Source organism: Pollicipes pollicipes, unplaced genomic scaffold (genome assembly GCF_011947565.3).
Source record: "Pollicipes pollicipes isolate AB1234 unplaced genomic scaffold, Ppol_2.1 Scaffold_3087;HRSCAF=3621_pilon_pilon_pilon, whole genome shotgun sequence".
Taxonomy (NCBI): Eukaryota; Metazoa; Arthropoda; class Thecostraca; order Pollicipedomorpha; family Pollicipedidae; genus Pollicipes; species Pollicipes pollicipes.
The window spans coordinates 9,046,200-9,116,721 of NW_023596225.1; the positions used below are offsets into that span (position 1 = coordinate 9,046,200).

The 70,522-nt window shown below is 53.5% G+C and overlaps 3 protein-coding genes across 4 annotated transcripts; 1 reads left to right on the top strand and 2 right to left on the bottom strand.

The window, feature by feature from the left end:
- Positions 1 to 29,993: 29,993 nt before the first annotated feature.
- On the bottom strand, positions 29,994 to 46,312 carry Tnpo (transportin 1). Of its 2 annotated transcripts, none has more exons than XM_037212347.1 (18): positions 46,125 to 46,312; positions 44,515 to 44,590; positions 42,867 to 43,016; positions 42,350 to 42,456; positions 41,453 to 41,589; positions 40,691 to 40,895; positions 40,060 to 40,239; positions 38,011 to 38,200; positions 37,431 to 37,583; positions 36,546 to 36,718; positions 35,731 to 36,150; positions 35,119 to 35,365; positions 34,122 to 34,220; positions 33,421 to 33,516; positions 32,890 to 32,965; positions 32,275 to 32,449; positions 31,692 to 31,814; positions 29,994 to 31,227 (listed from the first exon to the last, which is right to left on the bottom strand). In XM_037212347.1, exons 1-17 carry the CDS (start codon positions 46,251 to 46,253, stop codon positions 31,707 to 31,709), a joined length of 2,721 nt encoding a protein of 906 aa, XP_037068242.1. In that variant the 5' UTR covers positions 46,254 to 46,312; the 3' UTR covers positions 29,994 to 31,227; positions 31,692 to 31,706. The 2 variants fall into 2 exon arrangements, with proteins under 2 accessions (XP_037068242.1, XP_037068244.1); XM_037212349.1 differs by lacking the exon at positions 29,994 to 31,227 and adding an exon at positions 31,335 to 31,361.
- Positions 46,313 to 46,589: 277 nt separating this feature from the next.
- LOC119089588 (glutaryl-CoA dehydrogenase, mitochondrial) lies at positions 46,590 to 52,637 on the top strand. The gene is made up of 10 exons (XM_037212350.1): positions 46,590 to 46,743; positions 47,405 to 47,528; positions 47,814 to 47,987; positions 48,322 to 48,463; positions 48,726 to 48,817; positions 49,082 to 49,211; positions 49,594 to 49,810; positions 50,215 to 50,444; positions 51,628 to 51,788; positions 52,242 to 52,637. Exons 2-10 carry the CDS (start codon positions 47,405 to 47,407, stop codon positions 52,307 to 52,309), a joined length of 1,338 nt encoding a protein of 445 aa, XP_037068245.1. The 5' UTR covers positions 46,590 to 46,743; the 3' UTR covers positions 52,310 to 52,637.
- On the bottom strand, positions 52,574 to 58,120 carry LOC119089589 (NSFL1 cofactor p47-like). Its single transcript, XM_037212351.1, has 7 exons — positions 57,851 to 58,120; positions 57,239 to 57,387; positions 55,160 to 55,327; positions 54,149 to 54,403; positions 53,675 to 53,812; positions 53,135 to 53,362; positions 52,574 to 52,796 (listed from the first exon to the last, which is right to left on the bottom strand). Exons 1-7 carry the CDS (start codon positions 57,950 to 57,952, stop codon positions 52,664 to 52,666), a joined length of 1,173 nt encoding a protein of 390 aa, XP_037068246.1. The 5' UTR covers positions 57,953 to 58,120; the 3' UTR covers positions 52,574 to 52,663.
- Positions 58,121 to 70,522: the final 12,402 nt, after the last annotated feature.

Genomic DNA, 70,522 nt, shown 5'->3' on the forward strand with positions numbered 1-70,522 from the left:
GACATCTGGCTTAATCCGGCTTAATCCGGCTATGACATCTGGCTTAATCCGGAAGCGGTCCTGCCGTCCAAAGGTGAAAATGTGTAAGCGCTTTTTTGGAAATGGAGCTATGTCATACCATAACACGCAGCTCATAAAACTGACTTTCATAATGTTAACTGAAAAAAAACATTTAAAAATTGCGCTCAAGTGTATCCGGGTTCATTTTCTTCAGGATATTAGCATGTTGATTTGCCGGGACCTAAGGAAGCTTTTTTAATGCTTCCTCTCCACAATTTGCCTGGTGACGCTTGGACCTTTTCGCCTTAAGACGGGGCGCTCAGCCCATAGACTCGTCAGTAAACGACCGACAGGCGGCCCGAGCCACTTCCGGAAACCGATCTCGAATGAAAGACCCCTGGACTTAAACCGGGAAAGATTAGGTCGTGAGCACTGCACAGACATGCGGCCCGTTTATTGAGACCAATGCCATGTTGTTTGCATCGCTTCGGTCATGACTACAAAAACCGTAAATGATTGCAAGTTCATCGCTGTACTCGATTAAGATTGGAAAGCTCGACCGCCTTTACTGGAGTCATTTTTAAAGGGATTGTTGCTCGCCGCGAGAGAGGTGTATCAGTGAGCTAGCGCCTGTGATGGTGGGAGAGATTCATGACTGCCAGACTGTCCGACGCATCGTTGACGGCCGCTAGCATCGGTGATGGTGGGAGAGATTCATGACTGCCAGACTGTCCGACGCATCGGTGACGACCGCTGGCATCGGTGATGGTGGGAGAGATTCATGACTGCCAGGCTGCCCGACGCATCGGTGACGGCTGCTGGCATCGGTGATGGTGGGAGAGATTCATGACTGCCAGACTGTCCGACGCATCGCTGACGGCTGCTGGCATCGGTTGCCTGCCTGTAACGGTAATCCCCACATTGGGTGCCACATGAGATCAACGAGGAACAACAAAGACTAACTCGACTTTGGCTTCCGGACGGCAATATTAGCGTTGGCGTTTTGCACGTTTTTAAAAACGGAGGCAGTATATTACTACAAGCGGTATGCATGGATTTGTTGAGTCACGTGGCTTCTGCTATCTACATTTATTCTAAAAATAGATACCACTGCGGCGCGCAAGCTGTTTCCAAACAAAGTTTTCCCTCGCCAGGAACTTGGTGGATTTGGCACTTCTAGGGCCATAGGTGGACATATACCAACACTGGAACCTCCTCGGGAGGTGCCCTGGCGCTTACAGTTGATTTGTAGGGTCACGTACGCTTTCGCATCTCTCAGCGTTGCCGTACGTGACAGGATTGTTTGGCATTCAGGAACAAAGAACTCACCATTCATCTCTCGATGGGGTATTTTCAGCACCGTTATTGTCAGGTGGCCTAGCGACTCTTTGCCAGTGTTTGTCGGATGTTTGAGAGCTAGGCCAACGAGCTTTGACAGCAAGTCAATTTTTCGACCACCGCAGCAGGCGCGCAGTCAAAGACTTCTTCGGAGAAAGCAAGATGTTCTGACATCCTCCTCAGGAAATTGGGCCCGTTACGTCTCACATGTTTACTATCCGCTGCTAACCAAGCTCGAAGAAGCCCTGAAGGGCCTTCACGTAAACTGTTCTTTCTCTAAACTTAAAAGTACAGGGATGGCCTTGGGTCTCAGAGCGTTCTCATTGAAGCCCCAGAGTCTGCGAGGGGTGCAATTTTTAGGGCTCAACATTTCGCAAACAGAGCCCTTGGAGAGAACGGGTGCGGTCATGTCGACCCGGGCGACGCAGAATACATGCTTTCGACGTCACTCATGACGTCATACCCTACAGATTGCGCGCCGTTTGGTTTTCGCAGCGTCGGACGACAAATATTCTCTGTAAGGTCATGTAAAATCTTTGCCGAACTCGCAGAATCTTTTCCTGCGATACGATCATGGTGAGACAGAAATGGCGCAAGACATTCATTTACCAATACGTCAATTGTCGTGCCTGGCACAGACCGCGAGTGATGAAAATGCGTTTCATACGTTGCAAAGAGCAAACTTTGCAGTTTCCATTCTTACGAGCACCCAAAGTCCCTGCAAACGAAAATGGGTGTGTTTACGTGCACGGTTTTGTCACGACAGTTACGAATGTGTAAACAAAGAACAAGTCGCGCTGCAAACATGCCCGGCAAAGATTCTGCACGACGTCACGTGAAATAGAGCGTCCTTGGTGCGCTGCGTTTACACCCAATAACTTAAGAGGCAGCCATGTTTTTATGTTTGTGATGTGCCCTTCCTTCAGGAGTGACCTTTTTGGAGGTCAAGACGGTCTGAGAAAGACACTTGAAAAAGACTCCTGAAGGAAGTCTCCGGGCTTGCCTGGCCTTTTTCGAGATCTATTGTTCCATCTGAGGTGCTGTAATGAAGTTGCGCAGGAAGAAGACCTTTTCCCCCGATACCCCAGACGATGTGACGGATAATGGTGATCGCTTGTCACTGCTGACATCTTAAAGCACTGCGCAAGCTCCTTCAAATCTTCGTCTGGCCTCGCCCACAGCATCAAGGCGGAAAGACAGCTTTTACGAGTTTGTCGCGAGAGTGCCCACAAAGTCTTAGCAGCGTTCGCAGTGTTCCCATCTACGACGCCAAGCCCAGACTCTGAATGCAGTTATAGCAGAAAGTCAATTTTATAGTACCATGGCCCACCAAAAGGTGCCATAAGACGCATGAAGGCTGCTTTGGCACTCATACCGGTCTGAGCACGAACCGGGGAATGAAAATTAAAATTTCTGACACCTTTTGACGGTCAAAAGACTAAGCTGTCCTGTACTAACAAACTAACACCCCTGTAGTATTTGTTTTCATCACCCTGAAGATCCATGCGTGTACGTGCGCCGTTTGAGGTGTATTTATTTCCTTAACCATATTTTTGTTACAGTTTTACACAAGGATTGGGACCAGGTATCGGCGTTACGTGTGGAACAATGATTCGGACTACCGTCCTCGTCCCATGTGTTGGTATGCACCAACGTTCCGGTCAGTCAACTCTCCGGCCGTCGTCAGGTGGTATGGAGTCTTTGGAAGGACTGGGTGGTGCTTGAATTTCAGCTATGTACACATTGCAATCTGCATCTTCTCCTTGGCATTGCTGAGATCAGGTATGAGAGTCTTCTGATTGCGAGTCCATTGCTCTGCCAACTGAGCCAACCGCGAAGCACGGGGTTAGTCCAGGCACAGTCCATGTGCCAATGCCATTCCCAAATTTTCTCGCCGCTGGTTTTGGAGACTCTGTGGCAGCCTATGTCTTTGCCATCAAATGCTGTGAACTTTATGTAGCCTGCTCACTTGATTATATACGCATAAATACACATTAGAGACATGCCAGCGGACGCATGATTTCCTTAGAAGCTGGCATAATTTTGAAACGAAGCACGAGATTCTGAATAAAATAGCAGAGCGAAGACGAAACGAAAACGACAATTACAATTTCAGAATGACAGATGAACAACGCACGAAAAAGTCGTTTTTGTCGGGCTTTTTACAAGTTAACGGGGCCGTAGGATGCGGCCCTCGTGCCATTCTGGGTACACCGCTGATGAAGTGCCAAATCTGGGGTTTTTAGTGAGCGTTGTCGTCCAGCTCAGATCACGGCATCAGGATCGTGGCGACAGGATGGCCATGGCGCCGGGATAACCGTGGTGCCAGGCTCGTACGAGGCCGGCCCGGAGCAAGCCACTGTGCGACACGAGACGCTGAGACGTCCGACTATGGCGCCGGACTGGTACGAGGCCGGCCTGGAGCGAGCCACTGTGCGACACGAGACGCTGATACGCCCGACCGTGGCGCCAGGCTCGTACGAGGCCGGCCCGGAGCGAGCCGCTGTGCGACACGAGACGCTGATACGCCCGACCGTGGTGCCGGACTGGTACGAGGCCGGCTCGGAGCGAGCCACTGTGCGACACGAGACGCTGATACGCCCGACTATGGCGCCGGACTGGTACGAGGCCGGCCCGGAGTGGGCCACTGTGCGACACGAGACGCTGAGACGTCCGACTGCGGTCCCACAAGGCCGGATGCCAGTCGCGTCTGGGCCGTCGACGGCCCAGTCAGCGTCACTAAAATAGAGACACCGTTTCCGTGGTGAGGTTTCCGTGTACAGAGCCAGCGATGCATGCTGCAACAATTAGGAGGTCACATGGCGGTCAGTGCAACGCAGCATTTCGGCAGACATTCCCCTTCTGTATTTACGCTGGGTGCCCAGTGCTGGTGTGGTGTCAAAATGGCGACAATCTTGGCGGCAATGTTGTCATTGTTATTTTTGGCAACAGTGTGCGACCGCTCAGGGTCTCAGGATTGCTGACTAGTTGTAAGGCAACACTCTATGAGGAGGAATTTTCCGCTTCTTTTCCCCATATTTTATGCGATTTTTTTCACTCCCACCTGATATTGTTTAACCGCGCATATCAAAGCCATATTTTCCTTTCCGAGATTTTAAGATATCATCCAAAACCGAGCTCACTTGAAACCATCAAGCATAAACAAGACTCCACGGAACCTGGACACCTGTGGCCAAATCCTGCCTTACCAACATCTCAATCATGTCTATGCATGCACAGAGCCAGGACACCAGGTACCTTCAAGCCCGGGAGCCCCAGGGACCCCAGCCGCTTGCATGCATCAAGTTTGCTTTGTCTACAAAAGGCATCACCATTTACAGCTGTGTCAAATGCAAGGGTTTTCACGCATTCCCAATTTTATGGTCTCACCGCGCAAACACGACACCACCAAACCAAGCCTAGTACAAACATCAGCAAAACCTGGCATAAAATTTTCCTCCACGTGTTTCTTTTACCCGAAGAAACTGGGCCACTAAATCGCACCACTCCCGAAATGCGGTAGTGAAAAATTCAATACATGCCTTTTAGATAAAATCTAAAAGCTGTATATTACCGTTTAAGCATTCATTTTCACAGATTTTTATTCAAATGAGCTGATTACAAAATTTTATCAAAAAACTATCAGTGTTTATATTTATTTAATTACGTTTGCTTTTCTTGTTATCATACGAGTGTGATACATCTTCATTTTTCCCTTCTTTCCGATTGCCTTAAAAAAATGTCATCTATGGCTTACAATGTTGACCAATCTCTCTGCAAACTTTTCGAACTGCCAGCCTGCACATATTTTATGCATAAATTGCATTAATCGCCGGCCCCCAAGCATGTTTGATACACGCCCGAGACTGAGCAATTCATGGGGAATGAAGGAGACAATTTGAAACACGGAACTTGTTTTTAACGTCATATTTGCCCTGTTAAACCCTTAGTTATCCGTTTGTTGGCTCACGTCGGGGCCCATTTATGATAAATCTAGGCCATTCTAGGTCCACTACCTCATCGAGGTGCATCATCCTAGCGTACAGGGCTTTAGGACATGCCTGGCGTAGCTGATACAGAAGTGTTTGGTAGCAAAATTATGCTTTATCATGCAGACTTCCTCTTAGTTATTTCGCATTTTAATCTTGTAGGCTGGTGGCCGTGGTTGATATTTACATTTTGTGGATGGGTTGGATGACCCTGTCTATCAGCAGCCCCCGCGAAAGATGCTGACGCTTTGTGTGGTGGAGGGGAAAGAAGCGTGCCATTAAGAAACCATCACAGCCAGATTTAGTCATTTTCTGTTTGAACACATCAAGTTTTGTTCATTAGGCAAGTTATGATGCCACAAGACATGTAATTGAACTATTTTGTTCCATACTTTTGATTATTTGCCTCAAATGTGTTGAACTGGCCGCTCATGTCTGCTTTAAACCAGATGTTGTTCATAGTTACCATGGTTTACTGACTGGCAAATGACTACACCGTGGATATGTACTACATTTTTAACACAGGAATACCCTAAGCTGCATAGAAATTACAACATGAGGTGCATACTAGTTTTTACCAAATAGACCATCCCATTTAAAATGTGAAGCGGGCATCTTAAGCTTTAAGTCATGAATTACGAATAACAAAATCGAAATGGATGCCTTTGTTGCAGCCGAAAGGTCATGCAGCAAAACTGGTTTTGTGGCCATCTATGAGTTATGTTGCATTTGGAGAAGAGAACTTATTTTATGGAGCATACCCACTGTTGCCCTTGATGGAGGCTAACCATGACAACCAGAACAAGTTGTTTCAAGTGATTTGAGGGGCTTTCGTGTGTTGTCAACTTTGTCTGGTGTCAACAAGCTGACACAAGTGAGTTGAACCAAAACGCAGGTTGAAACCAGCCAAAATCTCCGTCATGTTTTTATTACAATTGCTGCTCTCAAGAAATAGATGAGGTGGGTTAAGGTCATGTTCAACATATGGGCTAATCTAAATTAAGTTAAGCTGGTTAATTGCACGGCAAGTGGCATTAGGAATTTTGCAAAGAGTTAGTGATTCACAAATGCTGCTACGATACAAATAGGTTAGAGAGGATGATGTGAGGTAAAGCTTGTTTCGGTTAGGCTTAGTTAGGATACTTTCATGGAAATAAGCATTGGTATTTTGCAAGAAACAGAGACATAACATGTATATTGCCTGACCTAATCTTAACACAAGCCAGAGGTATGCCTGCTGTGCTTGATTCGGTGATGTGTTGATGTGCAGAAGTCCAAGGCCTTATGGTTTGAACGTTTCATGCTTGTTGAACTATTTGTTGTTGTTTTTTATTCAATTTCCTTGCTTTATTTTGTCTTAAAAAATCCTGTGGAAAGGAAGCGTAGCGTACAGCATAAAAACATTGATGTTGTATAGTTTTTGATGCTCATCACACTGTTACGAAATCACTCTTCTATAATGTATCCTGTTTCACTATAATTGCCTAAGATGTTAGCAAGCAGAAACAGGTTTGTCATGTTTATGATATTACGTTCATGCCAACTTGAATGCATGTCTTCGTTTGCTGGAACATATCTTCCTGACTCATAATTTTCTACTTTTGCGATGGTTGCTTGTTGATTCTCATACCGCGCATCACAGACCGCCATGTGCTTTCATTGATGACATTTCACTACGGTTGAATAATCTCGTATCGTTCTCAATGCCCTAGTGTTAGCGCATTGGACCCGCTCGTGGCATTGCACTACACGAACAAATCCATGTGTAGCTTGTTTGTTATTGGGGTGACACGCTAGGCAGCTGAGGCCAAATTGTGTCGCCCACATCCCGTCCTGCCAGGAAGGGCTTGTAGCGCGAGAAATCGAGACCTAGCCCTGGTTGGATCGGGGCCGTGGGCTCGGTAACCTGTGAATCACCATTGTCCAACCTGGTCTCGAGTGCAGGTGACGAGTTCGCAGGCTTTCTTAGCGCATGTCGATATGTTCGGCGTAAGATCTAAGTATGGTGAAATGCCGCGAGTAGAATTCCCGGTTTTCACCGTATCCAAGCGTTCTATTTTTTTTATTAAAAATTGAGCAATATTTCGCTAGATAGCTTTGCGAATAGAGACATTGTTAAGTATGACTTGGTGCGAAGACCCAGTGCCACTGTCCCAGTCGACAGGTTGTAGTTCAATGGACGGCCTTAGCTAAACAGATTGGCTCGTGTCATGCAATACCGTTACACGGCCGTCCCAGCCACCTCCCTTCTTCTCTTGGCCAGTTGCAGATTCGCTAGCCAGAAGTGGCTTTTGGAACGCGAAATAACACACCTCAAACACTGTTGCCAGAGTGGCCTACGTTCTAGCATCTGGGCTACGAAGACGGTTAAAAACAAATCGCAATCGATCAACAATTCAATCGCAACAAGCATATTCCAGCGAAAATGAAACGTTTCAGCCAGCACTAGCTTAAGCACGCGCCCGGGTGGCGGTTGGATACCCTCCGCTCGGATGTGGGTCAATTTGACCCCCAACGAGATCTCAGGAACTAAGAGAGCTGGAGACACCAAAGATACAGGGTGTCTTGATCTATACGTGAACTCATTTAGGTCAAAGTTTTAGCCTCTTATGTTATGACCTCCGGGTCAAATAAGGTCAAACAAGGTCAAATTCCGAGTTGGTCTCGAAAAGGGCCCCTAGAACCTAGATAATTGCTCTAAGGAAAATGTTGCATGCTCATCTAGGGTCTGTCACCTCGTTTGACCTTTTGAAGGTCATGGTGACCAAAATTATGCAAGACTGCTTTGAGTTTTGTATTGGATTAAGCGACAAAGCTAGCGCTAGGCACTATGTTCCTAAAAAAAATGCTGGCCTGATCATTTTAGGTCAGTGACCTATTCTCATCTTTAGGAAGTCCATGGAAGGTGTATAATGCGGTTCCTCCTATCAATAAGTTTGAAATGAGCACCAGAAACTACCCCATATTATAAGCTCTAGAGTAATAAAACAAGTTGGTATTGACCTCGGTTTGACCTTCATACCTGACCCTAGTTCAACACAATTTGTTCATTCAAATGTTGTGTTGTTTAAGAAAGTATCCCAGAGATGTATGCCTTCGTCTAACGCTCCATTGCTGGGTCAGACTGAAGAATTCCCTAGAAATTGCCTTCGCTGAGACCATAGCATGACTTTGACTTGCCATAGGTCAGCAACCTTATAAGATGCATCTAAATTTTTGATGCCAGACAATCCACTATTCAATTGTCCACAGCTATGCAAAATTGGGCGCGGCTACACCATGCCTTTCGGAAACCGTCCTGGAAAAACGTTCGGGGAAGCAGTTTGACCCCCACCCAGAACCCGTGGTAATGAAAACTCTCCATTTCAGCCAATCGGCAGCTTTACATAATTTGTGGCTGAGTACCGGCCACTCAAGACCAAACGCTTACAATTGGCGCTTGCAGTAAGGCGAAATAAAAGAGTAGTCGGACCGGGAGGATTCATCTCATCCCGTGACATATGGCACTCAGCTTTTTGGCATCCGACCACGAAAGAACAATAAGTGGCCACTCGTGACCACGAGTAGCACCTTGAAACGCCGAGCATCCTCATAATGTATCCCGATGAACGACTCATTTCTTCGGTTAACCAATATCTTTTGGTCCAACGAAATTTGGCGATCTTCAACATAAGAGCTCATAATGCCCAAAACACGAGTTTCAGGCCTTCCCTACTCATATCTGTGATAACAGTGACGGAGGACGCCAGGAATGCTTAAGAGCTGGCCGGCCAGCCGTTTTACCGGCCCAGGGGTCATAACGCATTGCATGGAGTATGAGGAAGAAAGGCTGCCTGCTCCTGGTTTTCTCGCGATAATGAGTTCAAATTTCTTATGTTGAGTCAACAACTTTCAGCATACTTTCTTTCAGGGGGTGCTGATTAAACGACGTCATAATGCTCAATAAAAATCATATTGACGGAGCTCAATATTTCGGGATGTGTTTATCCTCAAGAACCCATAAGCACATTTTACTTGGGGGGAGCATAGCTCGACATGATGAGCACAGCTCGTCTCGACTCGACACATTTCTTGAGGATGAGCACAGCTCGAGACATTAAGCACATTTAATTTAATAGTCATTTGATATCACAGTGGTCACAGCGTCGTTAAATCAGCACTTCCTGGCATATTGAAGTTCATTAGCTCAACATAGAACATGAAACTCATAATTACACATTATGTTAGCTCACGGTGCGTCATGCGTGCTACACGCGGCCTGTGAGAGGTACATTAAGTCAAAGACTCAAGGAACAGACCCACGGCAGGGCATCGTAGACGGTGACCGGTGCCGCGGCCGGTGCTCGTTTCCACCTGACCGCCCCTGCGGTCCGTCCACACGGGCCGGCGGCAGGAGAGCTCCACCACCAGCTCCGCCACCGGCTCCGCCAGCGCCCGCAGTGATGGTGGGCAGCCCCCAGCCCAAGCCCCGGCCCCAGCCCCAGGCTCGGTGCCCCCCCCCCCCCGCGGGTCACAAGACTCGTCCCGCGCACACCACTTGCCGTTATGAATGACGGGGCGCTCCGGGCCCTGTTGCGGCGCGCGCGGCGCGCTTCATTTGTCGTCGTTAGCCGGAGCGCGCGAGGTGCGCAAGATCGGCGGCGGCAGGGCGCCGACCGACGGCCATCGCTCATGCGACGGCCCCCCGCCGCCGCCGCCGCCAGCCACCAAGAATAGATCACGACGCCGGCTCTTAGTGGTTTGGTAAGGCGATTACGATTGCGATTAACCGGAGATGGATGAGCGGCGCTTGAGAGCGAGCGGATCCGCTATTAGGACGGGACATCGGTAATCGCATTGGCGTAACGGCGCGCTCGGCGGACGGCCGCCCGACGGCCGCATCGGCTTCGCCGTCCGTTTGTCGCCTCTCGTAAAACGCTCGGTAAGTGATTAGAGCAATGGAATAAAGTTCAACGATTACGGCTCTTGGAGACCAAGGTAGCTCCCGGATCGGTGCTTCCACGTCGTGCGGCGCCATAAAATAAGAAGCAGGGCCGGATTGAGAGCGAACGAAACATTATATCCGAAGCAATTCTGCGATAGGAAATTGAGATAATCATTGTTCACTTAATGACAGTTATGGCCGGAGCGATTTACTCGATGGGCGGCGGGACCAAGTTTGAACGAGCCGGGCCGGGCGGCGGCAGTAAACTGTCGCCGCCATCGGCACCGCGTCTCCGCGGCCGGCCTCAATCCAATCGGCCCCTGGAACCGACTGGGGGCCGGCGGGGCCGACCGCCGCCCGACACGTGCCGGGGTGTGAGCTGTGACACCTGGAGAGGCGGGCGAGGGGGCGAGGGAGGGCGACCGAGCCGGAGGGATCAGGCGCGGGTGACCTAGCCGGGCGTGTCGGGGCGCAGCTGATCCCCCAGGGCTCGGCACGGGCTGAGAACCAGGTAATTATACCAATTTGCCCCGGTTTAAGGCATTTCACCAGCCCGATGACACCGGCAATAGGCCGCTTTTCTTGCTGTCTCTTGTGTCTAAGCCCTAATTTTCACTGACCAGTCATGACCGTCACGAGAGCCCTGGCCATTCACGGAACCGCCAACTACCCTGAAAGTGCCTTGATTGCGCTGAGAGGAATTGGTAAATTCGGGCTCTTTGCCGGTCTGCCGGGCCGTCTTTGCCGTGGAACTCCCAGTTCCACGATCTCGACATGGGCCACTCCACCAGCTTGGCCGCAGCTTGCGTGGGTCAGACACTCACGCTCAATGCGTGTGTTCCGGTCTGTGGCGAGGCTCCCAGACTTCCCCTATTCGGTTTGGTTCTCTCTGGCGATGCTCTGGATGTGAAAATATCTCGGCTTAGCTGGTACACTGAACGCTCAAGCCCTTAGCTGGTACACTGAGCGCTCAAGCCCAAGCACTCCCTTTAGCCGTATATCATTGCCTGATGCACTCATGTCTCAGCTCAAGACTCCATCTCTGTTAACCGCGGCCAAGAGTAAGTTCTGAATATAGTTATAAAAGTTATATTTCTTTATAGCTATATTCATAGCTACATTTCTGAGTAGTACTGAAACATCGATAGAACTATCAAACTTTGGCTGATTGCTATCTCGATCAAAATTCAAACCGTTCACAGGCGATAAATTCGCTCCATGTAAATGCATTTCATTTTTGAATTTAAGAAAGGTATTAAAAGAATTCACGTTGTGCCCGGGTTTGAAGAATGGCGGACGTATGGGGGGGAGGGCGGCTATATGGGCAAATGCATATCCTTCCGTCCCGCTATAGAACTAAGGAGAGCCCAGTCCGCCCAGGGGGCTACGATCGGTCCCTCATTGAACAGAGACCATCAGACACGTCCTGTTTTTTATCCCGCCGCTGTCGCTGCACGGTAGGTGGAACACCGAAAATTACACCCCTCGCGCCGGATACAATCCGTTTAGCTGGTATTCGTTCAATCAGTTTTATGTGGGAGCCGTCGACGGTGTGGAGAAAGCATGTTGATCAATGGGAGAGATTCGGGATTCAGTTAGCGAACGAGCGTAACAGGGGCGGCAAACAGGCTTAACTGAATGTCACCGGAGCTGATTTCTGCCGCGGGTCGGGGCCGAGCGCGTGCAGGGCATGTCTGGGAGCACCCGAGCAGCGGGTGTCTGACCACGGTGTCAGACACCCGGGGAGCGGGTGTCAGACCACGGTGTCGGGCACCCGGGGAGCGGGTGTCAGATCACGGTGTCAGGCAGCCCGCGGAACTGACAACGGCACACGACAACAGTCAGCAGCGCTGATTAAGACGGTACGGCAGCACGGAGCAGACAACGGCACCCAACCGCAGTTGGAAGCACTAGTGCGGACGCCCAAACCGGCAGCGGTTGATGGTACACATAACAACGCGGGAAGCAGCTAATACAGACAGCGGTATCCGACAGGTGGGTTACAGCGGAAGCGGACACCGACGGCCAGTGCGAGGCAAAACTGTTCAGGTGCAAACCAGACACAGCTGTCTCGTGACGGTGAGGCGGCCAGTGCGAGGCAAGACTGTTCAGGTGCAAACCAGACGCAGCTGTCTCGTGACGGTGAGGCGGCCAGTGCGAGGCAAGACTATTCAGGTGTAAACCAGTCACAGCTGTCTCGTGATGATGAGGCGGCCAGTGCGAGGCAAGTCTATTCAGGTGCAAACCAGACACAGCTGTCTCGTGATGGTGAGGCGGCCAGTGCGGGGCAAAACTGTTCAGGTGCAAACCAGACGCAGCTGTCTCGTGATGATGAGACGGCCAGTGCGAGGCAAAACTGTTCAGGTGCAAACCAGACGCGGCTGTCTCGTGATGATGAGACGGCCAGTGCGAGGCAAGACCGTTCAGGTGCAAACCAGACACAGCTGTCTCGTGATGGTGAGGCGGCCAGTGCGAGGCAAGACTGTTCAGGTGCAAACCAGACACAGCTGTCTCGTGACGGTGAGGCGGCCAGTGCGAGGCAAGACTATTCAGGTGTAAACCAGTCACAGCTGTCTCGTGATGATGAGGCGGCCAGTGCGAGGCAAGTCTATTCAGGTGCAAACCAGACACAGCTGTCTCGTGATGGTGAGGCGGCCAGTGCCAGGCAAGACTGTTCAGGTGCAAACCAGACACAGCTGCCCCGTAATGATGGCGGTCAGTCATAACCTTATTTCAGACTTTGGCTTGCTTTGGTTTTGGCTGCGTTTAGGCTTAGAGGGGACGTCCCACTTATGAAGATATTAAAGCAAGCATCAGATATTATGAAATAGACTCACTTCTAACCAGTCGTATATTTCTTAAGTGGAACAGACTACTCTGCGCAAAGCAATATCTCTGCTAAGCAAACATGCTCCACAGTACACCATTGTTTGATTGCATAATCGTGACCTGCACAATATTAAGCGACAATCGACGATGTCCGTGAAGTTCGCGATTTCTTCAGCGACATATTCAACGGCAAATTCCCATTTCTCTGAAAAAGGGCTCAAGGTCAATTGAGGTATGATAACACCAAAAATGACCGTCTTTCACAATATCATGTGACCTTCAAGGTCAAAAGCTGGGTCAAAGGACGGGGCACTTGATGTCACCCAAAAATTACCGGCCGATTTTCAGCATGCAAATGCCAGAATATTCACCACAGAAAAAATAGCGTCCGTCAGAATGTCCTAACCTCTCAAGGTCATCTTTCAACGTCAAACGTGGACTCAAAGGCCGTGAACACGATATCATCCAAAAATTACCGGTTGATTTGAAAACTATAAGCATCAAAATATTTACAAGCGCAAAAGCTAGCGTCCGTCAAAAGTCCCAGCATCTCAGGTTCACCCCCAACGTCAAACGCGGGCTCAAAGGACGAGGAACTCGATATCACCCGAGGATTACCGGCCGATTTTCAACTTGCAGATGTCAGAATATTTACCACATAAAAACTAGCGGCTTTCAAAAAGCAATGATCTCTGAAGGTCACCCTTCAAGGTCAATATTCTAATATTTCTTCAAGGTTAATATTTAAGCTGAATATTCTGATGCTTGCAAGTTTTAATCGACCGTTAATTTTTGGGTGATATGGAGCTCCTCGCCCTTGAGCTCGCGTTTGACCTTGAAGAATGGCCTTGAGAAAATGACGTTGAGGGTCAGGACTTTTCACGGACGCTGGTTCTTTCTGTGATGAATATTCTGACAGTGGCAGGTTGAAAATTGGCTGGTAATTTCCGGGTGATATTGAGTTCCTCGTCCTTTGAGCCCGTGTCTGACCTTGAAGAATGATCTTGAGAGCTCTGGACTTTTTGACGGACGCTAGTTCTATCTGTGTCGAATATTCTGACAATTGCAAGTTGAAAATCGGCCGGAAAATTTTCCTTGATATGGAGCTCCCCGTTGTTTGAGTCCACGTTTGACCTTACAACATGACCTTGAGAGGTCAGAACTTTTTGTCAGACGCTAGCTTCTTTTGTGGTGAGCATTCTGACGTTTGTAAGTTGAAAATTGGCCGGTATCGGCCGGTAATTTTCGGGTGGTATGGAGTCCATCGTCCTTTGAGCCCGCGTTTGACCTTAAAGAATGACCTTGAGAGTTCATGACTTTCTGAAGGACGCTAGTTCTTTGTCTGTTGAATATTCTGACCGTTTAGCCTTAAAGAGTGACCTTGAGAGGCCATGACTTTCTGAGGGACGTTAGTTCTTTGTTTGTTGAATATTCTGACATTTGTAAGTTGAAAATCGGACGGTGATGACATCGAGTTGCCCGTCCTTTGGGCCCGTGTTTGACATTGAAGGGTGATCTTGAGAGGTCAAGACTTTGCCTTGAGAGGTCAGGTGCTGCGCGGACGGTGCTGGCGTCTTCAGAAGCGTCACGGCTGACACCGGACAGTCCCATGCTTTGCTTCACAGTGACTTTTGGGAGAGGACGGCAGCCAACGCTCGAAGCCGGCCGGTTCCACTCACCCTTCGCTTCGCTGGGGACGACACCGGCGGGGCTGAACTCTGGCTCGCCCAAACGCATCGCGACTGGACTGAGTTCTTTAAAACTATCACTCAACACTACGCGCCTCCGCTTCGCTATTGGTTGGCTGCGGCGGTCACAGCCAACATCAGATCGCCTGCTTCGTCGGCTGACACCTCCACTGGAGACGCCGCAGCCAGTAGCTGACGGTCTCTGGGTCGATTACACTCCCGTCTGGACGAAAACGCTGCCGATGGCGGCAGTGGACTCGTGGTTTCGCTTTTTTGCGACCTCACCAAGAAGTTGAGGGCTGTCGTTCGGAACGAGTGGCCTCGCCGCAACCTCGCTAGACGCCTGACTGCGGGCATTTCTCGCTGACCCGACCCTATTCGCCGTCGCATTTCCACGGGCGTCGAAGTTGCCACTAGAGTTGGCACGTGCTTTCCTTCGCCACGACTTCACGGGGGTCACACCAACTGGGACCCGGAGTCGGTGCGCTTTGGTTCGTGGCACTTTCAGGAAGGACTTCGAGCCCAACACTCGGGATGAACCCGCTTCTTCGCATTAGGCGAATACTTGCATGGCCACAACTGGCTGCAGAGGCCCGTCTGGCCTGCTTGAGATGGTTTCTTGGGGAGAATCACCAGTGTCCGTGAATGCTCTTCTGTCCCTCTTTGCGACGGTTTCAACTGGACGATGGTAGCTGGCAGAGACTCCCCCGTTTCACTTCGCGGCGGCTTCCCCGGGAGGTTCAGGGCCGGCAATAGAGGCCCTTCTGCTTCTCTTCGCAACAGCTTCATGTGGACAATCGCACATCACACTGGATGCTTTTTTGCTTCTCTTCGCGGCGACTTCCACATCAGAACCATAGCTGGCAGCGGAGGCTCCTCTGCTCCTCTTCGTGACAGCTTCCTTGGGAGTATTGTAGCCGCAACTCAACGTTCTCCTCGTTCTCTTTGCCACGACATCTGGAGAATCACATAGGACAATGGAAACCGTTACGCTTCTCTTTGAGACAGCTTCAAAACCAGGGTCAGAGCTGAGAGTGGGGGATCGTCTGCTCTTTTTTGTTGCCACTTTCTTGGCGTGATCGAAGCCGGCGCGCGACGACCTCCTGGTTCCCTCTGCGACAGCTACAACGGGGGCATCACGTGTGACGTTGGAGATCGCTCCACTTTCCTCCGCGACAGCTTCAATGGCAGTGGGCGCTCTTCTGCCTGTCTGCGTGACGGCTTCCCCGGTAGGATCATTCCTGGCACTCAACACTCTTCTGGATCTCTGTGCGACAGCTTCAACGGGGAAACGCATACGCTGGAGGCCATTCCGCATCTCCCTGCGACGACTTTAACAGAAGGACCATAATTGATGGTGGAGGCACTTCTTCTTTTCGTGACGGCTTCCCTGGGAGAATCGTAGCTGGCACTAGACGCTGCCCCCGTTCTCTTGGCCGCAACTTCAACCGGAGAATCATACATGACAACGGAGACCTTTCTGCTTCTCTTTGCGACAGCTTCTATGGAAGGGCCGGAGCTGGCAGCGGAGGCTCTTATGCCTCTCTGCACGGCGGTTTCCTTAGGAAGGTCGTACCTGACACTCGACGCTCTCCTAGTTCTCCTTGCGACAACTTCCGCTAGAGAATCGCTCATGACAACGGAGACCCTTCCATTTGTCTTTGGGACGGCTTCAACAGCGGGGCTAGAGTTGGCACTGGAGGCTCTCCTGCCCCCTGTCGTGACGACTTCCCCGGGAGGATCGTAACGGACGCTCGACGCTCTTCCGGCTCTCTGTGCGACAGCTTCAACAGAGGGGCTAGAGTTGGCACCGGAGGCTCTCCTGCCCCCTGTCGTGACGACTTCCCCAGGAGGATCGCAACGGACGCTCGACGCTCCTCCGGCTCTCTGTGCGACAGCTTCAACGTGGCAAACGCATTCACTGGAGGTCATTCTGCTTCCCCCGCGACGACTTCAACAGAAGGACCACAGCTGACACTGGTGACTCTTCTACTCCTCGTGGCGGCTTCCCTGGGAGAATCGTAATTGACACTCAACGAGCTCCCCGTTCTCTTGGCCACAGCTTCGACCGGATAATCACACAAGACAACGGAGATCCTTCTGCTTCTCTTTGTGACGGTGGCCCCGAAACGGTCAGAACTGGCAGTGGACTGTGAACTCTGCTCCTTTCCATGGCCGTTTCCTTCGGGTGATCGTAAGTGGCGCTCGACGATCTCCTGGTACTCTTTGCCACGGCTTCAGTGGGAGAACCACATGTGACATTGGACATCACTGCAGTTCTCTTTGCAACAGCCATAATGGCAGTGAAGGCTCTCCTTCTCTTCGCGACAGTTTCTCTGCGAGGATCGTAGCTGGCGCTCGGCGCTCTCCTGGCTCTCCTTGCGACAACTCCGACTGGAGAATCGCTCATGCCAGTGGAGGTCACTTCGCCTCCGTTGGTGAAGGCGACTTTCGGGTGATGGTAACTGGCACTAGACGCTCTCCTGGCTCTCTTTGCACCAGCTTCAACGGGGGAAACACATTCACTGGAGGCTCTTCCGCTTCTCTTTGAGACGACTTCAACAGAAGGAGCATAACCGACAATGTTCTTTTACTTATCTTCGTGACCGCCTCCCTAGGAGACCCGTAGCTAACACTTAAAGCTCTACTGCTTCTTTCCGCGACAAATTCGACGGGAGAACCATACAGGTGAGCTGAGGCCCTTCCACTGCTCTTCGCGACGGGTTCAACGGGAAGGCCACGACTGGCACTGAAGCCTCTTCTCTTCTGCTTCGTGATGGCCTTCGCTGGTGGATCGCAGATGAAACCGGAAAGCTCCCCGACTGACACCTGCGAGAACACTGCTCACATCCACCGCGACTTCAACAGCGACGTCATAGCTGACACTGCACCTGCCTCGCCTCCAAATCACCGCGCTGGGGTCGCCAACACTGACGCTGGAGGCCCGCCTGCCCCTCCTCGCTGTGACCTCGCCGAGACCGCCGGCGCCGGCGCCGGGCCGGCCGCTTCCCCGCGGCCCTGTCCCGACACCGGGCCCGCAGCTGGCGCTGGACAGCCTCCGGCTCCTCCGAACGGTCACGTTACATCCGGCAAACCCGTCCATTCCCGACCGGATGCCATCGATGACGTCCCAGTTCGCGTCCGAGGCCAGCACGCTGTCTGCCTCGACGGCGGTATCGTCACAGATGGCCGGTACGCTGTCCGATTCGGCGCCGGCGACGACGCGGATGACGTCAACGTCGCTCACGGCCGTCCGCGTGCTGTCGCCGCCGTCGCCGCAGGGGCCCCCTGAGGGCTGGGAGCTCGGCACCACGGGCCAGTCGCACGCGGTGAAGCCCGCTAGCTTTCTTCGTTGCCCGGGCGGGCTGCTTAGCACCAGGACAGGACTACCGGAAGCGACACTCTGCGGAGCACCACAGGCCGCCGCCCTATCTGGGGGGGGGGGGGGAGGGGTATCTATCTGGCCGATTCCAGTAACAAGCTTCTCTGTGACCCTCCTGTCAGCCGCCAAGGAGTCGCCGCCTCCTTCGTGGGTCTTTTTTCTCCGCTTGGTAACGAAATCGCGGGGAGAGAGTTCTTCCTCGATCTCTGCCACAACATCGTGTGACCTTCGAGGTCAAACCTGGGTCAAAGGACGGGGAATTCGATATCACCCAAAGATTTCCCCACCGATTTGAAAATTTTAGGCATCAAAATATTCACAAGCACAAGAGCTAAGCGTCGAAAAGTCCTGACGTCTCAGGGTCACCCTTGAAGATCAAACACGGGCTCAAAGGACGGAAACTCTATATAATCCAAAAATTACAAGACGATTTTTATCTTACGCACATCCCAATATTCAGCACAGAAAGAACTAGCATCCGTCGAAAATTTCTGACTTCTCCAGGTCACTCTTCAAGATCAAACGCGGAATCAAAGGACGGGAACTCCATATCACACAAAAATTCGCGCCCGAATTTCAGCTTACAAACCTTAAGATGTTCACCACAGAAAAAGAACTAGTGTCCGTCAAAAGTCATCAACCCTCAAGGTTATCCTTCAAGGCCAAACGCGAACTCATAAGACGGGGAACTCGATATCACCCAAAAGTAACCGTCCGATTTTCAACTTGCAAATGTCAAGATATTCACCACAGAAAGAACCAGCGTCCGCCAGAAAGTTCTGACCTCTTAAGGTCATCTTTCAATGTCAAACATAGACTCAAAGGACAGGAAACTCCACATCATCCAAAAATTACCGGCCGATTTTCAACTTACAAACATCAGAGTGGTCACCACAGAACAACTAGCGTGCGTCAAAAAGTCCTGAACGCTGAAAATCATCCTTTAAGGTCAAACGCGGACTTAAAGGACTGGGAACTCCATATCACCCAAAAATTACCGGCCGAATTCCAACTTGCAAATGTTAGAATATTCGCCACAGATAGAATTAGCGTCCGTCAAAAAGTCCTTACCTCTCAAGGTCATCCTTCAAGATCAGACGCGGGCTCAAAGGACGGGAAGCTCCATATCACCCATAAACTACCAGCCAATTTTAAATCTGCCATTGTCAAAATACTCACCACGGAAAGAACTAGCGTCCGTGAAAAAGTTCTCACATCTCAGGAGCATTTTCTCAAGGCCATTCTTCAAGGTCAAGGGTGGGCTCAAGGGACGGGGAACTCCATATCACCCAAAAATTACCGGCCGATTTAAACTTGCAAACATCAGAATATTCACCTTAAACATTGACCTTGTAAGAATATTCGAATACTGACCTTAAAGAGTGACCTTGAGAGATGAGGACTTTTTGACAGACGTTGTTTTTTTTCTGTGGAGAATATTCTGATGTTTGTAAGTTGAAAATCGACCGGTAACTTTTGGGTGGTATCGAGTTCACCGTCTTTGAGCCCGCATTTGACCTGAAAGGGGACCTTGAAAGGTGAAGACTTTCTGACAGACGCTAGTTCTTCCTGTGGTGCAAGTCTTGTGACATTTGCAGGTTGAAAATTGGCCCGTAATTTTTGGGCAATATTGAGTTCCCCGTCCTTTGAGTCCATGTTTGACGTCGAAGGATGACCTTGAGATATCAGGACTTTTTCAAGCACGATACTTTCTCTGTGGCGAATATTCTGATGTTTGTAAGTTTAAAATCGGCCTGTAACTTTCGGGTGATATGGAGTTCCCCGTCCTTTGAGTCCGTGTTTCACCTTGAAGGATGGCCTTGAGAGATCACGACTTTCTGACGGACGCTAATTCTCTCTGCAGTGAATATTCTGACATTTGGAAGTTGAAAATCGGCCGGTAATTTTTGGATGATATCGAGTTCCCCGTCCTTCGAGCCCGCGTTCGACCTTGAAGAGTGACTTTGAGAGGTCTGGACTTGCTGCCGGACGCTAATTCTGTCTGTGGTGAATATTCTGACATCTGCAAACTGAAAACCGGCCGGTAATTTTTGGCTGATATCGAGTTTCCCGTTCTTTGACCCAGCCTCAGACCTTAAAGGTCACATGATATTACAAAATGCGGGTCATTTTTGTTGCTCTCATGCCGCAATTGATCTGAAGACCTTTTTCGGAGAAATCGGAGTTTGTCGCTGAATACATCGCTGAATAAATCGCTAACTTCACGGACATGAATCGACGGCCCGGGGACGTCAATCTGTATTTTTTTTAGGGGGGGGGTGGGGGCTGAGCCTCCAATGCTGACTTGAGCCCTCTCTCCTCCGCATACCTCTCTGAGTCCCCTCAACGCACATGAGCAAAGAGGGGACACTGGGCCAAATCAATCTAGAAAAACGATCCTTACTATTGGTATGCTAGGTAGCAGGTGTCTAAACACATCGCCATAGGTATCTTGTTATTTCGTACCGAATAGTAAGTCTCGTAGGTACCTGATGTTTTTGTCCCTTCATATACTAAGCCAGTCTACAAATGTTTGGCATTGTTTGAAATGATAATGCCTGGATTGGAACAAAGAACAAGTTACTGCAATATACGGCAGCTTTTAAGAGTAAAAGGTAACCCAGCCAAGAGTTAAAGCATGTTTTCCAAAACAGTGGCAACTGCGTTTGTTGCATAATCGTTGCTATGGTGATTATACAAGACGACCAGCAACAGTGGTAGTTATCAACGATCCCGTACTAAATTTGGCTAAGGTTTTTGTTCTGTGAATGATATCCCATTCTAAGCTTTTCACTAAAAGGCAGCTCACATTAGCCAAAATAGAAGTCATCCCTCCGCAGGTAAGCAACTTTGAAGTTACGATATATTATTATTTTTATGTTGATATCATGGACGTAACTTTAAGTGGTTAAAATCCCCAAAAAGACAGGTTTTAGAGGTAGGTTAGGTCAACCCTTTTGGCTGAGCTCCCCAACCGACTTTGGAAAGTGACATCCCTTTGGCAGCCGTCATATCTGGAAATCGTGCTCACGAACGCCGGATATGAACGAATCGACGATCATATTTTTTGGCTTTCATCACCGCATCGCTAATGGAATAACAGGATTTGAATGGCGTTATTAAAGCGCCATGGAGGCCTGGGTGACCTTAAAATAACCTCCCGAACTAATCTGCACATCCCGCGGGCGTGTAGCTCAGAAACTAGGGGCATTTAGGTCTTAAGAAGGCCAGGGCAGTGAACTGCACCGAGTGGTCCTCAAGATTAGTATTTTAGTTAAAAACCCCATTCAAATGTGGAACACTCCCTTTAAGACTTTTCGCCTGCCGTCTTTGGAAGCCTTTCAGTTCTCGAGAGCCGTGAAATTACTGCAGATGCTCGTATCTGCCGCTCGGAAACGCAGGGATGCTCTGCTGTCCCTACTGAGCGTCAGTCGCTCGACCTTGGACGTTTTTCACTCCGGTCAACCGCGCTTTCCACGGCCAGCTCCCACCAAAGCACCCTGGTGGCGCACCCGCTCTGCGGCGTACCTTTCCTGCCAGCCCACAGCGCTCACGTTGAGCTACACGCGTGAAAATAAGAGGATTGTATGCATCCAATGTTGTTTGACGTCGTGCAGGATATTTCGCACGCCAGTGGCTCGGTAAAATAGTTTTTCAGTGCAAAAAGATAGCTGTCGCCTGGCTTGCTAAAATAGTTCTTCAGTACAAAAAAGTTGTGGCGCATCAATGCCAAATATTTTATATGCCCTTGATTCTACAAGCGTGAAAGCCGGCTTGCTTTGCCCATTCAGGCGCTCGTGTCAGGCTTTGTGACTGCCACCTTGCACTAATCGTGGGCTGATCGCCTGGCACGCCTCACCCTCAGGACGTTACGACCACTGGGCGTCGCACGTGATTCATACGCAGCAATGAATATTGTGTGCCACCTGATATTCACAGAGCGCCTGTCTGATGGCAGAGAGCATTGGTGCCAGTTTGCCCTCGGTTTGCGCCCGTGAACAAAACGTCCAAATCAAACATTGATAGCGGCATTGTTTGACTCGATAAAAACCTACCTACCGGCTTGCAGTATTGTATTGCACATGCGCATCGAACGTCTGAACATATATTACCTTGCAAAGTCTCAACTCAGCTGATCGCTACGCCACGAGCATTCCTCGTCCGTGGATCCGTGGTGCAGGTCTACATGCGTTGTACATAGCTTCTCTTCTCGTACCCACAGGCTGCTGCTGATTTTCACCTCTCGCCTCCCGTGATTTCACTCTAATCAGAGAATAGCGTGCAGAGTTTTTTATCAGTTCACTTAAAGCCTACTACCAAAGGTAAGAAAGATGTTGATTCAGATCCGGAGGGTATGGTGTCGACTCCACATTAAAGAGCTGGCCAATTATAATCTCTTTTCGAACTGGCTTCACCATTCTGTAGTAGACCTGGCTACGCGAAGCAGTGGCTGTCTTGCTACAACCACTTCTGTTTTTTTCCATGATTCTCTTCCTTTCAAAAGCAGCCTGTTGTCTACTCGCCTTCTAGGCCCGCCAGAGAGGGCCGGTCTGACCACAGACATGGGGGGAGAATACGGCTTGGCAGGCAGGGCAGCGGCCGCACCAACCTCGACGTTTGCATGGCATAGCCGCACCAATTTCCACCAAACAAAAAATCCAGCCAACAAAAAAACTTGCATTGCTATTTCGACTGTTGCAGACGGGTTTGAAAAAATACGTGTGTCGTAACTGAGCGTCTATCCATCAACCACGGCGAGTCCATGAGTTACCCGAAGCATTGGGTGCCGGCAGGACCACTCGGCGGCCTGCTCTTATTCTAGGACTATATCCAAGAATCTTAGGCTGTCCTGCGGCTCAGGCGTCAGAATGTACCAAAAGGTGACCAAAAGTCTCTTCCTCACGTGCGCCCTGGATTTAGACTGAATCGCATACAGGCCGAACACAGATCTGATAGGTCGTCTATGGCCCTTCCGGCATGTAGGCCATCTGCAGCCCAGCGCAACTGTTCTTACTTGCTGGTTTTGTGTGTTGCTTATTTGTTCATTTATTTGCCGCTGTCATACCTTGCCTGCTTATTGGTTTGCTGATTTGTCATAATGTTGCTTGAAAACTTTTCATGTTTTCACGTGGTGTTAACCAATTTTTTTATTTCAATGACTGCATTTTATTTCCAAGCCCACAGATAATTTTCTTAGTGATCTACTTCTCATTTTTGATCTCCTGAAATGGCCAAGATCTCCTGTCAATCTCAAGGCTCCTTAGCCACTAAGGATTATCATCTATAGAGATTATCTCCTTATTTACATTTTGCCCTCGGCTAATGGGCCAGCCGCTTTTTGGCCTCTTGTTCATATTGGGCTTCCTGGCCACCTTTGGTCCCTTAGCCCTCAGCGGCTCGGTTAGTCAAGAACCTCTTCTTCGCCTCCGAGCCCCCGAGCGCGCTGGGCCCTTCAGCGCCCAGAGCCCAGTAGCCCGGTTCAGGGACCCTCTGACCCTCTGGACCCTGTGGAACGTAACTTGCCCCTCCAGAGACGTGCGCCGTTTCGCGGTCCCCTGGCGATCTTGGCGGCCCGGGGCACCTTTGCGCCCCTGAACGGTAAGAGCCCCAGGACCATTTTTGTTTTTGGCTTGTATCGACTGGGGGGCCACATGACCGTGCAAGGGCCTTTCGCCGTCTTAGTCCCGCTGCCTGCCTCCAGCTCTCTGACTGTCCTTGAAATCTTGGTTATTCCGGGGCCCTCGGTCGCTAATGGTCCTTGAAATCTTGGTTATGCCGAGACCTCGCTCGCCACTGGTTCTTGAAATCTTGGTTATCCCGAGAGCCTCGGTCGCCAGTGGCCGCTTCAATCCTCTCTGGCGTTTTTGATATCGTTGGGCACGCGGGAAGTTGAATCGCCTTATGGCTCTTGAGTGACCGCCTAAAGGACATACTCTCATGGTTTCAGACTCTTGGGCGTCCATGACGCTCTTCGACCTCGCCCATGCGGGCCCCTTGGTCATGGGCGTAGGAACAGGGGGCCAGGTGGGCCATAACCCCCCCCCCCCACTTTTCAAGGTGTGGGGGGGACCAGCAGTGTTAACTGCCCCCCACCCTACGCTTTTCAGATTAAGGTTGTTTTTAGCTTACTTTTGCACCACATTTAAATATACATGCCGATTTACCTATTTCACCAGCCATCTTCCTCAATATGCGTCATCTTTTTCGTTTGCTTATTGGCCATCGCTTAACGTCACAGCCGCAGGCCGACGCCACGCGGCCCACGGAGACTGCAACGCCGGGCGTTCAGGCTGTCGTTGCTATGACTCGCGAGCGCGTATGTTCAAAACCATATCACATAGTTTTATATCAGTAACCAATTCTGGCCGAATCCTGAACATTTTAAGACGAACATGGATTAGACATGTTAGTACAACCTAGGACCCCCTGTTATCTACAATCTACGTTCAGGAATTCCCCAATATCTCTGAAGGAAACGGAAAAAACAATGAACTGTACCCTGAGAGACAATTATTGGGCCACCTTTGACGATAAGGGATGTTGCTGCGTCAATGAGGGTTCCTGTGCTGATCCGGGGCCAACTGCGCGGGTCAGAAGGCCTCCCGTGTCAGGGAGGGGAACAATGTGATATGATATATCCTTCCAATGGCCTCCGGATCGACCAGGAGATCCCGCTCCGTGTTGTTAGAATGATAGCCAGAAGACGCTTCGCGATGGGACGGAGTGGTCCTCCAGCTCTTGACCGGAACCGGTTATGTGCCCTTGCTGTTCTACTCAAGGGGCCTCCTGCCCGGAAGGAAATAAGGGCCTCATTATTGTTGAGTAGAGTGGAGGTTTCATTATTGGTGAAAAGATTGGGTCGAATTTTTTCTAAAAAATCAACAAGGCCATCGCATGTTTGCCTAAGAACGCTCATTTTTCAGAATGGATTAGTGAAAAAGTGCATTAAAAGGTTTGAACATGCCCACCCGCAACCTCGAGAGCAAGGACAGCGATGGTGTGCGTTGCAGCTTCCGTAAAACGGAACGACGTCGGCCACTGCAAGTGCCACCAGACTGCGGGCACCGTGTTAATCTGTCTTCTGGACAGATTAATAGTTACAGAAACACGAAAAATAGAGAGTCTACCTATACTCTTCCAGTTCTAACACCAGATCCCAGGATCACTTCGCTGTGCTTTAAGGGTCAATCTGTTCTTACCATCAGTTTAAAAATCGCACACGTGAAATATGCGCCCAGACTGCCTTGTACATGTAAGATTTGATGTGCTGAAGCGTCCAAAAGTACTTATTTCAGAAGCGCCATCATTTTCGTCCACCCGTTGACCACAACTCAATATGAGCTGTTGAGCCGACGCCGCGCGACCTACGGAGACTGCAACGCCTGGCGTCGAGGTTTTTTAACCTAAGATTTGCGAGTACGCATGCTCAAAATTATGTCACATAACCTTTTATTGCTAACCGATTCACGTGTTTAAAGCTAATTATTTCAGAACCGTTATCATTTTCGTCCACCGGTGGACCATGACGAAAAGTTAACCACTGAGCTAGCGCTCCGCGGACTATGGAGACTGCAGCGCCTGGTGTCGAGGTTTTTGTTGCTAAGATTTGCGAGCGCGCATGACAAAACCACGTTATATAAATTGCATCACTAATTCATCCTGACTGAATGTTAATCATTTCCAGACAAACATGGCTTAGCGATGTTAATACACGTTGTTGACCACTCGATCTACAAAGTTTTCACCCTCAAATTTCGATCAAACATATCGATCTACAATCTACCTTCGCGATGTCCTCAATGTTTGTAGAACGCAAATATAACATTATGAAAAGCTTCTGAGTTCCATCGGCTTAGAAAGAGTCCACTAAGCCATGGAAAATTAAAGACACGGTCGTTTATTCCATGCGGTCGTTAAGCGCCTGATTTCTGCTGTTTATTGACCTTAACACGCGCTCGGGTGGGGTTCAACTTAACTCGCCCCTCGAAGGTTTTTCTAGAATGGTTTCCGAACGGCTCGGCGCAGTCGCGCCATGTCTTGCCTTGCTGTAGAAAATTGAATAGCGGATCGTTTAGCATAAAAATTAGATGTACTTTGTAAGGTCGCTGACCTATGACAGATCAAAGTCAGGCCATGGTTTCAGCGAAGTCAACTTCTAGGGAATCCTTCAATCTGATGCAACAATGGAGTGCTAGACGAAGCCGTACATCTCTGAGATGCTTTCTTCGGTAACACAAATATTGCATGAGCGAATAACATTGACCTAAGGTCAGGTATAGAGGTCAGATAAACGTCAAAACCAACCTGTTTTGTTACTCTAGGGCGTGCCGTATGGGATAGTTTCTGGTGCTGATTTCGAATTCGTCGATAGCAGGAACCACATTTTACATTTTCCATAGACTTCTTAGAGGTCAGAATAGGTCATTAACCTAAAATGACCTATGTCAACATTTTGTTTTTAGAAGCATGCTGCCTAGCGTAATCTTTCTCGCTTATTCAAATGCAAAACTCAGAGTAGTCTGGGATGACTTTGGTTACCATGACCTTCAAAAGGTCAAACAAGGTCACCGACAAACGAACATGCGACGTTTTGCTTAGAAACAGTTATCTAGGTTCTGGGGCCACTTAAGAGGCCAACCTGGAATTTGACCTTGTTTGACCTTATTTGATTCAAAAGCCATGACCTAGGAACCTCAAACTTTGACCTAAGTGAGCTCACGTACAGGTTAATACGCCCTGTGAATTTGGTGTCTCCAGCTCTCTTATTTCCCGAGATCTCAGCGGGTCAAATTTACCCCCACCCTAGCGAAGGGTATCTACCCGGCCACCCGTCCGCATGTTTAAAATGTAAACAGTATTGATTTCACAGCGCCTGCTGGTTTTTGTTCTGATTGCAACGTAAAAATAACAACGAAACAAAGAAAACCATATCCCTTAATAACAAATAAACTATATCCGGGGATATTGTTATGTGGGGGATCACCATTTTGTCAACCCTGTATTCCTCTACCAAGGCTCTGACTACCCCCTGCCTGCACGCAAAAGCAGATCAAGTCATCTGCGTTGAATGACGGACAATCAAATGTCCGTTGGGCCAATTCATACCTATAGTAGGAAGCTTGCCGGCGGCATTTTCTGGGGTGGTATAGTGTAAGGGAAGATAATTCGGAAAAAGATACTTTTGCTGGTGTCCAGCACATATTTTACATCCCAATAGTAGCAATGCTGACCCAGAAATGTGCAACAAAGCAGCCATACCATCAGTTCGCGGTCAGTCATTCGGAGACAGCCGGGCCAGGACAGTGGCCACCGAAGGCGGATGGGAGCAGGGCTCAGACAAGCAATATATGACAGAATGGTCTTCATTCTGTGGCTTAATTTTCAAAGGAGTACCTCCAGTTCTATGGCTTCTGTCGCATGGTTTTTGGCAGTTTCAAGCTTCCGAATTTGTTTCCGCCTAAAATGCCGCGACAAGTCTCATCTCGTGAAAAAGCAGCCAGCAGAATGAAGGCACATGCAGTCTGTTGTACTATGAGCCACCGATTCCCTTTTAAAATTCTCACCAGCTTATGCTCAGGCCATATTTTGGCATCTACCCTGTGTAGACAGACGCCTCCTCAATGACCCAAATTGCTTACCTCGCTCGTGGAATTTCGGCTCCCCAGGACAGACAACAGTTGAAATGGAAGAATTATCTTGGGAGGCTGGATAGCCTTATTTCCCGAATGACATAGATGAGTCGGATAGGCAAGAGTGTGCACCGGCGAGGAACAGCCCTAGGTGCATATCTAGAATAGCAGTCATTACATTTGAAAAAAGAGCAATAATCTCCATCTCCACCCCCCCACCACCCCCCCCCTCCCCCCCCCACCCCCACCCGGGTCGCTGGGCTTGTTTTCCAGAAAAAGTTCCTGGAGTGCGCCCTGAGCTTGGGCCCCCTAACTTTTTGAAACAGTTCCTACGCCCTATGCCCTTGGTAGCATCTGGTTACCTCGGGGCCTTTTAAATCGTTTCGGACTCATTGCCCCGCCATCGTAGTGACGCCCTCAGCGATCTTAGGGCCCCCTGGCGATCCCGGCGACTTATTATACTCCTGGCAGCTGCAACTTTCCGGGGGCTCCTCAATCCACTCGGCCCCGCTAAGTGTCCCAGGGCCGAGAATGTCTCGTGGGAACCGACCCATCAACTGAACAGCTTATTTTACACGCACATGCGAGACCAACGTACGCTACATAACGAGGAAGGGCGTTGGCGATCAATCTACTTTGTATCACAGCGATTTCACGCAGCTGCTTTGGGGGGTGCTGCCTTTCGGATTCAAACTTCAGTGGCCTCTTTAAGTCACCCGCTACATGGTAAAGGTAAAAATCACGGTACTTTTTTTCCATACCACTCCTGAGCCAATCAAACGCCTCCAGAAGACCGGAGCGGTAAGGGACCCCGCGACGGACGAGAGGGGAACAAGACCGGCAAAACAGAGGTTGCAAGAGGACGCCAGCATGGTGGAGAAACAACAACCGCAAACTGATGGAACTCTCACAGGATCCTGAGACCACAGACCGGATGTCCAAAACCCCTCAATAACGCTCGCGCGGTCCCAGATGGCCCACGGCTGCGACCAGATAGCCGGCCGGATGTGGCCAAGAGGCACGAAGCGCCTGATGGCCCCAAAGATGTTCTGTGACCCGGAGGTCCGCTGCGGATCCGCTGGTAATGCGGGGATTGGAGACGACGAATGCCTGCGGCAGCGCGTCCCGAGCAAAGCGAAACACCCTCGGAAAGTATCGCTAATTGATAGCAAAATTATATCGCATTGTTGTCCTGTTGAGAAATGTAGATTATTAATTTTCCTTCACTGCTTGAAGTGAGTTATATCCCCACTCGTTCTGAGCGATTTGTGCTGCCGTTGACAGCCAGCGTTGGAGCCAGTTTATTTGAACGGATACCTCGTGCTTCAGCGAACTACGGCAGAAAAACAAGAATTAATCTATACCCGGTAAGTGACTGCTTGCGGTGAGATTAAAGTGACTGCCTGCGAAATGAGATGATGATAAATAATGCTTTACCTTATCTCTTTATTAGAACGCCCACTGACATAACATAAAATGAACAAAAGGCGGGAGAAATAGGAATATAGCATTCGGCCATTGCATCTAGGTCAGCCTGATCACGCAACCCATCGTACAACGGGGGTGCCGGTAGTGTAGTGGTTCACGCGTGTGCGTTAACCACCTGCGCGTCTGGGAAACCAGAGGTACGGGGTTCGATTCCCCGCGGTGCCGCCCCTTCCTGCCATGGTGAGAGGCAGGCGACGCCAATATCAGCAGCTGAGAGCGGCCCAGTTGTACCCGCTAATGGCGCCCGCTCTTCGGGTACGCAGACAAACACGGCTCGCCTCTTCCCGCACGAAACGGGCGGAACACAGGAGCCGGACAGCAGGACACTGTCGGTTCAGCAGCTGTCCGACCAGCGGTACGCTCTCACCCCGGCGTGGCGCTCAGCCGAGCATTGCCCCGCGGCAGGGCCGGGTCAGCTCGTGTCGCGCCTCCAGCCGGTGGCGCCCGCCTCTGCACCAAAGAAAACCGCGACATCAAGCGGAACGAGGTCTCTTTATTTGCTAGTTAATCGCCAAACCTGGACACATCCTGCAGCTGACAGAGGGAGACGGAAATTTAGTCTCGGAACTTACAACAGAGAACGTCGAGCCTTATTGTATGCTTAGCGGCTACCCCCTCCGGCCCGCCCCATCCCGCTGATTTTCCCGTGGGCTGCCCCCCGACCCCCACCCCCTGGGACCCGTTTGGCGACACCATGCCTCAAAATTTGCCTTAAAATACCCCGACCAGCCCTGCTGACAGCAGCCTGCCAGCAGCGAGGACGAAAGCTTATTCAAGTCACGCGCGCACACATTCCTAAGCGTAAAATCACATGACCTGAGCACCGCGGCCCGCCCGGTCATCGCGGCGCTCCTATCACAGGACTATCGGAACATACACGTGTGGAATAGTTACATCTACAGGTAACCGACGACGATTACTTGAAACACGTAGAAAGCATGCTGAGGCATCGCAAGGCAAGTGCACAATCACGTCTGTAACAATGCCTACACACAGGCGTTTGTACAGGAACTAGTAATATGAGGCACGACGGGTGCGCGCGCCGGCGGCCGGGCGCACGCCCGCCCTGTCGCGCGCACATCCACGCGCATGCGAGTGTTACGTGTGAGCGGCTGCGCCTACCGGTGAGCCCGTCCGGGTGTGCAGGTCTGAGGGGAAAGGGTAGCCGGCCGGCGGGCCGGCGGTGGTACCGCGCCACCCCACCCCGCGAGAGAGCGCGCGAGAGCTGAGTTTCCGGCCCCACCCCGCGACGCGACGAGACAGCGTACCGAACTCGCGACCGACCGACCCACAGCGACAAAATGACAAATAAAAAATACGCTCATGCACGCAGTCAACATAAATACACGTGAACGACGAGTCCCTGAAATACGTTAAAACACGAGCGTTCGGCGACCTATCACAGTACGACGACGCGTCGGATCCGACGGCACGCGCAACGCGACGACGGTAGAAACGATACCGGACGGCCGGCGACGGCGGCGGCGCGCGATCCGCCGCGCGCAGAATGGAACAACCAAACGCGACTATGGTACAGATTTGGCCCGCGAACACTGAACCGCTCGAACGTCATCACAGCCAAGGCACTTCAGCACTGGTAAGCGGGAGCGTTGTGCCGGCCTGGCCGCGCGCGCGATCCCCGGCCCGCGAAGTCCGCGCCCCACCCCACCCCACCCGGCGGTTAGTGGCGGGGGCTGCTCACCCTACACATCAGGCACACGCGCGCGCGTGCGCGTCGGAGGAGACTAAAACACGCAGCCGAGTTCCAGCCGGCAACATCGGGAGAGCAGAGGAGACACGCCGTCTATACATAGGTGCGACAGCCGTCCCGCGCGCCGGGACAGCCGCAGCCGGTGTCTTAACATAGCGCCGCGATCCCTCCCCGTCCAGGTCTGATATGTCGCCCCCACACCGCCCTCCCAGGCGGCGCGCCGTCGGCGGCCGCCTACATTTGAGATACCTGCCGGCAGAGGGCGACGGCGGTCAGCGGTCAACGGTCCGCGAGGCCCTGCTGACGGCGGCGTCGCAGCATGTGGCACGATGCGCCACAGCGGCGCCTGTCATCTGGACCAAGATGCCCGAGGGTGAAGCTCCCTACAGAGAACCATCACGAAAGAGAGGCAAACATGAAACTTGCATGCAATCTTAAAAGAAAGCTTCGTGTGGGAACATGCATGAGACTTCATTCCTTGAACATCGCATACATTAACCTCTATTCAGGCAATGCACAGACAAGTGAATGAACGACGCAGCATCGCTAACCCTCGTCAACATCAGGCACGGAAGCGCCACATTACAGTACGTTAGAGCCGAACACGCCTGGGCTGAGCACGCTGGGGGACACGGCACTCCGTCCAGCGCGGCACCCCCCACAGAACCACCCTCAGTGACAGCGGCGGCGGCGGCAGCCGGCCAGGCACTCACCTAACAGCACGCGCCTCACACATTGTAGTTGACGGCCAGCCGCTCCTTCAGCATGGGCGGGAACTGGTCGCTGAACCGGCGCCAGTTCTCCTCGCCCACCTGGTCCTTGAAACTGTGCAGGATCTGACGGCAACCCCGGAGCGAGCGGTCAGGCCACGCGGCACAGCTGCAAACGGTCCCCAGCCGCGGCTCGCGGCGAGACCGGGGGACTGGGGCGCTCGCCAGAACCGGGCCAGGGCCAGCTGCTGATCTGGCGACGTGCTGGCTGGCCTCTGGATATGGTGTGAATTTATCCGGTTCTTTAGGTCATTTCAGAGCTTTGGGGCTAAGGCAAGATATACGGGTAGCATAACTCTGCAGCGACCTTGCCTGCCGCCAAAGCACGACCTGACTCGTCACAGCATTCCACGGCATGGTGAGCGAGCCACTGCGGACACTAGAACGACGGCCAGAGTCGGGACGGCTCCGGCGAGCTCTGGCAATGGCAGCAGACACCGGCGCCGAGAGCGCGCAGCTCAAGAGGCAACACTTGACGCGGGGGGCCAGCGCGTGGACCACGCGGGCGCCGACGCCGTCCACTCACGTGGTGGAACATCTCCTTGAGGTCGGGTTTGGGGTTGACCCAGCTGGCGACGGCGTCGCAGAAGAAGATGAAGTCAGAGATCACGCCGCTCGGGTTGAGCGTGATCATGTGGCACACGCCACGGAAGGCCGAGTCCTTCTCCTCGTTGTCGCGGATGTTGCGCAACGAGGTGCACCTGACGCCAGGTCAGGTCAGGTCAGGTCAGGTCAAGGCGTGGTGCGACGGATCCCGCCGGCGAATGTGACCATCTATGCGAGTGAAATTCAATGGCCCAATGCACTATGAGGAAGTCCACTTCACTAACACGTCAAGATGCATCGAGCGATTCGTACTTTAGCACATTATTTTGTCGTTCTCCGCGTCGCGACGTGCCGAATCCCACATACACGCATGGTTTATTTAAGCAAATGAGAATGGCAAATGAACATATTAATACCATATAGCCAATTATACCCAGGCACTAGTACACTTCTGCAAACAAGTCAAAAAGATCTCCTCATTCTAAACCAAACCAGAGCTCGAGCAAACCGATATGTAGTAGGCCGGCGCCCGACAACAAGCAACCAGCTCGGCAAACCCGTGAAACGTAGGAGAAGAGATCCAAAAATAACGCACCACTGGCGAATGAAGTGCTGCAAATGCGGCGCCACCTCCTTGGGACAGACAAGCCCCATCCGACCAATAGTTATGGCTACAACCGACCGGAAAAGAAAGAAAAAACGCACACGTTTACAAACTACAACTCATACACAACAACGGCAAAACTCTAAACGAACGCCGCCAAAGTCATTGGTTACATGATTACCGAAATCAATAAAATCAGCCGTTCGATTTAAGTGAAGCGGACATTGCTGAACGGCGACTACAAGCAGAACTGGTGAAAACCAAGAGGCAAACACGCGACGCAGTTGGCACGTACGACAGCATCAATACCAAGCAGTGATCTGCGGCAATAAGTATACAAGCATCTCACACTCTTCCACATCAGATGAGTGCCATGAGTCAAATTTAAGTCGCAAAAATTGTACATGTCACTATATCATCAAGTTTGAGCGACATTCCCACACAGGTTACCAGTGTTACTGTATTATGTGCGGCACCCCGCGCCAGGTGGCGGGGGCTCCCGAGGTCTGCGACCCAGCTCACCCGTGTTCTCGAGAAGCGTTTTCGGCGTGTTGGGACGATTGATGATCAGGATCAGCTGGGGCAGCACGATCGGCACGTACGCCTGCATATCAGCACCTGCCGAGCACGTGCGCGCCGTCTCAGCAAGGCGCGAGCCCCCGCCGCCAGCCCGCCCGCAGCGCTCCGACACCAAACGTCTCGCGCACGACGGCCAATCAAAACGACAGCACGAACTGACGTCAGATGAACACACGCGAACCGCGCAAGAGGGCGCAACCACTCAGTGATGCAGGCGGACTACCCGGGACTGCAGAACAATGGCGCGGCGAAGGACCACGGACACCGCACCGCCGCGGGAGCCGCGGCGCCGGGCGCCCGGTACACACCCATCTTAACGGGAGCCGCGGCGCCGGGCGCCCGGTACACACCCATCTTAACGGGAGCCGCGGCGCCGGGCGCCCGGTACACACCCATCTTAACGGGAGCCGCGGCGCCGGGCGCCAGGTACACACCCATCTTAACGGGAGCCGCGGCGCCGGGCGCCAGGTACACACCCATCTTAACGGGAGCCGCGGCGCCGGGCGCCAGGTACACACCCATCTTAACGGGAGCCGCGGCGCCGGGCGCCAGGTACACACCCATCTTAACGGGAGCCGCGGCGCCGGGCGCCAGGTACACACCCATCTTAACGGGAGCCGCGGCGCCGGGCGCCCGGTACTCACCCATCTTAACGGCGATCTCGCCGATGGCCCAGGTGGCGTTGTTGCAGACCGAGATCAGCTCCGGGTTCAGGTTCTGCGCCAGGCTGTTGAGGAAGTCGGCTGCCGAAGGACGGCTGGGGTTAGAGCGGGCCCGAGCGGGGTTAGAGCGGGCCCGGGCGGGGTCAGAGCGAGCCCGAGCGGGTCAGAGCAGGCCGGGCGGGGTCAACGGCCCAGGCGGGGTCAGAGCGAGCCCGAGCGGGTCAGAGCAGGCCGGGAGGGGTCAACGGCCCGGGCGGGGTCAGAGCAGGCAGGGCGGCCCGGGCGAGGTCAGAGCAGTCCAGATCAGGTGTGGGTTCAAGCGGGACCGGGGCAGGCCGGCCGGAGTTAGAGGGGGCTGGCCGGGGTTAGAGCGGGTCAGAGCGGGCCGGGGCGGGCCGGCCGGAATTAGAAGGGGCTGGCCGGGGCGGGCCGGGCCGGGACGGGGCGGGATGGGGCGAGACGCGGCGGGGCGGGCCGGGGCGGGCCGGCCGGAGTCAGAGGGGGCCGGCCGGGGTTAGAGCGGGTTAGAGCGGGCCAGGGAGGGCCGACCGCCAGTCATCAGCGGCGCCCCCGCCCACGTCCGCCAGAACAACGCTCGGGTCACGTGAGGCAGCTCATTTCACTTCACGCCATAGCTGGGGCCATATTAGCACATTACGGACAGGTTTCTGCAAATCCGTACTGTCACGCAATGCAAGATCTGAATGCACATCGCGTCTTGCGTTACTAACAAATAGCGTTAAAAGTGACGGCGTGAGAACTCGGACCCTCGGCAGATTTGGTGCCCTGCCGGCTGCACGCCAAGCGGTTACTCTCCCGAGCGTCGGTGGCACGGAGGGCTAACTCCTGCAGCTGGTGCCCGAGGCCACCACCGGCGCTTGACACGCCGGCTGCCGGAGCGACCGTGTCATGACAGCACGGCCAGCGGCGCGCAGCAGCCACGCATCGATCGGCGATTCCCCGGCGTCGCCCCACTCACCGATGCACGGCACCACATGCTGGAAGCAGGCCTTGGTGAGGTCACCGAGCAGCGCGAAGCTGCTCTGGCGCACTTCCGGCATGAAGTCCTGCATAGACTGGTACAACAGCTGCATCAGGTTGGACGATTTGATGAGCGGTTCGATGTGCGCGCCCAGCCCCTCGGCCAGGCCCGACAGCAGGTCCAGCGCCACAATCATGAAGTCCTTGTCGGGCGCGTCCACCTGCTGGGGGTTCTGCTGGTTCGCCTGCGGATGACACGGCGCCTGAGAGGCGTCGCCTTTCGCCGGAGCCACAAAGTGGTGCGCCCGACAGATCGCGCACGACCGCGCGGCCCCGGCCGGGTGTATCACGCGCGCGCGCGCGGCGCCCGGCCGAGCCCTGGTACGAGACGGGAGTCTGTGGACGCTTAGCTGAGTGGCAGATACGAGGCAGGAGTGCGCAGCCACCACATGTCCCGGGAGCCTCACTGGATGACTCGGAAAGGCAATCACGTGAGACAACCCGCGTCCCAGAGCCACACCCACAAAGTTCACTCCACAACCATGCACGAGCGAGCCGCGGTGCGGCCGACTGTGGCCCCTGAGCGGGCGGCGCCGGGCCGGCCACGTACCACGGTGTGGTTGATGGTCTGCTCCACCAGCGAGACGCAGCGCCGGAACACGGGCTCGGCGTACGGCAGGAAGCCGCTCTGCAGCGCCGTGGCAACGCTCGAGAGGCACTCGAGCAGCGGGAACAGGTCCTTATCCTCGTCCTTGAGCACGTTCCACTTGACGATGAGCGGCGGCATGAGCATGTCGATGTACTCGGGCTTGTTCAGGTGAACGCCGACAGAGTCCGCCAGCGTGCCGATGGCGTCGTACAGAATCAGCAGGTTCTTGGCCTGGTACTTGCTGAAGGCGTACACGAGCGTCTGCAGGATGAAGCCGAGGTAGGGCACCAGCTCCGTGCACGCCTCCTCCTCGAGCGTGGCGAACGCCGAGCACGCCGCCTCCTGCACCTTCTTGTTCGGGTCCAGGATGCGCTTGAGCAGCTGCGGAGACAAGCGCGCGGCGTGAGGGCGGACGACGGCGGGGCGCAGACGCCGCCGGACAGCGCGCCTCGTCGCCACAAAGCAGCGAGGCGGCGACCGTGCGGGGGACGCCCGAACGGTCCGTGTTTCACAACGGGAAAGCGCTGAGCACGAGTACGACAGCCGGCGCCAAGGCTGTTTAACTATGTCCGACTGAATTCATCCCCACGCCTCCCTATTCAACCCAATCCCCTCACGATAAAAACGCACGCAATCCTCTCCCCTCAACCCCACAGCCCGCAGCCGGCGCCACCGATCCAGCGCCAGGCGACAGGGTGCGAGTCGTGTCCACAGCGGCGCAGCCCGCCAGAGCTGCGGCCCGCCAGGCACCATCTGCCCGGCGGCGCCGCACCCACCTCGGCCATGAGCGGCTTCAGGTACTGCTCGTGCGGCTGCTGCACCACCCAGTGCGAGTAGCGGCTGAGTGTCCAGCAGGTGATGGAGCGCACCAGCGCCTTCTTGTCCGACAGCGAGTTGATGAGGTACGGCACGATCTCCGGCAGGTGCGGGATCATGCCGCCCATGCAGCCTGTCCGGGGGCCGACGGGTCAGCCCGCCGCACGCGCCGCCATGCGCGGCATACACACCAGTCATGCGGGTCCAGCTCTCACGACGGCCGCCCAGTCACACAGCATCCCAGCTTTGGAGAAGGCGGGTGGAAGGTACCACCTAAACGGGAAATAGTGTTCTGCTCTCACCCCCATTATATCCTCTCTTTTTCCATTGACAATGGGCAGAACGGTATGCTGGAATGATAACCGATAATCAGTCGCTCCCATCCCTTCTAAGTTTTAACTCACCTCCCCATCCTCTTTCTCTCCAGCTGGATTGTCCTCTCATGTCTCATGTCCCTGACGTACACTGCACTTTAGAACACAAGGAACCTGTCCCACCCGCCATCACAGCCAGGGCCGTGCCTCAACCGCCATCAGTCAGGGACGTGCCCCACGCGCCGTCAGAGTCAGGGACGTGCCCCACGCGCCATCAGAGTCAGGGACGTGCCCCACGCGCCATCAGAGCCAGGGACGTGCCCCACGCGCCATCAGAGTCAGGGACGTGCCCCACGCGCCATCAGAGTCAGGGACGTGCCCCACCCGCCATCAGAGCCAGGGACGTGCCCCACCCGCCATCAAGGTCAGGGACGTGCCCCACTCGCCATCAGAGTCGCGAACAGCCGACAACCGCTCCCATCGGCCCAAGCGCCCATAGCTCGACCCAGCCGGCAGCCAACACCCGCCTACCTTCGGCGATGGCTCCCAGTGCCAGAATGCCCGACTCCTTGACCACCCACTCCTGGTGGAAGAGCGTCTCCTTCAGGATGGGCAGCAGCACAGGCAGCAGGTCGCCGTGGAACACGTTGGCCAGCACGTCCAGGGCGGCGGCGCTACACTTCCCTGCGGGTGCGGGCGCACAGGCTCAGCACAGCCGTCAGGCCCGACGGCGGCCGGTGCGTACGGCTGGAAAGAACCAATCTGGTGACTTCGCTTCGAGGCCAGGGTCCCCGAAACCACACAACGCCTGCGGACAACGGCCACACCGACCCTGGGCTCAGTCGAAACATCGAACTCCGTCTCCACCAGGGGGTTTCCATTGCGGTGAACGCTCTGGCCCCTGAAGTGTTGCCAAATATGACGGGGAGTCCTAAATCTCTGCACATCATTGACCAAGGTGCCAGCGTAAGGGTGGCGCAGGCCCCTTTCTTCCGTGAACGCCAGACCCCCGCTCCAGTTACAGGGTGTTCTGCCCTAGCCTCCACATCGGACCCCTGCCCGGCGCGAGGGCGAGGGCGGTGCTCTCCGCCCGTCGCCGGCCGACACTGACTCAGGTTCCAGTCGGAGAGCGAGCCCTCCTCGTCGTATCCGTCGTCGGCGTCGTCGGCGTCCTCCAGGCCGCTGCTGGCCTCGCCGGCGCCGTTGCTCTCGTGCTCCACTTGGTGGGTGCGCGAGCGGTGAAAGCGCGGCCGAATGTCCTCGTCCCGGTCCGGCACCATCGCGTCCTCCTCCACGTCACCCTGCCAGACGGCCGCCCGCCGGTCAGCGCACGGCGCTCCGAGCAGACCTCAGGTGTCCAGAATCCGCTCCCGATGCGGCACACTGTCGCGGCCGCCGCTTCCAGGAGCGCACGAATGTTCATTCCGATGCCGTTTACAGTCGCACGCGTCTGTAAATAGTCCCCTGCCCCCCCCCCCCCCCCCCCCTCCCCCCCAGACGTCGGGCTCGGCATGCGTCAAGTCTGTCGCCAGTGTACCGGTGTCAGTCCCAGAGTATCAGTCACGTGGGACCCGACACCAGCCAGTGCGTTGTTCACAACACTCACCAGTCACGAGCACAGCACCGAACGCGGAGCAGTGATCCCGGGCCGGCACTTACCACCGCGGACCGCCCCACACAACACGAACTGGACGTGCAGACATAGCACATGCCCACCACCGGACGGCGGAGACGAAGGATCGAGGTGGCGCACGAGCTCCCTTTACGCCCCACCAGCCATCCATCAAACGCCCACGTCGGCCGCGCTAACGTCAAGTCGAGAAGTCTGCACACGGCGGTCACGGCTCGGTTCCCGGCGCTGCCCGCTGGGACCCGAGTGGGCGGACAGCGAGCGGACCCGGACTCCCGTCCCGGCGGACGGTGGAGAGGAGAGCCGCACCAAGGCCAGCGGGCACCTAGTCGCAGGACGCGGTGATGACGGGCCAAAGGGCGCGCGCACCAGCCAGGAGTTGTGTCGAGGTAGAGGGGCAGGGTTAAAGGAGCTCGCATGACGTGTAGGCGATCAGGACACCTGAGAATTACTGCAAAGACCTCCAAGGCGACTTAGCCCCCCCCCCCCCCCCACCCGCTTACCTCACAGTGGTGTTACGAAACGCCACAGAAACATGTGCTTTCCTTCAAGTCTTTCCCACTGCCAACGTTTTTGACCTCACTCCATCTTAGCCACTTAGCGCCTATCGTGTTTTGACCCGTGTACCCGAGCAGTAATTCCACACCCTTCTGTCGCTTATCAAGCCGACTGTCGGCCATATCTTCTCGAATAATGGCACGCCAGTTTTCCCTTGTGAGCGGCCATAACTAAAGCGACCAACTAATAAAATCGATAGAGCAATGAGACATCCAAAATTGCTCAGCGACCTGCACTGCAATACATTCGTCGAAGCGCAACTAAATCACTCCCCCTAGAGGCACACCTGTCACTTTTTACACGTCAATAAAATCCCACCGCGTTCCCGACCTAACTCCCACTGTCAGCCACCCAAACTAGCGCTGACCATCAGGCTTCACAGCGGCCGACAGTCAAGCCATCGTTCCCGGGGCCCAAGGACCAGACACGCGCTATCAGCCCTCAGCGACGAGACAGGGGTCGGCCACACGCCATCAGCGGCGCGACAAGGGCCGGCCGCGGGCCACACACACACCATCAGCGACGCGACAGGGGTCGGCCACACGCCATCAGCGGAGTGACAGGGGCCGGCCGAGGGCCAGACACACGCCATCAGCGGCGCGACAGGGTCGGCCGTGAGCTAGACACACGCCATCAGCAGCGTGACAGGGGCCGGCCGTGAGCCAGACACACGCCATCAGCGGCGCGACAGGGCCGATCGTGAGCCAGACACACGCCATCGGCGGCGCGACAGGGCCGATCGTGAGCCAGACACACGCCATCAGCGGCGCGACAGGGCCGATCGTGAGCCAGACACACGCCATCGGCGGCGCGACAGGGCCGATCGTGAGCCAGACACACGCCATCAGCGGCGCGACAGGGCCGATCGTGAGCCAGACACACGCCATCGGCGGCGCGACAGGGCCGATCGTGAGCCAGACACACGCCATCGGCGGCGCGACAGGGCCGATCGTGAGCCAGACGCCGCCTCACCTTCAACAGGATGATGTCGAAGTCGGAGTACTTCATGCCGCGCACCAGCACCGGTATGAGCCGGTTGAGGTGGGGCGCCAGCGCCTCCTTGCATACGGGCTCCTCGGCCAGCGAGAGCCAGAACTCGCACGCCTCGATGGCCACCGTCTCGTCCGGGTCCTGGGTCCGCAGCAGCATGTACTGCCGGCCGGCGGGGCGGGGGGTCAGGGACGGCACCGCACCGCACAGAAGGCTATACAGAGAGCGCTGCGGTGTGCCAAGCACGAAAGGGTAGTGTTTGCAACATTCTGGACGCTTCTGAACAGAATGCAGGCTTTTTTACGACTGAGATGTGTTTCATTAATACCCGAGTACGACGCGTGGATCTCTCGCAAGCCGCCTTTAGCTGACAACAAAACGTCCAAATTTTCCTCAGTTATCACCTCCATCCCATTTTCAGCACGGGCACATGCGCCGGCTACGGCCAGGGCCGCATCTGCAGCCGAGGCCGGTCAGTTAGCGCCGCTGCCCAGCCGGGCACAAGCCGGTTCGTCACAGCCGGCTGGCCAGCGGGCTGCCGGCGCCAGAGGCGCCGACCCCAGCTCCGCGCACCCCGCCGGGCCGCCGGGCCTGGCACCGGGCGCACGCTCACCTCGATGATGTTGTTCATGTGCGGGATGAGCCGGTCCATGCGCACCTCCACCAGCATCACCAGCGCGCGGCACACGTTCTTGCGCACCTCGGCGTCCTCGTCGGCCGCCAAGTGGAACAGGTTTTCCACGAACGTGTCGATGTTCACCATCAGCGCCTGGGTCCGGTTGATGATGAACGGGTTGACGCAGGCGATGGCGTGCGACCTAGCAGCAACCGGGAGTCAGGGGTCAGTGGGTCATCGAGGCCAGTGGATCATTGACGTCAGTGGGTCATTGGGGTCGTCGGGGTCATCAGAGTCAGGGGTCATATGGGCCAGAAGATCATAGTTTCATGGGTCATTGGGGTCATTGGGGTCGGCCGTCATATGGACCAGGGCATCATAGTTTCATGGGTCATAGGGTCCGGGCCACCGGCGTGTTGAACCTTCCATTCTCCATATCCAACCGGAGCCTACTAAATCACAGGTGGCATGCTCCTAAGCTACGAATGGCTGAGTGGCGAAATAATCAAGCACTTACCGCGTCAGTTATACGGATGCGGAGCAGGCGCTTCGCGTGCTTTTTAACGAGAATGACACGTAAAGCAACTCAATCAAATTGCGGGCCGGGAGCTGAGCATGAATTATGGATGCCAATGCTGCCACCACACGCCACCCCTTTATCAGAAACGAGCCCCCATCCAAGCCAAACAAATCCGACATGTCCCCTGGCCGGCCACCAGATCATCCACGCCGGCCGGGGTCAGCTGGCCGGCGGCTCACCGGATCTTTGGACTGTTGTGCCTGACAAACTGCAGGAACTTGGGAATCAGCACGTTGAGCGGTCGGTCGGGCAGCGCCTCGCTGTCCAGCATCTCGGTCGAGTCCTCGCAAATCTTCTGCAGCGCTCCGAAAGCTCCCTGGAACGGCGGTGAACGTCACACCTAGGCGCGCCACCACGCCGTCACTGCGATGGGCACTGACCTCTTGCCGAATTGTCTCCGTCCATATGTCACGAACTCTGCTCCTTTGCTCAAGGATGTGACAGCCTGCTTGATGGGACTGTTGCGGGACAGCTATTTTGAAAGCCTCTTTGTAATTCTGCATGCCAGCTGTGCGGACTTCGTCTGAATACAAAGTGCCGTAAGGATGATTTACCAGCATTCATAATGCTTAACTACTGACTGTTTACCCTTGACTGTCAGAGTGGTTCAAATTTTGCGTTCTCCAATTCCGAGCCCCACACAAGACAAAAACCAACTGCGACGAGACGGCGACCGCGGCTAGCATAAGTGACGTCACACCGGCAAAACGACATATCCCAGAGGCGGAGCGGTAACGTCACAGCGGCAGAGCAGCAACATGACACCGGCAGAACGGCGACGTCCCAGCGCCAGGGCGGTGCCATCTCAGCGGCAGCCCAGTGTCGTTACAACAGCAGAGCGGCAGCACCACCCCAGCGGAGCGATGACGTCACACAGAGAAGATCAGACCGGCACGCGAGCCCGCCGGCCGTGCAGCCGCCGCCTTCCGAGAACCGTTAGCGAACTCCGACAGCCTATAAATGGCACGCGCCTCTCCGGAAGAGGAGGGGGCGACCGACTCCCGGTAGCCATAGAGAGGCGAGCAATCGATGCCGGGCTCCGGACGCGCTCGGCCGGCCGCCGGCGCCACCCGTACCTCGCACACGTTGTAGTCCTCCGAGTCGAGCAGATTGCACAGCTGGGGAAGCAGCTCCGGCCACGACGTCAGCTCGCCCTTCTGCGTGATCGTCGTGATTAAAATACCTGCAGCGGGCCGGGCGGCGTCGGTCACGGGTCAGAGGTCACGGCCAGACGGGCCGACACGGAGCCGCGGCGGGGGCGGGCTCCACACGGAGGGCAGTGTCGGCCCACTGAGACGACACCCCGATGGCGAAGCGATCGGGACAACATGTCTTCTGATCATCAGGCGGCAAACGTGCCGTGAGGAAGCCACCCGTCCTATGCCCAACGTGCTTGACACCCATGGTTTTGTTTTTGTGTGGAACAAACTCAAGTTGCCATATAACAAAGGGATCATAATGCTCAGGGCATTGCTCAGAACATGCCATCTCAATTACTGATCAGCCGCAGATACCAGCACATGATGATGTCACCACAGTGAACATATTTCTTGTGGAATCTTAACTTGGTGCATTTGTAATGAAGCCACTTACCTATGGTGGCCCTGATAAGGGGCGAAGGGTCTCCTATTGCGTTCAAGCATTCCTGCTTGATAAAGTTGGCCACCTGAGGTGGCAGCTTCTGAAAGTATGTCCGAACGTTGTTCTTGAGTATCAGCCCACTGAGTGACCGAGTAGCTTCATCTGAAACACAAGAATCATGAGTGCTTCAGAATGATCATTGTTCATCACAATCTGGACCATCACCATCTCGATGACTATGTGTATCTTGGCATGTTTTCCTCTCTTGTTAAGGGATCTTCTCAGACAATGGTCTTCCATAGTCACTGACTTCACTAACTCTCTGCAGAATGATCAGCCTTGCACGACCACTGACAAGCATCATAAAATAATATTTAGCCAACCTCACTAGTATCTGTAGCCTTCACACACTGTCTCAAAATGGCATCATTATAAATTATTCTGATTTCACTACCACTTTCCCCACCCACACATTGCTTTCTCACAATCACTTTCACCATACAGCATCATGTTGTGCATAACTGCATAGCCAGTCATTGGATAATGTGCTGTTTCTGAGACAACACAATTAATGAAGCCAAAAGTGAACCCCCTGCTGCATTCAGCACACAAATCTGTTTGCAATCAACATTAAACATTCTCCAAGCACTTTCTCATCCTATCAGCCATCACCTTCATTGACTCAACAAATGGCAGCCCAAAAATCAGCCATTACCTAACCAGCCTAAACATCTGCCATTACCTAACCTAGTGCATCACCCATTTGGTGAAACTTCTGAACAAGTAATGCAATCCATTATATATATTTGTATAAATCATCACAGCTAGCAATCCATTATATATATTTGTATAAATCATCACAGCTAAACAAGCCAATGACTGCTGCAAAGCTGAGCACCATATGGTCATGCAGCCAAGGTGCCAGAAAGCCCCATTACTATGACTGGCAGTGGCTCATCAAATGTCATTGGCCACACACATAACACAAATGAACAATTTCTGTGCTCCCAAACACTACTGATCTTGGATCATCATCACCTCTTTGTTCATCTTCTTTACTGTAAACCACCACTTTGTTCTCATGAGCAATCAAACCCAAATGAACAGACAAAATGGGGCATTACCACCATCCCTGCAATTCAGCCACAAATCCATACTGGTTAATAAGGTCTGACAGCAAAAAGCATGCACCTTCAGAGAGCACTAGCCACATACAAAGTTAAGCTAATACCGAATTATATCACACACACCAGGGCAGCTTCATGATAAGTTTTCATACATCATCTGGTCCCACAACTGAGCATCTATTCCCAGTTGCCACTCCAACCAACCAGTGCAAGGAGACCCACTACAATCAGCAAGCACAGCTTATAATACAATGCTATGAACCAAATCAGGTGAGGACAATGACGGTACCAATGACACTGTTCTGACAGCAGATGATCTGCACCACCAAGGCTGTCAGTGTCAACTGTGCCCATGCTTTAACAGAAGTCAGGCATTCTAACTAAATCACTAAAAGCCACATCTGCTGAATTCTTATTTTGCTGAACCACTAGTTCAAATGTTCAACAATCATGCAAACAGCTTTAAAAGGCATGAACTACAAAAAAGGCACAGATGTGTGAGTAACAAGCAGGTGCTGAGTGGCCACACTTACCCTCAGTCTTCAGCTTTGTGAGAACAAATACCAAGAAGTTGTTGAAGTCTGGGTACTTGTTAAGCTCTTCAAGTCTCTGGAACCTGAGTTAAGGACATAACAAAGCTGGAGAAAAAAATGAATTCCCTTTTATTTGACATATCTTGATTATCACAATCATTCCTTAATGAAAAAGGAAGCAGCAAAAAAATACCCTAAGGTTCAGATGAACCCTCCCACAACAACAGCAAAAGTATATTTCAGTTAGGAGAATCTGCTAAGTTTATCAATAAAAAATATGGTGCCTCTGAGAACCAGTTAGGTACACATACATATTTTCCCATATTTTGGCAGAAACCTTCATAACAATATGTTGTGACTGCCATATATGCCTGCCAAAGGTCTTTTACCATCTCCTGTTAGGCAATGGAGAAAATCTTTGGCGCTGTTACCACACATGTTGATTTCATTCTATTTTTATTCTAGTCAAAAACAGCCCTCCCAAAAATGAAGGCTCCTGATGCAAAGGGACATATATACTGCCCCTCTGCAAAGGGGCATATTAACCACTAATCAATTCAGCGTGCTTTCACAAAACTGTAGCATGAAGTACAAAAGAAAGGATGTGTTCCCATTTTATGCAGCATGATTTTCTGCTGAGTGTGTTTTCCAGCCCCTTTCCAGGAGTACCTAGACAATGACATAATGAAATCCTCAAGTCAGTGATAGAACAATAGGATAATGCATGACAGTAAGGTAGAAGCACCTTGCTTAATTCAGCATGTACAGTAACAAAAATACTGAAGTACTTAGCACTGGAGTTTTTATGGCAGTGCATGCATCTTAAACAGTAATGAAACATATCACCAAAGTTCACTAATGTATAACCTGTGTTAAACACACTGGTGTTAAAGCATAAGCTACAGCAATCACTTCACAAACCACAGTCACTGCTCCACTCAAATATCAAACAATAGTTCATATAAACTGTCATGAGGTAAAATTTATAATGCTCTGAGTATTTAGGTTCAGAGAACTGAAAATGATGTTGACTTTCAGGACAAAATTATTGGTGAATCAGAAACCTTCTATAATTTTGGAATACTCCTTTGCAACAACATGTGAGATTGTTGCTTTGACTATATCTTTATAAATGGCACTGCATATCAAAAATGTTATGTAGCATTATGAAACAAATTGTTCATTTTACTGAAAAGTGGTAAAAATCATATTCTAGCCACAACTAAACACATGTTGGTGGAAAAACAGGTTATTGCACTCTCCATGATGTAGACTGAATAGAACCACATCATCAAAACATAATGCCACAATTTTATTTGTATAGCTACAATGAAACTACTACCATTACTCCAATAATAGACACAGATGACCACCCTAGTGAGTGAATGATAAATTCCAAAATACGATAGGCACAAAATGTGACAAAGATGACGCACATCAAAATTTTGAAATTCGGTGCCAGCCTCCGGCACATAATTTCTCAGATCTAGAGGGCTAACAGCTAATAAATGCTCCGCTCACCGTATATACATCATAACGCCTACATGACTAAGGCAGCCATCCTCTGAGGATGACGCAGTCCCTAGCAGTAAAAAAACACGAAAGGATACATGTTGCACAGCCGTCTGCGTTTCCGTATTAGGAGACTGGGATTCCTTCAACAACTGCAATATCTGCTTCAGGCCATCTTCACTTGGGTGCCACTCCATTTCCTGCGCGCAAACAGCTCCTTGAGTCATGATTTAACAAAGCGGCCTATCTCCCATCAATGCCCCACGCGTTGACTTCGTCTCCACAACAGGAGCCGCAGCTGACAAACAAGTGCGGAGAACTTGGCATAAAATGTACTCAAGAGCTTCTTCGATTAGCATTTTTTTGGTTGTTTTTTGTTAGATTATGGGGATAAAATAAAAAACTAACAAAAAAGAATATGATAAGTATTTATTCAAATGCATCTTTTTGACTTTGAGTTCATGAACGGTTTATGATGCATTACATAACCATCATCTCTATCATGTCAAGGCTTCTACCGCCCCCCCCCCCCTCGCGCAGGAACTGGGTCCCGCGACGTTCTCGCGGGCGGGAGCGGGGAGGTGTTACGTTGGGGAGGTCGGGGGACTTTTGGCGTCACGCGGGGTGGATAAGGTTTGAAGAAAAGTAAGTAGCCGAGAAGTCTTCCGAACACCCGACGAAGTGGGAACATAGTGTGCCGGCCTTCTTAGGGTGCAGGTACGTTCAGTAGCATAGCCAGGATTTTGCCGAAGAGGGGACCAAATTGTCGCAAAGGGGCCTCCGTTCCTCGCTAAAGGGGTCACGTGTTTGTTTTCCGTCGACGTTTCTAGGCTCGGTTACTCATGTTGATGTCTCGAGGGCCTGCCTAAAAGTGCTGGGACCTACAACCTCAAGGAGCTCCCACTTCCTCTGGTGAAGCGGGGAAGGGGTAGTGTGAGGACCAAAAGCCCCCTCTCCTTGGATATGCCACTGGGTGTATAATAAACATCTGAAACTGGAAAGTACCTACAGAGCTGTTTCAGGGTTATATGCCATGCTTAGCCTTACCGGTCTGGGAACTGGTAGGTTGTGTTAATATCTTGGTAGGGTGCTGTAGGGCAAGGGGTGCTTCACCAGTAGATGACACATTGCAGCCACCCAAAGCATCTCATTGGTGTCTGTGTTGTCATGTGCCAATAATCATTGAAGTACTTCCCATGTCATGCCTCTGACTTCCTCAACAGACTGCCCCTGTAGTATGTCAGATAGTGAGAGGACATATTTGTAAGGTCCCTTTGGCAATTAGGGCACATTATTATTATTTAGCAAGTTTTCAACTCTCTATTTTCACTCCTATTTCTGGAGCCAACTGGTGGCTCTGATGCAATGTTTGTTTCAGATGATGTCTTCCACCAAGGCACTGGGAATGTTAGGACAGCTTATCCTCAGACCAAAGACTGGTCTGGCCCCTCTATCTAATGCTTTCTCTTCAGCCTGTGCACATCACCAGAGCAATAAACCAGGTATGCAAGTGTCCACATGAATCATGTGGAATCTTGTGCATGTGCCACATCTCCAGGATGTGATGATTGCATGATGACAGGATAATTGGAATGGGTTTCAGCTCCTGAGTAAAAAAGTAAGGTTTTAGTTCATTTGTATAGCTTATGTCATCATTGATCTTAAGACTGGTTTAGTGTGAAAGGTTGTTCTGTCATCTTCATTACTGTGTTAATTGTTTGTATACTAAGAACCAATTGTTTGTTATTTGTTGTTTCATGCATTAAGCTATCATTTTTATGTTACAGCAGTGGAGAAACAACCTGGGAGAAAGCCAACACAATGGGCCAAATTTGACTGGACAGATGCACTTAACATTGACAGCCAGCTAACTGAAGAAGAAATTATGGTTCGAGACACCTTCAAACAATATTGTCAGGAGAAACTGATGTCCAGAATCATCATGGCCAACAGAAATGAAGGTAGCACTTTCTGAACCCACCTAGGCCATTTGTCATGCCTATAATGGCTAGGTGAGAAGGCTGTTGGTCAACTGCTGATGCATTTTAGAATGCTGCCTGAGCTGAAATGCCAGTTGCAACTCTCATAGTTGTGCCCCCTATGCATCATCAATCTAGTTGTGCTCAGGGATGCCTGAAAGCAATCTCATAAAGACATCCATTGTAGATATGAAATCCTAAAACATAATAAGTGAGTGTTGTACACTTGTGTTATGTCCCCTATAATAGCAAGGCTGCAGTCACTTTTTGTCAGTCTTGGAGATGATGGCTGATCTCTGTCTTCTCTGTCGGGCAGTGTTTCACCGAGAGATCATGACTGAGATGGGCCAGCTGGGCGTGCTGGGTCCCACCATCCACGGCTATGGCTGTCCGGGCGTCTCCTCCGTGGCATACGGCCTGATAGCCCGCGAGGTGGAGCGGGTCGACAGCGCCTACAGGTCGGTGGCTGCCAGCCGCCGTCGCGGGAGACTCGGCCGAGGAACAGCGCGGGGCGCATGAGTGCGCTGAATCGCTCTGCTGTCAGCTGCAGTGCCGTTGGTCCGTGGTGACGCCCCCCGGTCCGTTGTGGTCCCCTGTCGGGAGGACATGACGTAACTGGTGCAGTCGCCCCCCGAACACCGGGTCGTCTCGGCCCGTCTGACCCCGTTCACGCCACATTCCCGTCCTGCCCAGTGATTGACAGACTACCACTGAGCGCAGGTCTGCCATGAGCGTCCAGTCGTCGCTGGTCATGTATCCGATATATGACTACGGAACGGAAGAGCAGCGACAAAGGTTCCTTCCCAAACTCGGTAAGACGTCACCGGTTGTGGGTTGTGTCTTGCCCACCATCAGTAGGTCTTCCTGGGCTGTTCTAGTTGGCCGCTATGACGCCGCGCTGTATTCATATCACCAAAAACGGTCTCAAAGAACGTTTTTGAACCTGTGTCACCATGCTGCCCAGTCACCTGAGAGGAGTTCTCCATCGAGGAGCCCGGTAGCGTGGCGGCTTGCTCGCTGCGCCAGCCACGCGGTGCGCGTGGTGGTTGAAGGCAGCGGCGCTACCCTGCCGGCAGCCCGCGGCGAGCTGGTGGGCTGCTTCGGCCTCACAGAGCCCAACCACGGCTCCGACCCGGCCGGCATGGAGACGCGCGCCCGCTACCAGGCTTCCGACCGCGTCTACCTGCTCAACGGATCCAAAACATGGTCAGTGGCGCCCACGGTCGCCGTGTGAGAGTGGGTTAGGCGGGAGGGAGGAGGCAGTGGAGACGGCGACGGACCAGCAACGTGCAGGCTACGGACAGTGGTTCCTTCGTTGAAGGATTTGAAAGCGGCAAGTGCGCGAACCGTAGATCGGATAGCATGTCTTCAACTGCGGCTCTGTCAGCTTGTCCTCGTGAGCTTCTCTCACCGTCATTATGGCTCCGATGCAGATTCACTGCAACGGCTCCATTCCTCGGACGTACCATTGTTCGCTCGTATCGGACGACAGACGCGCTTGCCCTCGCCACCGACGCGTCACCAGGCGATGGAGGTCGCGACCATCGGCCTCCGTCGCTGACCCAGACCCCTCCCCTCCCGTCCCCAGGATCACCAACTCGCCGATCGCCGACCTGGCCGTGGTCTGGGCCAAGTGCGACGACGACAAGATCCGCGGCTTTATCGTCGAGCGCGGCAGCAAGGGCTTCACCACGCCCAAGATCGAGGGCAAGTTCTCGCTGCGCGCCTCCACCACCGGCATGATCGTGCTGGAGGACGTGGTGGTGCCGGAGGAGAACATGCTGCCCAATGTGCATGGGCTCAAGGTAGGCCTCCAGCTGAAGTGGCCGCTTCTGGCGCGTGGGGTGCTGCGGGCAACTGTCACTGTCGTCACTGGGGCTTCGCGGCGCACTCAGACGCGGAGGCGATATGGCGTCGCCTGCCTCTCACCCGGGCAGGAAGGGTGAGCACCGGGCGCAATCGAACCCTGTGCCTCTGGCTTCCCAGTCGCGCAGTGAACGCAGATGCGTTAGCCACTACACTGTCGGCACTCACTGCCAGGGACCGCACCTGCCTGCATCGGCGTGCCCGGTCTTGGTTTAGCGTAACCCGTTGACACCACGCTGTCGGCGGCCCGGCCGCGTGGTCGCCGGCGACCGGAGCGCGCCATCCCCGCCACCTCCCGCCGCGGCCGGTCCTGACCTGAGCGTCCCTCCGTCGCCGCCGCCAGGGGCCGTTCGGCTGCCTGAACAACGCTCGCTTCGGCATCGCGTGGGGCGCGCTGGGCGCGGCCGAGGCGTGCCTGGAGACGGCGCGCCAGTACACGCTCGACCGGCGCCAGTTCGGCCGGCCGCTGGCCAACACGCAGCTCATCCAGAAGAAGATGGCGGACGCGCTGACCGAGATCAGCATCGGGCTGCACGCGTGTCTGCAGGTCGGACGCCTCAAGGACCGCGGCCTGTGAGTATTTATAGCGGCGGGCGGCCGGCCAGCGGCGCGGCGTCTTATGTAAATAGAGGTGGCGGTCATGGGCGCCGCGGGAAGTGGGCCACGCCGCTGCCGGCGACGCCGCGTCATCGGACGGGTCACGTGTGCCAGACACGTGACATTTGGTGTGATTGGCGGCGGTGGTTTTTGTGGGGGTTTGTCGCAGGACCGCGGCGAAGCGTCCGAAGTATCCGGATGCTTTAACATATGTTCGTTAAACCGGATTGCTGGATATGTATGTTATGTAGTACATATTTGGTGCCCGAATGTATACTACATAGCATATGTTGATCTCATGTGCGTACTTTGTTTGATTTACCTGATCAGCGTAACTCACTATTGAAGTAAGCACCTGATGAAGAAAAGGCTGCCAAAAACGGTTTTTATCGATGAATATCCAAGTAAAAACAGTGATACTTCTTGCTTGAAAACGACTTTCCCAGACTGGCCCGAGCGATTGCTCATTAGTTTTCCTCATCAATGCTCATTTCTCCAACATTTCATGCGTAATGAAGGGACCCAAGTGTCGTCAGAAGGCGGATGTTGTTGGCAACAACATCCGCCTTCGAAGGTACGGTAGCGCGGCGGTTCGATGGCAACGCTAGCGCGGCCCGTTCGGTTGCCTCAGTGAGGGGCACGTAGCCAGACTACCAATCTGCCTCTCCCTCTGACGCCCAATTCACTTCCAGGTGTTATATAAGGCAGTAGTCTGCTGTAAAATGGCGTTCAGGCGGGCCACACAGTTCATCCCTTTTTGCGAACACATGACAGATGATAAATTCGGGAAGCGGATCCTGCTGTTCGCTCGCAAGGCTAGTAAGCTTTCGCCAGTCGCATGCGAGGCGTTTGCATGTGCCATCCTTCCAGGTCACCGAAGCGGTGCACGCTTCGCACCGGCATCCACACACCGCATTCAGGTTTCTTCACAGGAAAATGTGATCTTCGATTTTCTGTATGAATGGAACACCTAACTGGCTTGCACCTTTAACGTTGGGCCAAACGCGTGAAATCTGTATCACGGCATCGCGATGTACGGCTTGGGACCAGAGTTTGTGGCCGCTGTTGTGAGCTGGTGAAGTTGCAGTCGCGCGGAGCCCGTGCCGTCGTGCCGGCGAGCTCGGGGGATGGCCGTGACGTCAAAGCACCTGCCCGGCAGGGCGGCGCCCGAGATGATCTCGCTGGTAAAGCGAAACTCGTGCGGCAAGGCGCTGGAGATCGCGCGCCACTGCCGCGACATGCTCGGCGGCAACGGCATCAGCGACGAGTACCACATAATCAGGCACTGCATGAACCTCGAGGCCGTCAACACTTACGAAGGTGAGAACGCGGCTCTGGCGTTGGGTGCTCATGAATCGGTGTTCTGCTTGATGCTAGTATTGCTACCACCTGCTTGGAGGAACTGTTGGCGTGATGTGGATGACTTACTTTTTCTGATGTGTCTCTGAAAGATTGATATAACTGTGTCGAATGCGATATATTTTTCGATTGATTATTGATCCACGCACGGGATACGGACAACTTAATAATGACGGCAGATTCCCCGACATTACCAGCCTGTATTGCTTCCAACCGGGGCTTCGTCATGGGACTTCGGTACAGTCCTCCTGCGATCACTGCTGTGTGTATTTTCTGTTGTCACGAAACATCATAACGTCGCTTGCAATAGCAAACGGCACAGGCGCCATCGCTGGCCGGGCGTCCGCGCCGTCGCCCGCCGGCCGTGCGTGCGGTGTCGCCGCCTGGCCGCTGACGCTGGCTCCACCTGGGCAGGCACGCACGACATCCACGCGCTGATCCTGGGCCGGGCCATCACCGGCCTGCAGGCGTTCACCGGCTGAGGCGCCGGCGCCTTCCCGCCTTCAGTCCTGCACAGATCTGACGGCTGCTCTCCCTCCAGCTGCGGCGGGGCGCGGAGCCGCCACCCGCGCCACCTGCCTGTACTGCACTGTAGCGGGCTGTCTATGCTGTAGCTGGGCGCTGGGCGACCGCGCCAGCTGCCTGTACTGTAACGGGCCGCGCAGGGCCGCTGCCCGGCCGCTCCACCCGTGCTGTAGCAGGGACGCAGTTAGCGGCGTTCGTCCGCCGGCCAACAGAATGTGATATCGAATACGCATGGTGCTTTATTGAACGCGACCTGTAGACGGAACACGGGGGATTTGACAGAGACCGGTGTTTGGTGGGGATGGGGTTGATCACAGCGCGCGCTGCAGGATGGCGGCGTTCTGCAGCTGGCCGTCCTGGACGCTGAGGCTGTCGTCGGTCAGCTCCTTGCTCGGGAAGGTGGTCAGCAGGCTGAAGGGCGTGCCTCCGTACTGCGGCCGGGCTCTGTGCGTCGCGTCGTCAAGGAAACCGTCGGCAGATGGGCGGGATCGAAATACTGGCATGCTGCACCCACCATACGCCAGTCACAACACGTGGGCGAGGTATGCGATATGAAGGACACTTCAAAGCTCGGAATACTACTTACGCAAAACTCAGAATATTGAGACCCACTGCCAGCGTATGGTACACTACGGCTCTTTGTGAAGGGGAACTTGAGTTGAAAAAAACGCGGGGACAGAAGAACAGCATAACTGGTAAACAGTGCATCACGCAACGAAAAGCGTAGGCGAAAAACGAAAAACTGCGTAGCGTGCCCCACGCCCGCCCTCCTCAAAGGATACGTGACGATGTAGCGCCGCAGGTCGCCGATGGTGTGCGACAGGTTGAGCTTGATGATGAGCCGGGAGCCGTCGGCCAGTCGCACCTGCACGCTGGTGGTCGGCTGGGCCTCGTCCAGGCCGAGCGCGGCGCGCGCCGCCGCCTCGCTGGCGGCCGGGTCGCCGGCCGAGGCGGCGGCGGCGGCGGCGCTGGCGGCCGGCGCCGGCGCGCCCACCACCGCCGGCGCCGGGCTGAAGAAGCGCCACAGGAAACCCATCAGGCCGAGCAGGCGCCACAGTATGGCGGAGAGTGACCAGCCTTCGGCGGCGGCGGGCCGCGGCCGCGGGCTCTCCCGGGCTGAAACACAGCCACCGTGGCAGCCAGAGCGCGGCGGCGGCGGAGCCAGAGCGCACCGTTGGCCTGACCTCACCGCATAACCCACGGGCTTCACACAGGCCGACCAGGCGGCCGACACACTGATTGAGAACGACCATCCCGCTGACTGACTGGCTACCTGGCTAACAGACTGGCCTGACATGATCTGATATGACCAGATCACTGACCTGCCCAGGACGTGACCGCGGCCGGAGAACGGCTTAGGCTTGGCCTTGGGCTTCTCGTAGTCCTCGTGCCGGTGGTCCTCCATGTCCAGGTGCACCTCGCCACCCTGCGCCTCCCGGATCAGTTCCAGCGGCACCTGACTGCGCATGCGCGGACCACGAGTCGAGCGTCAGCAGCGGGCACGGACCGCCACGGGCGCCTGAAAACACTCGGCCGCACGCGGGACAAGAATGTTCGGCAGGTCCGAAGACACCGACCGCGGACGTGGTACCGGGTGTCGGGTATGTCAGATGACATTCAGGGCCTGAGGGCGTGTTCTCGGTCGCCTGGTGACGGGATTAGCCCGGTGTGTACGGAACTGATAAGCTCGTAAACGTGAGCAGCTCATAAACGTCATTCCTCCTAGAATCTCAGTGCATTTCAGCGATTCGCCGACCTCGGGACATTCACGGGCGGCACTCCTGGATGGCACTCACCCGCCGCGGACAGAGTTCAGGAACTCCTGGTTATCCGGATCCGAGTACTCGCGCAGCTCTCCGTCGTCGACGCTGAAGCCGGCCTTCCAGAGCCGCAGTTTAACGGTGCGCGGCTGCGGCGGCCGCCGATCGGGCGCCGCCGGCACCTTCTCCGAGTCGCTGCCGGTCTGGCCCAACCGGTACCCGGAGCCGCCGAACGTGGACGGCTGCGGCCGGCCCGGCTCGCTGGTCGGCTCCACCTCCTCGGCGCCCTGGCTGCGGGGCGGGGCGGGGCGGGGGAGGTACAGCATGCGGACGCGGAGGACGCGACGGCACCGGGGGCTGCGCTTCATCACATGAACTGATGGGGCGAGGGCGAACTACAAGCATGTCAAGGAAAACGAACGCTTTAATGTTTGTTTTAATGACTTGTAGTTCAGCATGATGCTAAGGATTGGGGTGTGTGTGGCTCTCCCCCACTCCAATCCTAAGGATTGGGGGGGGGGGGGGAGAGCCACACCGAAGAGACAAAGTCCAAGCCACGGCACGCACAGCACAACACGACACCACGGAGACCGATGGACGACGAACCTGTCCAGTGCAAATGATGCCGTGGACGTGACCCCGTAACGTGGCCATCACCACGTACGCGTAAACAGGCCGATATAGAGCAGCATGGGGCGCACAGAGATTCATGTCAGTGCAATCGCGCTGTCGGCATCCCTGGCCATCCCGGGACCCTGGCTGATTCAGCGGGCTTTTGACATTCTGGGGGATCTCGGCCCTTCCGTGTTCACAGGCGGACTTCAGACGTCGTCACCGCCTCGGGGTCGGCCCGCTGGACTATATGGCGGTTTGCGGGGTTCCTGGCGTTACCGGTAACATTTTGCATTCACCAATTTCCTTTTAGGACCGTGTCCGTTTATCCCCAATCATCCCACACAAGAAAACGGTGGCATGCGGGAGTTGTTAGCTTTTAGAATCCCATCAGGTTTCTTTCGAGTGAAACGTCACGTCAAACGTGATGGTTACCCTTTGGCGGCCCTGAACATTTCCTTGACGATGTCCTCGCCCCTCTTGCCTCTGCGCGGCCCGAGGATCTGCTGGCCGCTCGTCTCCGAGCCGCCTGCGAAGAACGCCTGGCCGTCCTCGTCCGACTCGTCCGAGTGCGCGTCCATCAGACCCTGGATCGTCCGAATCCTGCCAGCACAAACGCAGTGTATGGACGGCACTGCACGGCGAGAACTGCATGGAGACTTCTTCTTTTTTTTGGGGGGGGGGTTCTGAACCGAGATGGCTGGCCTTATGACCACCGGTCAGCCCTGCAGCTCGCACCGGGCCCAAAATCAGCAGCACCACTCACATTTCGTTTGGGTCATCCCGCCTCAATTTGCATGAACATCTTGTAACGAACAAAAACGGACATAGCCGCCATCATACAGTATCCAAATCAATACAATGCCTGCAATCCTGAAATCACATGGTTACCTCAAGTATGGGGGCGACAGTACCGGGCATTGGAGGCGCGTGAGCGCAACAAATCGATGACATGAATCGGTGATAAACCATTCCTTTATTATTCTTTTATGATTACGCGTCCTTCATTGTGGCCTGCATCAGAAACAAAAAATGATTTCCCCAATTAATTTTAGCCCATTCTAGCAACATCATATATCACAGCCAATTGGCACATTTTGGTCACTTTCATCCAAACACAGGAACGAGCTGTCCTAAACCCAGGAAGAAATTGGATTTGGGGAGGGGTAGGCTAGGTGTCCATAGATTGTTGCAGGAGCCCAATATGTTCAACATTCAACAAAAGCAGCAAAGCTGATAACTAAAGACCTAGTATCCACTTGAGTAACCAATGCCATCCTGAAGAATGTAGCTCTGAAAACAAAACTGCACCAACTGGCTAAATGATGTTGCAAATGACCCAACAAAAAATATTGCTGCAATGGCAGCAAAAGACTTGGGCCCAAATTCTATATTTTGCATATAATTGCCACAGAAAAATATTTGCATCATCTAGAACCACAAAAATATTCACAGGAAAATCAGCTTCAAGACATGCAGTTCACAGCAAAACCAACATGTAGTAAAAGTGAACTTGGAACAGGGTGATGCATCTTATTACAGGTTCAAACAAATTTACCAACCTATAGAACAAATACAAGATGTACATCATCCTATTTTATTACCATCTTTAACAAAATTAGGTTTAATTCCTGTTATGTATTAATCTCATGAACTGCCAAATAAGAACCTTCAAGGAATTTGTGATGAACATGTCTCAACCAGGTTAACAGACAAAAGGAGCAGACTAGTACCCTTTGGAAGATCAAGATCAGTGTGCATAACATCACTGTGTAAAAAGGTAGGGAAACCAGTGTGTAAAAAATCAGCAGTAAAGGCCTAAAAAGCTTCTGACTTTGCCAGTTGTTCCTATCTCTTGTGGACTGATGTTGAGCTTCTACAAAATTAGGAGGTACACAGCACAAAATGTGGACAACCTCCCCTTATGACCAAAACTACAAAACTTTTCCATTGCACCATACATCTATGCAACATCAGTGCACTGATGATGTGCATCAATCTCAAGGTGTACATCAATCTCAGGACAAGCCAAAAACACACAGTATTGTCACATTATTTTAGGTAGCATATATTTTCAGAGGATGTTTGCCAGAAAATACACTTGCAGCATAATAATTCCTTAAAGCAGTGGCTTTCCATGTGCTAAAACTGGTGGTGCAAGCCAAACTTTCAGCTGAGTACTCAATTTTATGATATGTGTGCTGCATTGCTGCCACAAATGAGGTGTCAATGATGTATTCATGTTGTCACACAACCCACTGCCCAGGCCCAGATGAGGATTAAATCCAAATTTTGACATACTATGCATCATTTGTGACCTGGTCTTATGAGATTAGTTGATAATTTATCATTCCTTTTGCTATAACATATCATTTATTATGACATGGATTTATACCCAAATCCCTTGATTATCTTTTTCACAGATCATTTAGCTTTGCACTCTACACTTTTACTTTGGATGTTTAAAAAACAATATTGTCTCCAATGCAGGTGAACAATATGCAACTAACTCACCCAGACTGTCTCTGAGCTCTGTTCTGAGCTGGGCCAGACTGAACCTCTTCAACTGCTGGTTCTGCTCCTGCTGCAGCTCCAACCACCTCACCTGCTTCCTGGTCTTGTGCTTCATCTCCATCATTGTCATAGAAGTTGCCCATGGCCACCTTAAACAGCAAAAATACTGGGTAAGCACAATGGTAGAGGAACTATTAAATTACAACACAAAAATGCCTAAGCTATTTCATAGGATCTCTCAAGATCCATAGTTTGAATCTCACTCACCTGGTAAAACATCACATCAAACAATAAGTGAGCAAACTATTTGAGATCAAATGTGCCACAACCTGCACTGCACACAGTGTGACCACAACTGTAGGTTTGCAGAAGCATTTTATTTCCTGCATCATCATTTCATGCAATATTCAGCTAAGCTAGAAAAATCCCATCATTCCAGATAGCTGGGTGATTTGGAAGTAAGGACATGCATTTTGAAATGCTTTGTGTAGTGTTACTCCCATGTTTTGACCATTTACATGTGCACACTACACTTTACTAATATGATGCAAGCAACTGAGCAGGACGAGAAAACTGATCAACCAATCAATATCAACACCAATCGCTACCCACGTCGAGGTTCCAGCCAGCCGCTTCCAAAAAGAAAGTTGCTCGCTCCGTATCAACACCAGTTATGGCCATAAATTGTGCCAACAATGCTTCATTATCCGCCATGGTGCTAATCGTCTGTGATTGACCACTTGTGTCAACTCCACCGCTGATGTCTGACCACCTATCGACACAGTGCAGCCAAAATTCGCAGCTGAAGTGGTGATAGAACTGAGGGTTTGCACGGCACGTCCCCTTTCTCCTCCGCTAATTCTCGTGTGTTCCCGAGTTGCTTGTCTTCGTCCTTGTGCACTTGCGACCGCGCTACTCCTCGAATCAAATGCGCTACGGTGACTAAGCTACACAGATGGCATAGGCTACGAAATGTAATTCTCCCAAATGATATTGGACATCTCGCGCCGTCCACTGTTTCAAAATAGAATAAGTCCCCCCAAAGGCTGCAGGTCCAAGTTCATCACACATTTCATCAGACCATTCATATCACTCTTATTTTAATGTTCATGCATGACACCTGCAATCATATGTAAACAAGGGCATATCTAGGTTGGCCAAACAGGACTACCTCACAGACAACCACATGGCAAAAACCCAAATGACACATTTCTGGAATTTTAGGAAGATTTGAGGACATTTGTTCCGCATAAATGTTTTAAAGGCGCTCTTTGCGGTGAAATCGATAAAATAAGCTAAACAGTTTGATTGAAAATGATAGCAAGCTTAAATAATAACCTGCGCGCTGCTAGAGCACGGCGGAACTTTTTGGGCAGAATTGGCTGATGCAATTTTTGGCATAGATATGCAACGTGCTGCTCCAATAGTTAAATGACATCAGACGTGACAAGCATGCAAACTGACATCTATGTCGCAAATTGGGTGCAAAACTGATCCTCGCAAGATTTTTGTGATTGAACCACTAAAACATGCTAAAAAGCCAAATTCACTGCGTGCGTCTTTTGAGATCAACCAATGCGGTCTTGAAGAGATATACTTTTGATGTTTATGTTTTGACCAGGCAGTGGTTTTATTTGCGTAGACTGTGAATAAGCCTTGCAGCAGGTTTATGAAAATATATTGCAGCACTTTAGCTCGATGCAACACAACATCGAGACTTACCAAAAGGCGCGAAAACAAAGAGTTGCTGCGATTTCTGGCGCTCAGCAAGTAAGGTGGGGGGGAATGGGGGTGTGTGTTTGCTGAAGTGTGGAGTTTGTAACATTACCCGTAATCCGTTTCTTACCTAAATCGCTGTGTGTTAGCCATATGTAGAAGGATTCAGTTTTTGTGGGCACCCGGGCACCCTGCCCATGTTCTGGCGTACGTTGCATCATGCTACCAGGTACGACATAGAAGACCATTTACCCTTTAGGACCGCCTCCTACAAGCTCCTGACCGGTTGAACTACATTGAATCTGGTTTGGGACGTGGTAGATAAGTTACATTAGGTGCGCCCTGTGTGAGTCTCATCTGGATTTGAATTTGTTTAGTGTATGATGGGCAACAACACTGGGGAAGAGTTTCCAGCCATTGACAACTCACGCTGCAGGCATTAGCTCTAATCATTGGTTCACTCATTCCCTTCCATTCCCTTTTTTATCTTGCATGACTTACATAAGCTGTTTTTTGCGCATTGGTCAAACAAAACCAAAAGTTAAAGTTTGGGTGCATTGAGAAGAAAGCTTTTCAAAATTTACATGGATGTAAATGCATCAGTGAATGCCATCAAGTCTTCTCTTTACACCTTTGTCATGTATGTGTACAAGAAAATGGTCATCCACCACAAGCACAGACCAGGTGCTATCCCATGATGCGGAAAGTGAGGGATCTTGGGACACGTTTTTCATATCATGTCCCTGCCTGTGTTTTTTATGTTGTTTTTTGGCACATAAAGGCCCTGGTAGTTGACATGCCCTCAAACCAGAATCATTAGCTTGTTCAAAATAAGGGCGATGCAGGAAGGAGTGCATGAATAGTGGCATGGGAAATCCGGTAGCAATTAGTACACTTGTGTGTCATCCTTTTCACACGAAGCACCATATGTACAAAAGTTCCATTTAGTTTAGAATCATGGATCATTCAGACTCATTACCCATGCAGCACTGTTCCATGCACTGATGGCATCTTGAAGATATTTAGATGTGGTTTCCTTCTTTGCTGCATGAAGAGCAGTCCTACTAGGGTTGGTACAGCACTGCCTCCAGCCATGCAATATAGATTTGCTGGATGTTGCACAGCATGTCTTAATGTTTTTGTTTTTTTTAAGAAACATGGATGCCTTTAGTTTGCAGTCCTCTGCATGCCCGGTAAACTCGTTCTCTAGGCTGGTGAGATGTTTTCAAAGGTTTGACATTTTCACAACTTATCTCTTGTACATCTAACATGTGCAAAAATGTCCCTGTTTGTGTCCAAAGCATGCCCCTTCTCTCACACATTGTGATAGACACCAGCATCAAAAGGTGAATTTAGGTCTGGCTCTCCATGAAGGTTAAACAAATCTGCACACAGGTTGTGTGTGCACATTCACGGCAATCGGTGCTGCAATGATTGCTTGTTTGCCCCGTTACCCTGCAGCTATCTGCACTCTGCATTTGCCGGTAGAAACGTGAAGAGGCAGTCGGACAAGTGCTCGGGAATTAGGGAATTAGACGTATATCTCACACCTTTTCTGCATGATGAGCAGGAATCGCCCTGACGTTTGTGTTACTCTAACTCACCTTGCAGCCCGGCTGATCTTCACGCCCGTGTTGATCGTCTGTAGCGGCCGGCGGGGCGAGCTCACGCGGGTGGCGCGGTGATGGCTTGCAACCTCTGCGGGTCGTCTTGCGACGCGCCTCTGCTGTACGGCGAGCTTCTGCGCAAGCGAGAGATTGTCCTGCCACCACTTCTGCTTGGTGAGCGAACGCCTGTATCGAACTGCCGTTCTGGTCGCTTGCTTGCTGCTGTTTTTACGTGATTAGTGGTGAGATCGCGAGTGGGTAGAAAACAATATTCAAACGAGCTTTCCGGGCGCGTCTCTTTCCTTTGATGCTGTTCTGGATGCGGACTTCCGTTCCGGGAGCTTTCTTCCTGATTATACCGTGGTAAACCTGTCCTGTCCTTTCCTGTCCCATCCGAGTAAAGCTAGCTGAGTATTGCTATCACGTACCCTGTTCCCACGTGGAAAGCATTCAGTTGTGCTGTAGAAATGTAAGAGAAACGGCCGCCTGATTTCACGTCCTCAAACCTTCATTTCGTCTGCTTTTGCAGCTATTTTCTCAGGGTCTGCCGCAAAATGGTAGCGATCATGAGGGACTCCAGGGTTTCAAGCTTCCAGATATACGCAAGGAAATTAAGAAATCTGCGCGTAAGGTAGGTCACGAACCGTGGTCTCGTGAAAATCCGAGCCCAGGTAGACTCCCTGTGCATTGGACTCTTTTCCTCCAGCTATGATGGCTTTGTTCCGTTCTCTGAACTTCAGAGATCAAGAAATGCCTCTTTTCATGTTGACATGCATCTCAGTTGTGCCCATCCTGGCGGAGAGCGTGACACTGGATACTGCCTGACACGCCCAAGGTAATCTTTGCTATGGCCACCACCAGCACCATCTGTGACTCTGGCCCGGCATGTCAGGTGCCATCTTGTCTGGGGACGTCTTGGTCAGGTGGATGGCGCCTTCGGCTCCCTCGTAAGCGGTCCAGGTTCGAATATTGGTTGCGCCAGGGCTCCTGAGCTGTTATAAGACCATTGCAGTCGCTGACGCTCCACAACACGATGTGCGACGGCTTGCGTCGCGTTCCCCTCAACAGTGTAATCTCCCACATCCCTCTGACCCGTGACGTCAGACGGGGGGGGGTGACGTCACCAGCGTGACCCGGGCCCGGTCGGTCCCCAGGTGTGTCACTTCTGCCAGCGGCGCGGCGCCCACTCCCGCTGCCACGCGCCAGAGTGCAGCAAGAAGTTCCACGTCAGCTGCGCCGTCCACGCCGGCGCACTGCTCAGCTTCTTCGGCCGGTTTGAGTGAGTCGCCGGCACCATCTCTCGGGAGCAACGGACGAGTCCACGCGCGTTTAAATCGCGGCGTATGAGTGTGGACGCCATCAACTCTTCCGCGACCTCGTTCCATTTTCATGTTGTGATAAGTGGCTGCCGAACGAATCAAAAGCTGAAGCGAAACGAACGTGTTTCCATCTCCGTAAGCCGACACACCGCCCACGCGTTCAAAGCTATTGCTGGACACCACGGTCTAAAACCATGATGTGCGGTAGCCCCCGCACGAGGCCTGCCGCCGGCACGAGCGCACGTCTGTCCCAGAGGGCGGCGCCGCCGCTGCTGCCGTCGGCTGACACGGGGGCGCGGCGGCTGCTGTTGCAGGGTGCGCTGCGCCCAGCACCGGCCGAAGGAGCGCGAGCCGGCGCGGCGCCGGCCGGGACCCTGCGGCATCTGCCTGGGCTCGGCCGGCCACGGCGGCGGGCCCGGCGTGCTCTGCACCCCGTGCTGTGGCCACACCTTCCACCGGCTCTGTCTGCAGGTGGGCGGCGCTGCCGGCGGACCGACTGGCTGCGCTCACATTCGGAGGACGTGCTCCGAATTAGGAGTGGAGGTTTTGTGGTCTTGTATGTTTCTGTGTGCGCCGAAACCGCGTGATTGGCACCTTAATGACGTCGGGGATCGGTATATAGACAGCCGATGATAACATGCAGTGAAATCAGAAAAATAAACACCTTGAAACACTAACATATGGCAAACCCTGCGTTTTAAGCGTGGTGATAATGAGATATATATCGTCCCCAAACATTCCATTTGGAACACGGCGTACCGGGTGAGCACCGACTGCCACATTCTTTGTCGCAGAAAATGGCTCTGAGTTCGGGCTACTTCTTCACCTGCCCAATATGTCGCAACAAGAACAACCGGACCGGCTTCCTGCGACACATGAAACAGTTCGGCGTCTACGTGCCGCAGAGGTGAGACTGCTCTCTGATCATTGAGGCTGATCTCTGATCAGTGACAGCTGCTCTCTGATCAGTGAGGCTCCTCTCTGATCAGTGAAGCAGCATGTGTCGCTGATGTGACACGCGGTGTGTCAGCAGCGGACCTGTGGCACTTGGCCAGCGGGTGCAGAAGTTGTGGCATGCGGGCTCCCTTAGGGGACCGTGGCACACGATCAACACGTGGCAGGGCTGTGACACGCGGCCTCCGGGTCGCAGTTATGACGTACAGCCAGTATTCGCCAGAGCTGCGGTCCAGCCCTGTTGGTGGCTGTCCGCAGCTGCCGTTTTCAGCACACGGACAATTTTCGCCAGCGTTCACGCCCTGTCAGTGTTTTGTCCGGACCATGGCGCGTCAGTTTGTGTCCGGCAGTGTCACGTGCTCGCCAGAGCTGACGCCCGCGGATGCTCTCCACCACAGGGACGCTAGCTGGGAGATGGAGCCGAACGCATTCTCCGAGCTGCTGGAGCGACACGAGGGCTGTGATCAGCGATACTGTCTCAGCAACTCCGGCCGGTTCCACTTCATCGACGGTCACAGGTCAGTCGAGATGCCAGTCGCGGCCTCTGTCACGCAGGGTCGCGGAAGATTCAGACTTGCGCCACGTTGTACGGCTGCTGTGTAGAACGTGAAGGTCTGTCGATGTCCCACGCTTTGGAAGTGGAACTAGCTGGTGACCCAAATAATGTGTAGGGCAGCGTGCCATGCCAGAAGACGTTGGTTTACCGGTTGTCCATCTGACCATATTGCTACATTTTATCAATCGCTATGGCTAGCGTGAAACGCGCCTTTAATAGTGCATGTCACTGTACTAGATGTCTTTTTGCAGCCTCGTAATTAACGTCAAATGATAGGCCGCTGGCCACCAATGTCGCCTTGCGCCCTCTCACGTCCGCCTGCCGATCTGATTCCGCCACAGCGAAATGCAGCAGGTGGGTTGGCTAGTGCCGGGGGAGGGCGTCCCCCACCACGAGCGCTTGCACAGTATAAACATGCCTACCGCTGGCGCCCGTGCCGAAGCCTCAGCCTGCGCAGACGGCCGTCACCTGCAGCGCTCTCCTGTGTCGGCAGCGACTGGAGCCAGCTGCTGTGTGGCTCGTGCGGTTCGCGCGGCGCGCACCGCGCATGCGCCGGCCGGCCGCGCCGGCCTCCCTGGTACTGCCCGGACTGCGCGCCGGCCTTCTGCGCGGGCCAGCGCGCGCTGCCCGGCCCCCGGCGCTCCTCGCTACGCCAGCTGCTGGTGCGTGCGCCGGCCTCCGCCGAGCCGCCGCCACGGCCGCGGAGCGGCTGGTACACGCTGAGGGCGGCGTCACACGTCGGAACTTTAAATGACATATGCGGGGAACGCTCACGATTTTCAGTCGTTGGCACGGTTGTTCCATCAGATTCCAATCAATATCATCGTATTACCATATGTACTACGTTTAGGTGCTCGAATTGTTCAAACCCAGCATCTCACGCGTTTGGCTCGTTTCTGCGCGTTCGTTTGACAGCGCCTGTGAGGGACAGAGTGATGTCGCCGCCGGAGAGTGGCGTCTGGCAGCCCCGCCAGTCCAGCTGCAGACTCCGGTCTGGCCGCCCCTGCCCCCCCCTCCCCCCCCTCCTGTCGTGCAGCGTGCCTGACGCGCCCACCGGCAGCACGTGACCTGACCTCTGACCTGGCCTCAGATGAGCGAGCAGCGGCCGGCAGCGGCGCTCTCGCTGGCAGATGTCGTGGGAGAGCTGAGCTGGCTCAACTTGATACGCGCCCTGGACCAGCCGGAGAGGCTGCTCCACTTCCGCTGGCGCCCCGCCTCCGGCGGCGTCAAGGTCAGCCGGGTCACGGTCGAGGTCAGGCGGGTCTCTTCACTGTCATTCGCGCCACTCGTGGTTTGGTCAGCGTCAGGGCACGGTTAGCACGTGATCAGCCAAGCCATGTAGGTCTGGTCAGAGTTACAGGCTAGGTTAAGCTAGGGCCAGTCAGGTCATGACCAGGACGGCGTCAGTCGTAATTCGGTGACTGCGAGGGTCGGTGAGGTCATAGCCAGGCCCAGTGTCAGGTTTGTTAATTATGACTGGAGTTTATAGTCCAGGTTAGAGCATGGGAGGCGCCATGGCATATAATGAGGGCCAGGGCAGGACAGCTGATAAGTTTGCGTTTCGATTATCATCGTCAGGATTCTAAATTATCGACTTAGAATCGATATGAAGTCCTGTGGGCACATATCTCAAACACCGATGAACTGAAATTCAATCGACAACAAATGCGCAACATCATCTGTTCGCTTATATCAGAGAAATGCAAAATATTTGAGAAGGAAGACTGAGAGGATATTTTTCGAGCAGGCGATGTGACCAAGCCGAGGAGGTCAGGTCATGGCCACTCAGGTCGCGGTTAGCGTATCAGGTCACGGCGGAGCACGGCCGATGCCGATATGGTCGGATGTTCGGTGGCGGTCACCTCGGCGGCAGGTGTGGCTGTAGTCCTCGGCGGTCCTGGGCGGCAGGGGCGCAGGCTGGTGCTCGCGTTAGACTGCGTCGGCTGCTGGGCTTGGCGATCATTGGGCCAGTGATCGGTCTTTTCCTAGGTCATATGTTTGTCACGGTCATCCAGACCACGGCCCGTCAGTCAGGCGGTATGGTCAAGGTATGGTCAGAAGGCCAACTTGGAGTCCGGAAACTGGTTGGACCGTGGTCGATAGAGGTCAACTTTGGTCTGGCGCGTGTCGGTTGGCCAGACCATGGACATTGTGGTCAGAATCACACGGTAACCACCCGGGTCACGATCATTCATATCGCCGTGAGTAAGAACAGTCCGACCGACCAACAACTGGCCATCCGCAACCGCAGTTCACTTACCGCCCGCCGTCAGTGCCTTGTCTCGCTTCGTCTTGTCTCAGTCAACCGCTGCTCTGACTTCAGATTTCGACGCGGCCCGTGGCGGACCCGAAGAACCCGGACCACGTGATCGCCGGCGTCACGCTCGCGCACGACGACTGTGACCTGCAGCCGGTGGTGCTGGTGACGCGTGCTGAGCGCCGCGCCGCGGACCGAGTCAGGCGACCGCACCCGCCAGGCCAGCGCGCCAACTCGCGTGCCAAGCGAACCGCCACATTTGCGAAGCGCCACGACTCGTCTGCGAAGCGCACTGACGCTCTTGTGGCGAGGCCCGGCGCACCCGTGGAAGCAGCGATGGGGCGCGGCGAGCGCATCAGGATTCCTTCTGAAAAGGCCGTCATTAACGTCGAACGAGTTAGAATAACTAGCGGGCGCTCAGACTCGTCTTTGAACCTCACGGATACTTCTGCGGTATGTTTGAGGTCAACTGGGCGATGCTTGGAAGGGAGCGCCGCCGTTTTGATTAGCGACTGAGGATTGGCTTGGTGCCAGTCTGCGAATGAGCCCTGGTCACCCCTGATGTTGCGGTCCAACAACCTCCCATTACCAAACAGTAATTTTGGCGTACCTTTTGGCGTGTGGAGCTGACGTGCAGGCAGTCCCCATGTTGTTTTCTGGCCGAAATGGGCGTCAAGACCACAGGTGGTGGCCGCCCCGCCGCGCGCCTTGTAGCAGAAGGTGTGATGCTGACGACCCGTCTCGTTGCAGGTATCCGTGTCTTGCCCTGACGGTGGGCGGCCGGGCAGACCGAGGAGGCGCAGGAACGGGCATGACCGCGGCAACCCGGGATCGAGAGCGTGACGGGCACCGGGAGATCGAGAGGGACCGATCGAGCAAGAGGGACCGGCAGGTCGAGAGGGACCGATCGAGCAGAGGCACCGACCGAGCAAGAGGGACCGATCGAGCAAGAGGGACCGGCAGGTCGAGAGGGACCGACCGAGCAGGAGGGACGGGCAGATCGAGCAGGACTTGCAAAGGGAGCGGGATCGACAGTTCCGTCGGGCCGAGAGGGTTGCCTGGCAGCAGCGGGACGGCGGAGACTGCCAGATCCGGCGGGACCAGCAGACCTCGACGGAGCGCATAGACCGACGGCGGAGCAGAGTCACCAGATTCTGCAGTCAGTGGGACACCGTATTGCATCACTTCCGCCAGGGCGGCCAGGAGCAGACCGGTCGGCCGCGCCGTTCGCTGATGGAGCGCAGCTACCTGACTCGCCGCACCGTTCGGCCCGAGGCGCTGATTACCGAAGTGCCCGCGGCAACACGTCCCCGCTCCCGGCGCCGGTGTGACCGCCGGCTGACGCCCGTCTGCCCGCCAGTGACGGACGTCTGCCCGCCGGCTTTCGCGTCCCGCCACATTGGCCTCCGGAACGTGGCGAGGTCGGTGATGCACCGCCGTCGGACTGTCTCAGACCTGAAGGTGGAGGACCGGGCAGGAGACTCGACCCCGGCGGCGCGTGCGGCGAGGGGACACTAAAGACACCGTGCATGTTCTGACGGAAGACTCGGTGCGAAGCGACGACAACCGACGATTGTGTGTGTGTAAGGAGGGGGGGGGGGGGGGTCGTGTGTGGGACGAACTGGCGTGGTGGCGGTGTCAGCCGCGCGGCCGGACGGCCTTGGTGCGATCTCTTCGGACCCCGTCAGAGGCGCGCCGGCGCCACCAGTCGTGCTGCCATCTGCCGGCGAGTCGGGATCTGATTCCGGCTTCTGCCATAGCCCCACCCCCTCCCTTGGGGGATGTATCTTGGCAACCAAGTGAGGAAGCTGATATGGGTCTGTTGTATGGGCGCGGGTTTGAGTCGGTGGCAGGTAACGCCGGCCATGCATCTGCCGCCTCGCATTTCAATAAGCAGTCCTGCTCCTGGACTTTGCTGGGGCTGGGATTTGGGCGCCCCTTGTGCGCCAGGAAGTGTTTGATCGCGCGGTGCAGCGAAGGAACAAGGTGTTCTCTCCATGGTGGACCCGTCTGACTTGAAGGCTCTATAAGTGCGTCCGGCTGGTCTGCTCTGCCTATATGTAGGTCTGGCTGGTCGTGGTTTGGCTTCATTAAGTGGGTCAAAGTTTGGCATACTAGGTTTATCGGAAAATGATAACTCATGAAAACATTCCACACACTCTTCTGCGCGACCTTTTTCCACACGATCCGAATCGAGCGAATTACCTGTGTGCGCTCTTGTTACACCGGTGTATGTCGAAGGGTGCCGTTTAGATGTGGCCAAAGAGCAGAGGAACAGCTTTTTATCGCGCATGTTGTGAGGGGAACTGCCCTGTCTCTGTCCGTAGGCAGGCTAGTTGTGCCTTCGTGTTCCATATCGATCCGTGTGCCGATCGGGGCCCACGTCGTCTGGACTTGGTCGCTCGCTTACATTTTACATGTGTGGCGCAGCTGAGAGAGTGTTCAAACAGGATTTCTTAGTGCGGCTGTCTGGAGTAGGACAAGATTCTGGTTACATTGACGCGTTTGCCATGAACGCCGAAGAACGGCGTTTAGTGCGCCAGTGGAGTGTTCCCACGCATCCGACTGTATTTCCAATATAACAGCGTGGATGCATGCTTTAAAGTTGCAAGTTTTCGCTGCCGAAACGTGGTGATTTTTCATTACAGGTAGCATGGCTTCGCGAATACCGGGAGGGCCGAAAACTCTATTTTAAACTATTATCCACCCTGACTAATGGGCGTGCGTGGCGCCCCTCGGAATCGCGAGCGGTGGAAAATAACGCCATTGCAGTCCTGGGCGGTTTTCCTTGATTTATGGCGTGATTCGTGAGCCGAACGCCTATGGGCCCCGACGGTCCCATTCACGTAGGGCGTGGATATGTATATTGTGGTACAGCACATGCCGGTCCATGTATATTGTGGATGATCACGACAGACCGGCGCGTGCGAGGCAGCTTTAGCCTATTACACCAATGGAATAGAGCTGTAGCAGGAGCCAGTCACTGTCAGGACGGCCAGTGCATCTGTTATCTATAATGGTTGGTTGGAAGAGAACTTCATTTATTATACACCAATAGCAGGAGGAAGTCTGGTGTCTGTTCCCGAACTATGCTTTTTGAAAGTGCGGATAGATGGCAGGTTCGCTCCCTCCAGCACTCCTGCCTGCTCTATTTTCAACACATCCCCACACCATTCACTCACGAACAACACGATGTTCTGGCGCCAGGCTTGTAATTCGCCACGGCGAGTATGTTGCAGACAGCATAGGCTTATCACCGACAGTACAACAAAGGGTGGCAAAACCTCTCATTTTCAGCTAATGGCTTGACGTTGGGTTGACCGCCGCCCCTGCATCCACCTTCCTCGCCCTCCGCTTGATCCTCAACGCTTCCCCGCAGTGGGAACATGCTGCGACCGTCAGCCTTGGGTCAGCCTCACTGTCGCTCTCGCTGGGAGTGCTCCAGAGTGCTGACGGATTACCGCTGGAGTGCTGCCAGTGTGCCGCTTGAGTGCTGCCGGAATACCGCTGGAGTGCTGCCGGAGTACCGCTGGGGTGCTGCCAGAGTGCCGCTTGAGTGCTGCCGGAGTACCGCTGGAGTGCTGCCAGAGTGCCGCTGGAGCGATGTCGGAGTACCGCTGGAGTGCTGCCGGAGTACCGCTGGAGTGCTGCCAGAGTGCCGCTGGAGCGATGTCGGAGTACCGCTGGAGTGCTGCCGGAGTACCGCTGGAGTGCTGCCAGAGTGCCGCTGGAGTGCTGCCAGAGTACCGCTGGAGTGATGCCGGAGTACCGCTGGAGTGCTGCCAGAGTACCGCTGGAGCGATGTCGGAGTACCGCTGGAGTGCTGCCAGAGTGCCGCTGGAGCGATGTCGGAGTACCGCTGGAGTGCTGCCGGAGTACCGCTGGAGTGCTGCCCCAGAGTGCCGCTGGAGTGCTGCCAGAGTGCCGCTGGAGTGCTGCCAGAGTACCGCTGGAGTGCTCCCAGAGTGCCGCTGGAGCGATGTCGGAGTACCGCTGGAGTGCTGTCCCAGAGTGCGGTCTACGCGGGTTCAGCATCTGTAACAGCGATAGGAGGAGGTAACCTATATGGTGCCCCACATCTTGCTTAGTTCCTTAATCTTGATGTTTCGAAACGATTGGTCGCGAGCATCATTTACCTCGCAGCCGGACCAGAACTAACGCAGCGCTGAGCCGGCGGCTCTGGCAGCTGGGCCGTGGCTCTCCGCAAGACGGTGAAAAACACGAATATCAAAACTCCACTTTGGTTTCATAACAAGTAAGACCTATCGGCCTTTGGCACAATTCGCGCTCAGTCCCTTCGGCCATAATAGCTCTCCCACACGCGCCACCCGCAGAACCCACCGTCACGAAACTCGTCACAGCATGTTGCTTCTTGCCACAGCTGCTCTTCCTCCTAATCTATCCTCCAGCTGCAGTGTGGCTTCTCCTCCTGTCCCTCTGCCTGTGCCGTCCTCCATCTGCTGGGCGACCCCTACACCAGATCCTCTTTCGACCCTTCCGCCCACCGCAAGAATCAACGGAAGATGAATGAAATACTGCTGACCGTCGGCGATCACAGCACAGCGGTTTTAAGTCTTCCACCCGCGCCAAGTAATGAACGGTACGAATAACCGAATAAGTGCGTTTGTCCACGTTTTACTGGGATTACTGGGTGGCGGCGACTGAGCGATCGATCGATGTTATTTCGGCGTCGCGAAAAAAAAACATTGTTGTAGCCTTTTAAGTAAACCTGACATTGAAACGAAAAGGTGCACATGGTGATTAAAAAATAGGTGATAATTAGAGCCAATGAATTTATCAATGCGGTGATCTAAATTTCGCCGCGATCCTGGCGGTAGTTTTGACGACAGCGTGTGGTATTTGGCCCCGTTTTCC

Coding starts and splice junctions, on each gene's coding strand:
- Tnpo (XM_037212347.1), bottom strand. CDS start 46,253: ATGACTCAAGGAGCTGTTTGCGCGCAGGAAATGGAGTGGCACCCAAGT. Junction 40,240..40,690: donor ACATGAACAACATCATCGAG/GTGAGCGTGCGC, acceptor GCCGGCCGGCAG/TACATGCTGCTGCGGACCCA. Junction 34,221..35,118: donor GCATGTGGTGCCGTGCATCG/GTGAGTGGGGCG, acceptor GTCCTTCGGCAG/CCGACTTCCTCAACAGCCTG.
- LOC119089588 (XM_037212350.1), top strand. CDS start 47,405: ATGATGTCTTCCACCAAGGCACTGGGAATGTTAGGACAGCTTATCCTC. Junction 48,464..48,725: donor CGGGTCGACAGCGCCTACAG/GTCGGTGGCTGC, acceptor CACTGAGCGCAG/GTCTGCCATGAGCGTCCAGT. Junction 49,212..49,593: donor CTCAACGGATCCAAAACATG/GTCAGTGGCGCC, acceptor TCCCGTCCCCAG/GATCACCAACTCGCCGATCG.
- LOC119089589 (XM_037212351.1), bottom strand. CDS start 57,952: ATGGCGGATAATGAAGCATTGTTGGCACAATTTATGGCCATAACTGGT. Junction 55,328..57,238: donor AGAGCTCAGAGACAGTCTGG/GTGAGTTAGTTG, acceptor TTGTGCTGGCAG/GATTCGGACGATCCAGGGTC. Junction 54,404..55,159: donor ATGTTCAGGGCCGCCAAAGG/GTAACCATCACG, acceptor CCCGCCCCGCAG/CCAGGGCGCCGAGGAGGTGG.